Here is a 72,089-nt window from a genome sequence, read left to right on the forward strand (position 1 = left end):
GAATTTTATGTGGGTTTTATATTATCAAGTGACATGAGAATTTAAATTTCTTTCTTGAAAATATTCTGAGGGTACGACACTGTACGGTGCTGAACAGATCATTTTGATAAATCTACACTTAATGGTAACCAGCTTTTATCTAGATTCTGAATGTGGCTATAGCTAATGATCTTTTCTAAGCTTTTGTTTAGTTTTTCATAACGAATGGTGATTCAGTTTTAAACTATCCATGTTTTGAAGGACCACAGTTGACCATATGTTAGGCGCAATTTGTGAATTTCTAATAACTTTTTATGAGAGCAGATACAGAAAACATGGAAAGACTTACTATCCAAGGAAAGGTAGAAGGCCGAAGACCATGAGGAAGATTCCCAACAAGATGGATCGACCAAATTACAGGAATATGCAAAAGATCTATGCATGAGTTAAAAGAAATGACCAGAGACAAAGATCTTTAGAAACAGACAATACATGACATCACGATGACCACCACATTCTCTCCGCGGGGTCAGGACTGAAGAGAGAGGCAATATCTTGTCACCTGCCATTTACAATATTTTTATAACGGAATGGTGTCTGCAGTCTAAATATATGAGCAATTATTGTGGTGTCGAAAGTTAATACATTTAGACGAAGAGTCTATTGACTAATCCCTGTCTATGCAAATGAACCATATTTTGTAGCATGAAATTTGTATAGAAATGAAATTAACAGGAAAAGCATGCATTGCAACTGCTCTAGAGTGCCTTTGAAGAACACTTCAAGAAATTTCATACTGGGTGTGTACCCTATTGTAAGACAACAGTTAATAAAGGGAGAGTTTCATAAAATTGGGTTAGACTTCTTACAAGAAATCACCCCAATGAGAATGTATTACTTTAAAATGACTATAAAATTATATAATGAACTGATTACTCTAGTGGGTCCAAGAATTTTCTGTTCCATTTCCCAGTTTTTAATTTGGTCCCTATGGTTTGTGATCATTCCTCCACATTTAATGTGATTGTGATCACTATTTCTCATTTATATTCTTTCTCCCTATGATGAGTCTTCTCCAGAAGTCAGTTTTTGAGCCATCTTAATATTGAGCTACCATCTGACCTCGACACTATATCATTTCCTTCTACATCTCTACAATATTGCTTCGATGAATATTTTAGACATTGAAATAATAATAATTTTTACTTAATATGAAAAAGATCAATATTATGTGCCACTTACAGAGAGATAATTATTTTTTTGCCATTGAACTACTCATATAATATTAAATTTAAAAATTCAATTTTTCAAGCTTTGTTAAAACCAAGCTTTTCATGACCATACTTGCAGATTCTTTAAATTCAGTACCATCATAATACATATTTTTAAATGTGTAAATATTACACAAAATATATATACTATTTTATAAATTTAAAGGAAATATCTTTTAGATTGTACTAATAAAACTATATAATTAACTCTATAGAGAACATAAATATACTCCACAAACAATCCTCTCAAAGTGTTCTACGAATAATGAAAATATTTGGTCTACATTAGGACCAAAAAGATGAACATAAAAAGATGAAAGAATTGTACTCAAAATGCTCTTTTCCAATACAAACAACTCTAGTGATTTTATTTCCAATCAATTTAATTGTTCAAACAATACACAGTAAAAAAGATTCAAATCTATTAAAATCCCCGTATAAACACAAATTTGTTTTATACAAGTTGAATTAAATTGATTAGTTTTTAATAATCACGTCATACAAAACATTTACAAGTTCAAATGTACATATATCATCTTTAAATGTTAAATCATGTCAAAAATATAATTCAATAAAGCTATTATATACGTATATATTATAGAAAATTCAAATTATCAACTATCAAGTCATTTTTTTGACACATACATTGTATGACAGTAGTTCTTTATTTACTAAGAAGTATACACAAACTTACGTAAATCTCTTAGTAAACATAACCTTCATTATATATATATATATATATATATATATATATATATATATATATAGATCCGTCATGAGTCATGAATCAAGTTACAGTACGCACACCATCCAACGTCAACGTTAAGTCGACGACGTTGTGGGTGGTCAGTAACGTGACTATAAAGAAAACTGTTCTCAACTACGCCAACGCTTGTTAGTTTTAGGTTATTTTATGTAAAATAGCGTTTCTAGAATGGCTATAAGCAGTTGGTGCTGGTATCACGCAAAATTTTGAACAATCTACATTTCAACAAAATACTTTTTTTCATCATCTAAGATCACAACATCATAATTATTCTAAAAGTCTCAGTCATGTACTTAAGTACTTAAACATTATTGTTAAGACATTTATGGACAATCCTTACTTTCTGCATGGCATTCCTCAGATAAGTGTATATTCACACTAGCGCGACTAAAAATGTACTGCATAATTTATAACTCAATAAACCTTAAACGGAAAGTACCTTTTAATAACCCAGAATAGAGGTAAGGATACATCCAGTATTTTCTCTTCTTTTTCACAAAATGTTTGCAAAAAAAATGTAAATATCCACGTTTCTAGCAATACAAATGCACACTGATATGTTACAGGCTACAAGTAGAAAGTACTAGGTGGAAATTGAAGGTTGCGTTAAGGTGACTCCAACCGACGGTATTGAGCATCGCGGGATGCTCTTATAGAGCAAAGACTATATTGTTGACACAACAGAAACAGACAAAATAATAATTGTTTGATCTTGTAATTTTCCAACAGCCAAGGATAGATTATGTCCACACAACATAAGTACAGTAAATAATTTGAATTTCCCTTTTACTAAATATGGAGCTACACCAGCGATCATTATTTTACTAATTATATGTTTGCACAAGATAAATTTAAAATACGATCTGAGCTCTTGAGATATGTAACATACCAAATTTACTGCAAAATACTATTGTCATTATAATAATACATAAGATAATAGGTAAACCTAAAATCATTTACCATTCTATTACACAGATAATATATTTTTATAATTGATGGATCTAAAAATATCATAAGTGAAACTGAACATTTTCAGCAAGAATCCGTACAGATTATATAACAATCCAAATAATTACAGTTCATGGTATTCTTAGATCCTCTTAAAATGAAGTCAAGGTTATGGCAACCGAGTCAAAAATTAAAATTTTGACTTCAAATTCGCAATATTAGATTCTTTTCGTTTAATGTATTAAAACATTCACAAAATCAGAAATTTTGTTCATATAAAAATATAAAATTGCCATTTTTGTACCTTAATAAATCACTCTTACAGATTTTTTTATTATTCTGCTAAACTCACATACACACTAAACAAAACATTTTTATTTATAATAATTCCAACCTCACTACAGAAATTGTATGTTTTATAATTACCTTTTTATAACTCATAAAAATAATGACAACAGCAAAAAATCATATTTCTGTTAATATACCTTTGGCAACAGGGCATATCTAACTCTGTTGCGGTACCTGTCCCATGCTGCTCCGTATTTCTGTTTACAGTGTGAGTTATCTCGTATTGATCGGTGTAACAAAATTAAGATTGTCAACGCAATTGTAACGAGTGGCAAAGTGCATAAGACAAAAGGTATCCAAGCCAGATGTATGATAATATCTCCGACATAGTTTGGATGTCTGATACGTCCCCATAAACCAGAAGCTAATATCTTCTTTCCTTGAGAAGTCGGAATTGTTTCCAAACCTGGAAAATAAAATTGTAATATATTTTTTAAATGTAAAATTTCTTCAGAGTTATAACACAAAAAGAATACTATATCTCTTAAATCCAACTGATGAATGTCTAAAAGCTAACATATAAAGCAACAACGTATTTATTTGTATATGAACGATATTCCACAGCAAGGAACCAAAAGTAGATTGTTATCGGGATTTATATGCAGTAGTCCTAAACGATTATGCTCCAAGAGAAATAAAGCGATTTTTTAAAAACTAACGAGAACCAAAAGGTAAACTTTCTTACCATATATTAAAAATTTTACAGATAAAATCGGAAAAATCTTAACAAGCCATGTGATGTCATAAGTCCTTCAATCATCCAACGAATATTGTAGCATTTCTCTTAACCCCAAATAGTAGTAGAAGAAATACCAAATTCCAAAAGAGAAGAATATGAAGAAATAAAAAAAGATATGAAAAATCAAAAAGCCGGGGGAGGGGGGGGGGAGGAATTGTAGCAGAGAACTTAAAATATGAAGGAGAGGCTTTACGAAACCAACTTCGTGAGTTAATAGTAGAAGTGTGGGACGCCTAAGAAAGTCCATTATAATACCTATACACAAAAAGCGAGATATAACTGAATGCGCAAACTAAAGAGGAATATCCTTGTTAGAAGTAATATACAAAGTGTTCGCCATACTAATCAAAAAACGACTAGAAATATATGTGGAGAAGAATCTAGGAAAATACGAGAGAGGATTTCGCAAGGGAAGATCAACAATCGATCAAATTTTTATGTTTAAACAACTCCTGATCAATCGCTATGAAAACAACATTTCAGCACAAGTACTTTTCATTGACTACAAGGCCCCCTACGATACAATAGACAGAAAGAAATTAACCCATCAACGCCTTGTGTGACCACTTGGTTACGCAAACACGCCATCAATTAATGCTGATTGTAGCTCAACTTAACGCTAGAAATCTATTCGCAGTTCAACTTTTCGTTACTAGATGTCAGTGTATTCAATTTGTTACTGTATTACATTCAAAAGTTTGGAAGGAAAGCATAGTTTAGCTTTGTGAATTCATGCGTATTAATGAATGTGCAAATTATGGAACCGAGATTTGAGTAAGTAGTATTATTAGTGTACTATTAAGACTTTCCGGCAAGTCCACCTCCAAATGTTTTGACTAATGAAGATTCGGCTGACGAGGATAATGGTGGATTTGTAGATAATCTGTCCCGAAGACAATTATTAGCAGAAGCCGAGCTGGGTTATTTTGATGGTGCACCAGAAGATAATAGGGTTTTTAATGAGATGGAAGATAAGGAAACACCACGTATGTCATGACTTGATACAGAACCTAATACTAGTTTTTTAAAATCACTAACTTGAAAAAAGTATACTAAAAGAACTTGGATCGATGGAGATTTTGTAAAAATATCCGACTTCCCCAAAGCAGACTACTCTCCATTTAAAAATATGAGCCCTATAAATTTATTTGAATTGTTTTTCGACAACGAAATGCTAGGCCATATTTTAGACGAAACCAGAAAATACGCTCTTTTTGTGAATTGTCCTGATCCGAAGATTACCTTGGGCGAGCTCAAATGTTTTTTGGGTATTTTGATTGTGTCTGGATACAACTGTCTTCTTGGAAAAAGGTTTTATTGGGCAATGGAGCAGACATTTCCAATAAAATGGTGAAGGATGCAATGCGTCGCGACAGGTTTATCCAAATAATGCGTTTCATGCACTGTGCTGATAATACGCAATGGATTTAAATGATAAAATATGGAAATTTAGACCAGTAATCAAAAAATTACAGAGTTCTTTTCTCAAATATTATCAACCAACTGAAAATATGAATTATGATGAGTCGATCGTGAAATATTATGGTCGCAATAATTGTAAACAATTCATTAGAGGAAAACCGATAAGATTCGGTTATAAAGTATGCTGCCTTAACTCCGAAACTAGTTATCTTGTAAATTTTGAGATCTATCAAGGGAAAGTACAGATTCGAACGATTTTTACAAACTTGCATTTTGAAAGACAGCCGCTCCCCTTGTCTCGATGTTGGACACTTTGCCACAACAAAAGCTGGAGATGTAGATAACCTTTTTACTGGATTCAATTTAATGGTGTATTTAAAAGAAAAAGGATATGGTGTCACAGGAACAATAAGAGAGAACAGAATACCACAAGATGTTCCACTTGTCGATAAAAAAATTATGTCCATACGGTGTGCATCCAATTCAATAAGTAAAACGTTATTCACATTCTGAAAAAAAAAGTCCAAGTTCCTCACCCACATGTTGTTCGTAGTAGTATTCGTAGTAAGAAATGATATTGGACTATACTTACATGGTTAATTGATGCTGCAGTGCAAAATTCGTGGATACTTTATAAGTGTTCAAGAAGACCGACAACTAATTTGAATTTTCGACGTGAAATCGCGACGACTTACCTTACCAAATTCAGAAACCTTCTCATTAGACCTGGTAGACCAACAAGTAGAAATAGTCTCTTTTAACAGAATCTCTGACAACATTACGTAAGATGGTATTAACCATATCATTATACCTGTTCCTAACAAAAAACGAAGGTGGTGCGCAGAAGAAGGGTGCTGCTCAGTAGGACGTACGCAATGTGAGAAATGCGATATTTGACTCTGCATTGGATGCTTTGCCATATTTCATAAAGAGTAAATCTTATAATATTTTTATAGTATTTTGACCTAGTGTTACCATATGGTCACAGTTTGTAATGTCATATATTCGATAAACAAATAAAATTTAATAGGTTTTTCTGTTTATTTGTATTTTTCCTAACCTAAACTTGGTAAAAAACCAACAGTTTAACAAAAAAATTAATTAAGGCTTTGATGGGTTAGTAGAAACGCTAAAAGAATTCTAAGTACCAGAAAAAATAGTAAGATTAGTAAAAAATGACAATTAGAAAAACCATTTGTGCTGTGAAGTGCAATGGTACAGGCTCACAAGAATTCGAAGTAAAAAAAGATGTTCGCCAAGTGGACCCGTTGTCTACCTTGCTATTCAGTTCTAGAAAAAAATGCAAGGGTTGGTGGAATAAATAGAAATGAATCGGTTCTCACTGTAAGAAATGGAAAATAACTGGCAAGTATAGCAAAAAGACTATTCTCGGGAAAGCTCTAAAATGGGACTGAAAGTTTATTAACAAATCAAAGCATGTGGAAATGTCGAGCAAAAAAAGGAATAAACACCAGGGGCTCCTTTAAATTAGAGGTGGAGAATGGATCAGTTGTAGAATTCAAGAAAGCGGACGAATATATGTACTTAGGTACCTTATCGACTAGACATGTAAGGAAGAAACTGAAATCAACCCGAAACTGACGAAAAGCAACATATCTATGTACTGTGGCCATGAACTAAAATAATTAAGGCCAAAGATATATCTCATAATACAAAAATAAGAGTATACAAAACTGTAATTAGACCCACTATGCTACACACTGCCGAGACATGGACTATGAACAAAACCATATAAAACAAATTGGAAGTATAGGAACGAAAGTAACTTCGCAGAATGTTTGGTGGAAAAGTAGTAGAGGGAGAATGGAGAAGACGAAATAATGTAGAATTGTACCGATTGTAATAACCAAAGTAGTGAAAAACCGTAGACTAGGTTGGCTCGGACATCTAGAAAGAATGCAAGGTAATAGACAATTCAAGAATATTGATTGGAGAGTACCTGAGGGCAAAAAAGAGAGGAAGACCAAGAAAAAAATGGAGTGATATAGTGGAAGATATCAGAGAGATGGGAATCAGAGATTGGAAGCTGACAGCTAAAAAGAGAAAACGATGGAAATTATCCATCCAGCAATGGGCCTAAAAGACTTTTTTATTTTATGAATCATAGGATTCACTATTTTCACTTTAAGAACTGACAATACAATCACCGCCCGGAACGTCATTTCATTAATAATTTGATATATTGATGTATCCTTCTTTGGTTCCAAGTCGACAAGCTTGTTCAAATTTAAAAGCATAGTAAACGAATTGTGTTTTGAAAATTAGAATTGATCAGGAATAGAAATCATCGTTGAAGCTTATCAATACGCTTTCAAATGCCTTGGCAGCCAAAAAAACCTGCTTTATTATTAAAAACATAAAAACTAGTTTGCTATTCGCTCCGTGCGTGACTATGGTAGGGGTACCTTGAAACGATGCCAGCGTGCGCAGCGGCGAAATATGACAAAATTGGACCTTTTGGATTTTTTTACGCATAAATTTTATCAAAAATGGGTGCAAATACATGTTGCGTATTTAATTGTGCTGATAATAGCAAAAATAGTGAGTGTAGTTTTTATAGTTTTCCAAAGAATACATATAAATTACACAAAAGAAAAAGATGGATTCGTGCTATTAATATGAAAAAGTAAATATCACATAATTTTATTTTTATGCAATTGAAATAGGAAAAATTTAAATAATTTACCTTAAATGACATTTCATAAGGCTTCAAGCTAACTGCAGCCTGCCTGATGACTTTAGCTTTTATATCATAATTTTTACTATTATTGTTTTTAATTACATGCTCTTCCACATGCAAAAACTTGATTTGTCAGTACTAGATTTTTCCCTTTCTTTTCTGTTTGGGGTTGAAAAGATAAAGTTGATGAATTTTTAGAAACCCAGTTTTTATTACTAAATTTATTTTGTACATAAACTGAAAAAATATTATTAAAAAACTAATTTAACCTCAAATTGGGAGGTCCAAAACTGTCAAGATTAATGCGGTAGATGTCGCGTCAGTCACGCACGGAGCGAATATTAAAAAAAAAACAAAATAATACTCACTAGATAGTCCAGGACTGTAAGGATTCTTTCTAAAAGCACCCTTCAAATTGTTACTTTTTCTGTATATGAATAATCCTAAAGCATACACCAGTCCACAAATCACCAATTGCCACGTCGGTAATTCTACATTATTTTCTGTGACGTACTTCATCAAGAGTACATTGAAGAATGGAGAGGTACAGTATGACATAATCAGCAGATATCCACATCCTTCTTGTTGGTGGGTAAAGGAAGTCAACCAGGTTGATTCGAAAATTATAGAATCAAGGAAGTAATAAACGTGAAGGAGAGTGAATGTTAGGATGGTAGGTTTAATGGATAGTAGTTTTGGTCCAATTGTAAATGTATTATCTAAATTTTCAATTTTAAATGTGGGTTCCAACGTTTTTAAGAGAAACGCCAAATCGATGAATATCTGAAAATAAAATGCGTTATATAAAAATTTAATTAATATAAAAACATGTTGCAAAGTATTAGAAATATAAACATGTTTATTAGCCAACTACAGTGGCGGTTTCTCCATTGGTTCACTTGTGCAGTGACCACCCAATAAAATTTCATTGAAATAAGAGTTTTTTTAATATTGTTCTGAAGTTATTTTCTTGTGACATTTTAAAGTAATTACTTTTTAAATGGGAATAAGCCTGACGTTTCAATTTCACTTCGGAAATCGTTCTCAAAATACAAACTAATGTTTGTATACATAACTTGCATGTTTTGACAGTTTGAAAATTAGTCAACCTTCAACTTTCGGTGTAACAACGTTTTATGTGTTAAAGTGGGTCGTGTTTCGCGCCAAATTTTCTGCACGTGTTTTGTAAGTCAACGATTTCAATCGTGTAATTTGTCATTTCAAGCTAAAACGGATGTTAGTATAACCAAGTCAGTGATTACCCAAATTAACAGAGGGAAAACACAAAAGCTTTACATTGATAAGTGTAAGCAGAATATTAGAAAACGTTGCAGAGATCCTGGCGATTCGTACGTTTCGTCTAGAGAAGTGCTCAAAGAAGCTCTAAGTTGCCCTAAGTTAAAGTAATCTAAACTAGTTTCATGTTTTAAAACAATATTTATTTTAGGTGCGTATTTGTAAATGTAAGCAGTCTGCTACGGTTTGTTCTGCTGAGTTATTATTAGTGGGCAATCACGCAAAACTATTCAAAACGTTTAGAGAACTAGTTACAATGGCCAATAAAAAAATTTTTATCTCAGTATTTTTCGCTGCAAGAGCCAAAAAGTAGAAGGGTTAAAGAAGCAATCTCGTCGTCAGTGTACAGTGAAATATACAGTAGAAAACATAAGGGTTGTTAAAGCAACGGTATGTTATATATTTTCAATAACCGCTAGAAGACTCCAGTATCTTGTTGATAAAATGAAAGCAGGAGTAAATTTAAATGATCAGCGTGGCAAACATATTAACGTCTCAAAAAAACTCATGATAACAGATGGAGAGAAAATATGCGAACATATTAGGTCATTTCCGCAACAAGAAAATCATTATAGCAGAAATGCTTCTTATAAAGTTGCCTTCCAGCTGATTTAAGCATCTCAAAAATGTACAGATTATTTTTAAAAATGTACCTTGATAAAAAATCTCTACGAACACACCACGACATTTTTAAAAGTAAATTCAACTTGCGTTTTGGACTTCCCAGATCAGATACTTGTTCATAATTGTGACAAGCTCTTTATCAAACTTTCTTCTGCTAGACTCCGACAAACTTTAGTTTGGGAATATGTCTTATATAATCACTGCGCACTGACGATGCGCAGTGATTCTTGTTTACTAGTGTTGCCATGGAAACGGCCAGTTTGCTGTTTGTCAGTGTCGTAGTTGTATCGCAGAGAGTGTTTGACTTGTTGATTTGATCGTGTTGGATATTTTATTATGTTATTTTAGATTAGTGCTAAGTATATTGATAGTAGTAATTAGTGAATTATTAAGTCATTTAGTGTATTTATAGTGTGTTAAATTTAGTTATTAATAATAGTTATTTAATAATATGGCTTCTAAAGAGATAGGAACAAAAGGGCTGGGATTAAATAGCAAGGAAAGGCAATAATTTATAATGTTACTACATTTATGGAACAAGAGGCGACATATTTCGAAGCAATCGAAAACCGGTTAATACTTTTAAGGAAATTGACGTAAGTATTGTCAATGACATTTTATTTTCTTGTTATTACCTATGTACGATGTTTCATCAGATACTTTATACTATTTGCTTGAAACAGAAAATGACCGATCTCAATATGGATTATGTAAGTAAATATGATTAATGTACATTTTGTTTCTCAGTATTTTCATCTAGTAACATTTAACATTGGTAATTATAGGGGTAAGTAAGTAAGTAAGTAAATTATAGGGATAGAATTCTAGCAGCTACAGATATAAGTAAAAACACCTTAACCAAAATAAGAAAAGAAGGTAGAGAAGTAAATAAAAATGGAGCGACTAGTTCATCGTGTACAAGCCCAAAAAGAAAACGTTCTCGTTTAAAAAAATTAAATTGAGCAAAGGAGAAGTGGAAAACATCAAAAATATTATATACGACTTCTACATCATCGAGAAAAGATAACCTACAATTATTGGTAAATAGTTAAGGCTTTGATAAAAGGTAGAGTGGCCACTCATAATACAACATTTAACATAAATGATGTTGAAAATATAACAAGAATAAAATCAGAAGTTTTAATAGAAGAGTGGGCTAACATATGTAAACACGAATAAAAATAACACTCAAATCGCAAAAGAACATTTATTAGACACTACGCTGGACCACTTACAATTTTTTATTAATACTGGTTCATTCGAAGAAAGCCTTTCTGATAATGAAGATAGTAATTCAAATTCCGGAATGAACGTGTTTTCTGTGTGATATTCCTTTGTACCGTTCTAAACGTTTTAAAACTAATTTTTCACAACAAAACATTTAAAAGCTTCAAACTTCGAACACAGTTTTTTATTTTATTAAAAACCTGCATAAGTAAGTTAAGATTTTGTTTTATTCATACATGAGATCACTCTCTCTTCATAGTGGTATTTTGAAATTATTGACCATAGCACTGAAGATGGCTTTGTAAGCCGAAAGTGCTCAGCTAGGAATTAAATTTTACACACTTAAAAATACTTTTCTTTTCCCTGTCACTTAGTTGTCACAAGCGTGTACATAACATATAAGTCTTTACAATCATTACTGTCTAGAAAATAAATACATTATTTAATTAGTTAAAATAAATTACTTATTTTTTTGTGTTGTTGAAACCTTTCCTTCCTTCCTGGCAATGGTAATAAATATTGTAAGTATTGAGGAATTTGTTATTTATTAAAGTACTCCTAATATTTTACTCATTATTTTATCGAATACAACTGACTATAAACTTCATAAATATTAAAAACTATGAAAATAAAAATTGACAAATTCATTCTTCACTTTTATTGAATATACTTATAAAAAATTATTTTAAAGCTACCGGTTTCCGTCCGCCACTGGTAGAAACGATCCGCCTGTCTACGCGAAACACTACGTCACATTCCCAAACTAAAGTTTGTCGGAGTCTAGCGATGAATGTGAAAAAAAGAAAATAGAAATTGAAAGTAAAATTCAGGTTACAAAACATTAAGACAAGATAATGAAATTGCAAAAGTAAATGCTAATTATGTCGCTTTATGTAGGTACTGATTTGCAACAAGTTCTTTTTTGCCCTAATCTAACTCAATCATCAATCTTCTACCAGCGACAACTTTCTTCGTATAACTACGCTGTTCATAATATGGGGAACAATACTGCTACAATGATGCTGTGGAACGAAGTAATGGCGCATCGAGGCTCCATTGAGATAGCACCAGCATTGCTACTTTATATAGGTAACTGAAAACTTCAATCGTCTTGATCCAGGCCAAGAAAGAAAACTTGTTATTTGGTTAGATAGATGTCAAAATAACAATTGGAAAGTCATATTCCATTACTTCGACTACTACTGTTAGAAAAATACTTCACCCAAATTTAGCAAAAGTTTCTAACTAGTGGGCACAGCTTTCTGCACTGTGATAGAGACTTTGCCCTCATAGAACGCAACAAGAAACTTTCATCGGTTTATATCTCGTTGCAGATTGCAATAGCTATGAGTTAAAAACCCATTTAAAGTTATCTACATGCATCAAACATTTTTTAAAAATTATATCAAACGCAGAAAATGTAGTAAGGAAAGATCCAAAGTGCAAAATAACTCAGTGTGGATACAAATTAGCTCAGACAATTCAAATATTATACGGTTAAGAAAATCCAACGACACTATTCAACCATAGTCATCTTATTCTATAAACTCAACTAAAACGCCTATAACTGAAGTCACTCTTGCTGAAATTACAGAAGGCTATGAAGGACCACTACCAATTAAAAAAGAAAAACATGCCAATTTATTAAATATTGCCGAATATATTCCACTACAATATGTAAACTACTATCAAAATCTTAACAGTGAATAATATTATTTTGATTTGTACGTCATATAAAACATGTTTATAAGTAATTTGTTAATAATATGTACGTTTCTTAATTTCACATGTACTTCATTTTTTATTTCTAAAACAACGTTTTAACCGACGGGGATTTAACACGTTGTTTTATTAAAATATAGCATTTATGTCCATAAATGCTTGTTTTGTATAACCTAAGGTTATTTTTGTTGATATTAATGTTATGCATCCTATAGTCGTATCATATTACGCTCATAAATATATATATTTTTTTCAAAATAATCAATTATAAGGTGTTTTTTTCAATTTGTCGACAAATGTGATTTGGCGTTTACAACGTTGTTCTAGCATAGCTTTCAATTATTATGACACTAGGTCGATGATAAAGGATTTCATTTTTAAGGGAACATACAGATACCCGATCGAAAAAATGGACGCAATCCAAGGAGTGATAACCACCAACTGATTTGGTGTTCAGTAAATGTAGCAATAACTCCGAAAATATGGCATTTAGGTATAGGAAAGATTACATGAAAAATAATCAATATTTCTTAAGGACTTCAAAAGGTAAAAAATATAGAGTGTTCCATTTGAAATAATAAAGTTCTTTAGATTTCCAAAAAAACGGAAGATCTGACAACAATGTAAATACCACCATAATATCCGCCGCATAACAAGACTCCAGAAAGACACCAAAATCTATAAAAATCGTGCAAGCTGTTTTCGAGGTAATTAACGCATTCTATACATAAAACTCATTGTGTATATCAACCCCGAAAAAAAAAATAAAGTAAAAGCTGACGACAACAAAAATTAATATTTAAAAATTTCTCTTAATCTTAATTATTTACCACATATGCATTATATAAAAAGAATACATATATATTTCTAAATAATACCAAAGAGAAAAGGTTGATAAATTCTTATCTCATAATTTGCAATACAGTAAAATTGATTCAACATATTAATATATAGGTCAGTGGCGGCCGGTCAAGGTCGGCAGTGCCGACCCACACCTTTATAGCTATTATAGATTTTTTTTAATATTTAATTTAATCAGTATTTCGATAATTAATTGTGGCAGGTAATAAGTTGATGTCATTTGTTTCTGTGAAATAAAAAAAATATCTGTGAGATAATAAAGACTACATTTTATTCATGGTTTATAAAAGAATTCGTCCAATCTGAGCGTTAAGTGGTCCCTGCGTAAGACAATTTTCAAATTAATGATCCGAAATCCGAGACATCCATCCGCCTGTGTGAATTTTTAAAAATACACGTTTAGGGGTTTCGTCGGCAAGCCGATCCCAAGCTTGACGATATACATGTAAAAATCAACGGAATATTAGTTGATGAACCAAACATACATTTCTCTCCTTACGTATTTAATTGCCAAGTACGGCAAATTTAAATTTGCCGACGCCTCATTTGGATTGGCCGCAAACTGTACCTTGCGAGCGCGGGATGAAATGTTATTTCGGGCTGGATAAGTACTTAAGAACTTAGTAGTTCCTAAGTACTTATGTACAGTAAGTAGTGAAGTGATATTTAGTGCACGGACTGGCTCTTCTTTCTGGGATTTATTGTTATTTTCTAAAGTAATACTGTGATACGTTACCACTGCCGTAAATAGTTAAGGGTTAAAGGGTTTTTTGATATATTAGAAGTTTTTTTTTATTAAAGTGTAAACAAATTCAGATAATTTAACCTAAAAATGCAAGCTATGGGAGAAACTGTAAGTATTGATAAATCTGATATTGTAAATTATATTTTGCAAAATGGGTTTATTAAAAATAAGGGTCGTCCTTTGCCTAAAATGTCCCGGCTTATAAATATTAGTGCGGGGGGTAAGGGAAGTAATAGATCATTTTCAGATAATTGGTACAGCAAGTACTCATGGCTTACCAGGAGTGGAATAAAAAACTAACTTTTCTGTTGGCCTTGCATTTTATTTTCGACAAATAGGGGCAAACATCAAAATCCGTGGTATGAATCTGGTTACGATAATTTAAAGGAATTATTTAGGGCTTTACAGAAACATGATATTTCGAAAGATCATACATACAGCCAGATTAAATTAGATTTACTTGGAAAACAAAATATCTATGTTTCATTAGATAATTCCCAACGTGAAAATGCTATTAAACATAATTTGGATTTGGAATTTTCTAATTTACTTTCTGATTCGAAGACATTTAGCGGTGTATCTAAAATAACCCAAAATGAATTAATATAATCAATTAGTTACATTTTGAGTAACGTTATTGAATCTGAGATTCAGGAAACCATTTACTTTTCACTAGAAGTAGATGAAACTACCAATATATCATGTCATTCACAATTATCAATTGTTGTTCGATACGCGTTACGTGGTAATATTTATGAGAGATTTTTAGGTTTTACAGACGTGAGTAAAAGCCATAAGGCAGAATATATTTTTGGTGTTTTAAAGGACAAATAAAAATTTTTTGATATCAAAAATAAATTGGTAGGGCAAACTTATGGTGAACTCTGGTGAATTGAATGGTCTCCAGGCGAAAGTTTAAACTATTGTACCGCAAGCTTTATTTACTCACTGCCGTGCGCATAGAATGAATTTAGTTTTGCAGGATACATGTAAAAAAATTAAACAATGTCTTTTTTTTTGCCAGTTTAAGCGGATTTGTTTCATTTTTCTCAAGCTCGCCTAAAAGGACTAATGTTTTAGAACAGTTTGTTTCGAAAAAAGTGTCAACAGTTTGTCAGACGCGATGGAGTTTTAAATCTCGGTTACTTTTCACTGTAGCAGATTTTCTCAGATTCAGATCAATTCTCAATTCTCAGATTTTCGTGAACAGCTTTTGGAAGTTTTTGATTTTATTATTGAATGCGACGATTTTGAAAGTGATGATATCTCGATCCGTGAAGCAATCGATTTGAAAACTTTGTTAAATGATTACTATTTTAACATACTTTTAAATATTTTTAAGAAAGTGTTTACCCAAACTGATTCAATGTCGTTCAAAATCAGTTAACTGACTTTATTCATTTCAAAAGTAGAATAACAAAACTGGTGCAAAATCTCAGAGATTTTCGTAATGATAGTAATTTCCAGTATACAAGCAGTGACGTTTTGGACTCACTTGATATTTCCGAACCCCCCAAAAAAAGACAAAGGCATGACACCGAAACAGATCTCGAGAAACGAGTATGTTTTGAAATTTTGGATACTATTATTATGCAAATAAATACTCGTTTTTCGAATTTTGAAGATTTGCAAAATTTTGACCTCTTTGACGATTCAAAGTTTACAAGTTACGCCAAAGGATTTCCAAGATATTTATTAAACAGTTTAATTAAAAATTATCCATCATTCTTTAATAAAATAAAATTAGAAAATGAATTAAAAGTTTTATATGCTGATCCAAATATTTTCGGAAGGTGGGATAAGTTACAAGATATGTATAATTTTATATACTGCAATTCATTACAACAAACTGTTACCGAAATTAATAAATTATTGTCATTAATTCTCTGATTACCACCAACTTCTGCCTCAAATGAACGAGATTTCTATTGTCTCAAAAGAATCAAAAACGTATTGCCGAAACACCATGAAACAGGAGAGAATGTCAAGCTTGTCTCAAATGTCAATAGGAAAAAAACTTTTAAAATCTCTCCAAAACTCTAATAAATTTTACGATGACGTTATAACCCATTTTGCTACTTCCAAACAACGTAGACTAGAGTTAATTTATAAACATGTTTAGGTTCTTAATTTATAGGAAAAAACAAAAAATCTCCTATGATGATTGAAGTCTTTTTATTAGACGGTATACCTATCTGAGACAAAAAAAAACCTTGCCGACCTTGTCTCTAAAGCCACGAGCCGCCACTGATATAGGTATCTAATTTACATAACTTTCATGCATTTTAATTGCACATATCAATATAATAAAAACGTTATCAAGGATATTCATATCTGGTGTAAAACCACAAGGTAAAATATAAATAAACAGTTGAGTAAACCGAATAAACAAATTTCTACTGATAAAAACTCACGATGGGAATGTTAAGGAATTATTCCGTATTTTAAATAATTTTCCCACAACCAACAAAGTCTGAAGGGATTATTTTTAATGAAATGATTATATTGATTAGCTGCTTAGTCTCTTCACATAAGTTTAGCTTGTATAACAAATCGGCTAGACATAACCAACACGCGTGTTTAATTTTCATAATTGAAGATTGGTCCTTTTTATCTGGAAGATACTATATCATCACCACGAATCAATTAAAAATCTATAAACGTTAATATCTTAGACAAAAGCGGACCTGTTTTGTTGTTCTGTTGTTTTGTTTAAATGTTACAGCAATTAATTCCTTTGTTTTTTACAATTGTAACATTCCAAATTCCACAAAGACCCGACGAGAAGTTTTGACAAATTTAGCATTTAGCTTTATGTACAACCACCAGACGAATCCAAGCCAAAATGTCTATATACCCAAGACAATAAGGATTCGACTAAAGGAGATCTGTCATTTGGATGAAGATATCGTGCCAGTTCAAAGAACTCCGGGAGCAATTGGGAGGTGTAGTGACTGGATGGAAAAAGAATCGAAAAACGAAATATTTTTGTTCGATTTGTAAAAAGTCTCTTTGTTTGGAACATGTAAATCCAATTTTCAATGACTGTAACAATATTCCGGCTTAATTTTATTATGTTTTTGCCATCTCTATATTTTTTATGATAAGTCTTAGTGAAATAATGTTCTTATTTTGTTTAAGATAGTTCTTGAAGACTGATATTTTATGTTACATAAACAGCTGGAAAAAAGTCAAACAGTAAGGAAGACTTGGATACAACTGCAAACAGACCAAAGTAAAAAGGAATATGACGACTGCCGAAAACAAGAAAAATAATACGCACAAAGAAAAAGGAACTATGAACAACAAAAATATGAAGCTATGGAGAGACCGGCCCAAACCAGGCTCCAGAGAATTCTATAAAGCAATTTCCTCTGAGAAAAGAGGACATAGAACCAATTCCATCCATACACTGAGAGATAATCAAGGCCGTATGATAATCGACGGTAAAGAAGTAACTGAAGAATGGAAAGAGTATTTTGGGACCTTCTAAACATCATAAAGGAAGAACAGCACAAAGAAGAGATCTATATCACAGCGGGCATGCCCGTCAAAAATCCCTCCTTTGAAGAAACCCAAAAGGTCTTAAATAAGCTGAAAAATCACAAAGCGCCGAGTATGGACGAGATACCAGCAGGACATTTGAAATATGGGGTAGACGCACTACATCGCCAAATCCACCAGCTAATAACGCACATATGGTTAGAAGAAAGGATACCAGCACGATGGAAGGAAAACATAATAGTGCCCATCCACAAAAAAGGGGACAAAACAAAATGCGCGAATTATAGAGTAGACTAATCCCTTATTCTGAAAATGTCCTAGGCGAATATCATGCCGGTTTTAGGGCAAATAGATCAACAATAGATCAACTATTCACGCTGAGACAACTTCTAGAAAAGGGATGGGAGTATAACAGACCTATACACAATCTTTTCATAGATTTTCGACAGGCATATGATAGCGTAGAAAGAAGCCAAGTATGGAATGCCATGGCGGAGTTCTCAATATCAAAGAAACTCATTCGGATGACCAAAGTCTGTATGGAGGGTGGAATATCTAAAGTACGTGTAAATAATAAACTGTCTGGCAGCTTTGAAATCAACAGTGGACTCAAAAAGGGTGATGCGTTATCTCCACTACTTTTTAACCTTGTATTAGAGAAAGCCATGAGGTCGGCCGAAATAAAAACAGAATTGCTATCGGTTCAAGGTCCCAAGCTATTACTCGCATATGCAAATGACATAGATCTCGTTGGAGACTCCATCCTATCCACGAAAGACATCTTCAACAAGGTGGAAGGAGCAACAAGTGAAGTAGGGCTGAAGATTAATGAAGAGAAGACGAAATATATGTGTATAAATAGAACGACACGAAGAGACAGAATAGGACAAAATGTGACGGTCAACAACTTCAATTTCGAAAGAGTACAACGTTTCAAGTATCCGGGGGCCGTAATCACAGCTGACAACGATGTTACTGAAGAAATAAAAGACAGAATCCAATCTGGAAACCGCTGTCTATTCGCACTGGATAAGCTCATAAAATCAAAAAATCTTACAAGAAGTTCAAAGATAAAAATCTATAAATCCATCGTCAGACCTGTAATAACATACGGATGCGAAACTTGGACCATGACCAAAGCAAACGAAGAAAAGCTCAGACGCTTTGAACGAAAAATACTTAGAAAAATTTTCGGACCTCACCATGACATCACCAGAAACCAGTATAAGATCAGAACCAATATCGAATTAAAAGCACTCTACAATGACGCCGATATTGTCCAAGAAATTAAATCACAGCGACTAAGATGAGCAGGCCACGTGCACACACTGCATAACGAGAGACTTGTAAAACTGGTATGGGAGGAGATTCCCACAGGCAAAAGACCACTCGGTTGTCCCAGAATGCGATGGAGAGATAACATCCAAGCAGATCTCTGGAAAATGAACATTCCATTTGACCCTAGGTTGATGGAAGACCGAACAAATTGGAAAAAAGTTGTACAGTCAGCCAAGACCCACCCAGGGTTGTAGCGCTACGTGATGATGATCATATGTTATGTTCTAATTTTAAATTAACTGTAATATGTTTAGTAAAAAAGAGAATAAATCAAACTATTACAAAAATTGTGGACTATTTTTTGTGCTACGTAAATAAACATTTTAAATAAGCAAAATATGTCAATAATAATAAATAATGTTAAAAAAACTACAAGCAATAGATTATTTTATTAAAATTTAAACAAAATGCATCCAGAGGGCTATTTTTATGACCGGTGTAGTAGACCGTGTGCTACTACCGATACACAAAATTAAACTGCGTCTAGTGAAAGGTTAAAACTTGTCCAGTCGAGATCGTAAAAACCAAAAACTATAACGAAGCCTGAAGAAATCGTGAGCTTAAACATATCAGCGAAGAGATTATTTTTACGAAAACTATTATCTTGATTGACTGTTTAAGATTGCATGTTCACATATGATTTCCCGGAAATGCGTGTGGGCGTTTTTAAGTATTTTACAACTACGAATTATTTTATAACAATTTACATTGGTAGGCTTTTAATTTAAAAATATCATCCGAGTAACTTTTAATACCTACATGGTCAAAAAAAAACAATTTTGAAGCGAACCTTCCATACTGGCGCTGTATTACTTTTTCTCTATAGTAAAACACTGAGGCGGGCGTCACGATATAGCAGTCTTCACATCGATTCACTACTCTCCATCAATTCGTTTCTAGTCATCATATACTTCATCTAATTTACTTACCGTTGCACGTCATCCCCGTGAGGTCACATGATACCAACACGAAATATTTAGGCGGTAGGTGTGTTCTTTTTTATAATCACTTTGCCGAGTACACTGGCATTACAGCCACTAGTCATATTTTATTATATACGCGTAGTAATAATATTTAAAGATTTCTATTAATGTTAACTTAAAAAGAAATACACAATAATATGTTTTATTTAATTTGTATAAATGCATTATAAAGCGTTTTTATGAAGAACATTTGTTCGGAACACACTGTAACTGTAATCGAACGAAGGTGATATTTTGGCATAAATTGGTAACACTTATTTGACAGTTGCAGTGTTGACACTTTTTGTACTTGTGGATACCTCTTGTTTTATATTTTTACCTATTTAATAAAATCTGTTCTTTTTAGAACAAAATTAGTGTGTATTATTTCAAATATGTCACGTAAGAATTTAAATAGGCGTTGTAAAGAGATAGTAGCTTCTTTGATTCATATATTTAATCAATCAATCAACAACTATTTGATTTAAAATGGATTCAGGTTTTTTTTATACTTTGGCAACTATGTCAACTTCGATCTCTGTCAATGATAATGACGTGCAACGGTAAGTAAATTAGATGGACTGTACATATTTATTCTATCCTCTGGCAAATATTAAATGAAACTATAAATCACAAATCACGCTTCGTAAGTATTCAAAAGTAGCCGAAATCACGTGTCTATCATACATTCTCGGAAATTTTGAATTCGATCACTGCCAATAGAAAAATGACTAAAAAATACAGACATTAAATGAAAAGTAAAAACTTAAAAGAATATCTGTCAATAAAAGAAGTCAGAGCAATGGCTTTAGCACAATCTTCGATACTAAGAACTATGATCAATCATAGGTAAACAAAATGTAAGTGTCCACATGACATAATGATAACAGTTCCCAAAGCCACCTCGTCGTATTACAAAATAACTCCAAAATAATCATATTTAAAAAAGTCCTAAATTGTGGGTGGCAAATTCATTTGGCTCTATAAAATGAACCAAGGCATATTTTGACATGACACAAAAAACACAATGCTTAGGAGACATGGTTGCAACCGAAAAATAAGGTTTTACGAAAATTCGCAAACGGAATTATTCCACAGGATGTTTCAAAGTTAGAATAATAAAACCACGTTTTAATTAACCCCATACAATAAGTGAAATATAAAATTTTATCAAAAAACTGACTATACCAAATTAAAATTTATAAATTTATACACAGTGTGCTAAAAAAATCATCAAAATAGGGATAAACAAAAAAATTGAAATACTTTGAATTTGACCAAAATTTTCTCCGTTGCGTTTTTTTTTGCGTAATAAATTGCATTAAGATGCCATACGAAAATAGCTTCAGAATAATCTTATTCACTTGCAATGAGATCCAAATGGATCTTGATTCTCTATCACATAAAAGAGGTCAATTAATCTGGACAAATTTAATATTATATCATGTTACCACTTGCTTGTTAAATGGACTTCAACTAGAATATTTCTAGAACTAATTTCATTCATTTATGATTTACTTTATCTTTATCAAAAATTAATTTTACTGTGCATTATGATCATGTTATTTCTTCTAAGCTGATAGCTTCTAAGATATTGGCTTATATTTATAGAAACAGCAGAATTTCAAAATGTGACAGCAATTAAAACCTAATACGTTACTCTTGTTATAGCATCTGAAATCCTTCATATGACATTCATAATAATTTCGAAAAAGTGCAAAATAAATTTATTAGAAAATTGTATATAAAATATTTTACTAATGTTTGTATTTTGAGAACGATTTTCGAAGTGGAAATTGAAACGTCAATAAACATACTTTAACCTTTAATTATGGCTTATTCCCATTTAAATAGTAATTAAATTTATTAGATTCTTTGCATGCAAAATCAATATGCCGTTAAGTAGGTATTATCTATACAAATAGAAACGAAAAGCAGTCTAATTCATTCTAACCTTGACTGTCCAGAATTGTTGTCTCCAAAAAACATGTGCTATATGATCCCAGTCACATATGAATTGGAACAAAACTATTATGCAACACAATTTTATTATTCTGAATTAGAATTTGTATAATTATTATAAATTAAACGGTTTAGATTAAGCTTATTTGATACTATGTGGTTTTGCCAACTAATCAACAATATATATTTTTATTAACTACAGTAATTATAAACAAATAAAGAGGAAAAGTAATGTCTGGCACAAATTAATTTTACCATCACCTGAAGTACGTGTTGAAGAAATAATTTATGAAGTTAGTTTACAGTTGAATTAATTTAGTTGCTTGTCAAAATGGTTCACAGAAAGTGTTTAGCTAATTATTTATGAAATTCCATTAACAAAGGACTTTATGGACATTGCTCAAAATTTAAATATTCCTCAAGGAACTGATGCGAAATATAATTTCACAATCTAAAAAAAATGGGTTATGTTACAACGAAAGTTAAAGAGATTACTGAAAGAGACAAGCGTGCTATTTAGGTACTTATTAAACAACATCTTTTCTTGAGAATTGGCTGTAAAATGGGCCCATGCTGTTATTGGACAAATTTAAAGACATTTGTTTGAGGATAATGTAAAGTAAAGATATTCAAATGCCAGGGGAAGAGTATGACAGATTGTCTCAAAAGGAAGGTTAAGTTCCTGATATCTGTGATTGTCTGGGGTTGTATCTCATGTCAAGGAGATGAACATCTCCTCTTAATGAATGGCGTTGTCAATGCTAGGAAGTACAAAAGTATTTAACAAAAAAAATTATTGCCGCCCATTAATAAAATTCAACTACCAAATGGAAAATTTATATTTCAACAAAATGACACAGTCATACAGCTAAATCTGTAACATAATGGTTTCAGGAACTAAACATTCCTTTTTTAAAATGGTCTTCAAGCAGTCCTGATCTAGCCCCTATCGAGACTCTTTGGTATCAGATGAAAAATGCATTTTAAACTACATGAGTTTACACAATTCCTCTATTAAAGGGTAAAGTTCAGGAAATTTGGAATACTTTCAACCAGATTACTGCCAAACGTTAGTAGGTGATGCCAACTATGCCAAAAAGAATTGATGCTGTTTTAAAATCATAAGGGTGACTCCAGACAGTGGTAATGCTGACTAAATATTTGGTCCAATTAATTTGTACCAGACATTACTTTTTCTTTTTGTTTATTTTATAATTCATCATCATCAGTGGCATTACAGCTCGTTATGAGCCAAAGACTTCTTCAGGACAATCTTCCATTCGCCCCTGTCTCTGGCAACTCTTCTCCATGCTTTAACTCCGATGGATTTTAGATTATCCTCTATGTTATCTTGATACCTAAGTTTTGGTCTTCCTCTGGCTCGTCTTTTTCAAAATTTTTCTGATTGTTGCATCTTCATCTCGCCTAATTACATGTCCTATCCATCGAAGTTGTGCTAATTTAATACATTTTACAACGTCAGGTTCCTCAAAACTTCTATATAACTCAAAATGTAGCGCCTACGCCACAAACCCTGTTTTTGGATTCCTCCATATATTTTCCTTAGAATTTTTCTCTCGAAACGTTTTATTTTATAATTATTGTTGTTAATAAAAGTATAAGACATTGTTAATTAATTGGCAATACCACATAGTATCAAATAAGCTTAATCTTATCCGTTTAATTTATAATAGTTAAAAAAAATTTTAATTCAGAAAAATAAAATTGTGTTGTATTGGTTTTGGTTCAATTCATATGTATCTGGCTCAGATAACTTTTGTTATTAATTACCATAAATGTACTTACAGTAAATTCTCAGCAAGATCAAGGATTCTAAGCAGTGGCAATAAACCTTACATTGACTTGAATACTGTTAAGTACCTTAAAGAGCAAATTATCCCAATTGTTATGAGTATTTTTTATATATTTTGTATTCTTTTTAACTGTATTAATATAATTCTGTTTATAGTTTGAATTATTTTATTGTCCAATTAGTTGTAACATGCATCTTTGTTAAATTTATTAGTCTACTTGTAAACTTCATTTTTCGTAATAATTAATGTTAACATGGACCTTAGTTCAACAGGTAACTGAAATCAACTATTATTTTTTGAAGATAAGTAAAAACCAATAAAAATAATTCTCAAATATAGACCACTTCACAATGTTTTGCTTGTTTTTTCAGAAAATAGAGAAAAAGACAGCAGAGCAAGGAAAAATCCTGTTTTTAAAGAATAAAGATGCTTTGACATTAAAGTTGAAATTCATACAAAAATCTAAGTGGGAGTTATCTAAAAAAACGGAATGTGACACTCCAGGAGTGACCGAGGAGAGGAAGCATATCTTTCTCATTGTTTACTAATGGAGTGATGGTTTTTAATATAATTTAATTTGATCCAATTCAATTTTATTGTATAATTTTATATTGTTTTAATTCTATTTTATTTTACTTTATTTTATTGCGTTGTGTGATCTTTCGTTACATTACATTTCCTTTTTTCACATCTCTACATGATCCATTGTACCAATCAATGCATTCCATCCATAGCCCATGATAAGAAAGCTATGCTTCCAATAATTAATCAACTTTTACCTATCTTAAAAAAGCTGTTTTGTTGTTAACAAGATGTTTGTTAAATACATAAATATTTAAAATATTAAAATATACATATTTAAAAATACTTACTGTAGCTATAAGTGATGCTCTAAAAAACAGCAGCTTCAAATCAACTACTGAAAACAATCGTGGATTCAATTCCCTGCCAATGAAAAATCCATACATCCTGCTCTTCCCAACAGCAAATTTATTGAGAGCACTAATTGGTACATAAAAGCTCCTAACATATGTAAAAACTGATGTTATGATTCCTAACGAAATAAAACCAATCAAAAATTGGAACAGATGATCAACAATGTAGGATGCTACATCAATTTTTTTAAATTGTAATCCCAGAAATATAAAGAACAATATTAAGAAATTCAGTAATCCATTTAATACATAATCAAATTTACTATATTTGTTGGGAAGGCCACTAACTTTGGCACCTCCTGCAGGAATAGCACTTAAGAGAGCAAGTACAAGAAAATAGCCAGCAATACCCAATAAGGATTTAGCGTCAAAGAATGTAGAATACAATCTTAAATGGTGTAAGCTTGGTTGACCCAAAAAGGAACAACGAGATTCTGTACAAAAAGTATAGAGAGTTATTATAGACAAGGGTATTAATGGAATCAATAGTAAGGCACCATATATACCACCAAATTCAACAAATTGTTTGTTTCCAACATATTCATCAATTTCTTTTTGAGACTTCTTCTCAATTAGTTCATCATCATCAGAAAATTCACCTAGACGCTTTGTTATGGTGACTGAGTCAAAGTGTTTTAGATGAACTATTCTCTCAATATCTTTATTTTGAGAAGAGCGTGTAAACCTACGCGTAAGACCAACAGCATCTATAGGTTCGGCACCACTAGTTTTCTTCAAGTCCTAGAAATAATAGTATTTAGAACAAGTAAACAATAATTACACCTTATAACTTACTTCGATATCTTTATCTTCAATATCTGTATTCCTAGTTCGCCCTCGAACAGTAGCTTTTGGTTTTTCCTTAATTTCTGGGATACTGTCTGCAGTGTCAGAATCAGTGTCAGTATCAACAATAATTTTTTGTTTCTTAGGTTGTATCTCTAAAATAGATTACATGGTGTTATGACAACAATAGAAAGTCTGTTACTGAAATTTAATCAATTGCAAGGTTTATAAAAAAGATAAATTAATAAACTTTATTTAAAATTATCAAAATTTATTTAAGAGTGGTCTAGGTAACAGATTAATTACTACTTTTTACAGATTTTAAAAGAAAAAATTATTTTATTTTCATTTTTTGAGTTGGCCTTAGATAAACAGTAACTTTTTTTACTTATATATGTACCTTTTTCATTTTATGTCTTTCATTGATGACAAAAATGATACAGCAGAAAATTTTTTTAACCTTTGTCTTTTTGTTGATTTATATAAAAAAGGATGAGATTCACTCAGTAGTAGTTGTGAATAAAAACTTAAGTATTGGAAATTGGTTGCTCAAATATTTTTGTAAATCTGTAATTCACTAAAAATGATCTGTAATTCACTAAAAATGATCTATAATTCTCAAACAGTTAAATATTAAACTGTGAATTCAATGTAATATTCTTAAATTTGATTATTTAGTTAGTAAAATCTACCAGAGGACAGAGAATGAGTTGCAAAAGAGATTGACAAAAATGTCTCAGTTTAGTGTCAACTGAAGGTATAAATTACAAGAAAATAAGTTTTTAACTTTTAAAAGCTCCTAACTCATATTTTCAAAATTTCAATAAGACATTCCCCTTTCTTGTAAATTTGCAATTTATAACCAAAAGATTACCTTTTTCTTTATCAACAAGCAACTCATTAGTACTTCTAATTGGAGATCTCTTTGATACAAGCGGAATAGGAGTAGAGGTTTTTGGGGTAGCGGTCGCATTTTTAACTCTAGATGGGCTTTTTACCCTTTCAGTTCTGGTAGGAGTAGGAAGTCTTGTCTTAGTCTCTGACTTAGTTCTGGCGGGACTTGTTCTATTTGGACTTTTTTGTCTAGCTGGACTTTTTGTTCTTGCAGGACTTCTTTGTCTACCTGGACTCTTCCTTCTGACTGGACTTTTTGGTCTCACTGGACTTTTCGGTCTGGCAGGACTTTTTGTTCTTCCAGGACTTTTCGGCGGTCTTCCTGGACTCATCTTACGAGTTCCACTGCTTTGAGTGGTAGATTCCGTTTTCACTTTATCTGAAGCAACTTTAGAACTCGATTTTCCTTTGCTCGTCATTCTAAAACCAAAAGATTTTGAAATATTTAAAGCGTTTTGTAATGTAAACAACGAGGCTTCAGATGAGGTTATATTGGTTTAAGGATGAAAATAGAATATTTTAAAATGCAAATAAATTTACCAACGCAGCATTCATTCAAGAGAACATCAATGTACTAACCTTTTACTTTATAATAAAATTCCGTTGCTCACAATCGCAATACTTTCCACTGAACTTCTCTGTTAAAAGCAAGCGACGCCGTGTAATGACGCTTAAAGTTAAAACCATAAAACCTCTGATCAAAATAATAACTGTGATTGGCTGTTTAAAACGTCAAGTCAAGTTAATGTCTAAACTCATAATATAAAATTGATAAATGAAACATTTAATACCAAATGCCAAAATACCATGAAAAAAATTTAAATTAAATATTAAATGAATTTTTAAAACTTTTATTTCATAGTTTAAAACCTTTGTCTGAATATAATATCAACCCCTTTCGCGTTCGCCCATAACTGACAGTTATTTTTGTGTTTAAAGTTTAAATATGTTTTGAAAGATACATCTCACATTTAATTTGTGATAAAGTATCTGGTAAATTTATTTCTATTTTTATGTTATGTATTTTTTTTAATTATTTAATATAATATGCACACAATAATGCATATTAGCATGTTTTAGATAAGTAGAAGGGAAATCAAAATAAAAATTATAAAAAAATCAAATCATAGGGTAAGCAGTAATAATAATTTTTGTTTAATTAGCGTTCCAATAAATAAAATTCTAAAAATAAAAGTAAGATCTTAGCACTTTTGACATCACTTTGAAAATCTGACAACTCTGTTCAGTCAGAAGTCAGAAAAGCATTTCTGGATCATTTTATTGGTTAGCGCAAATTTCTAATGATTTCTAGGTGATAGACATTTTGACATTTGTATTATGTCAGAAGTTTAATTACTTTTTATTATCCAAAAACTATATTATACAATATTAAAAATGTCTTTAATATTCAGGTATGGTATAATTTGCAAATTATATTGTAAAATTTATTTTGATATTCGTATTAATAATAGATTATATAACATATAGGTTAGCTGGTCAAAGATGTGGTACCCAATTTTTAAAAAATAATAGTGGAATAATTACCTATGTACGACCTGTAACATTGAAAGCCACTAACGTCTCAAGCCCAAAAGAGGAAGGACACGATGAACGTAACATGAAATTAGGAAGGCCTCAGTCTCCCCATTTGACCATATATGCTCCCCAATTAACTAGTCTCTTGTCTATTACTCACAGAGCTACAGGTAAATATTCATTATTTCATTGGGATAGTTTGAATTCCTTAAATAATCTATTTCTTTTAATAATAATATTGATAGAATTATATTTTTATTTTATCTTAGTTTACTTAATAATCTTAATGTAACTTCATTAAAAAACATTTTAAATCAAATTTAGGAAGAATCGTTTGTATGTAAGTTTTCCGTCATATGATTAACCTTCAATTGTTTAAAAAATATATCAAAGAATATAGACGCTTATAGAAGAGCAGTTCAAATGGGCGATTTTGGTTACGGTTTAAGAGGGTGGCTGCATAAACTCACAGCGTGGTGCCGTGACCGTCGGCTTAAAACTATCATGAAAATTTCATAATGAAATATGTAGTTAGGGGAAAGTGGGAAAGGAATACGAACGGGTAACTTTGCATCTACGCCTAAACAAATTTCGATGCCATTGATTTGCAAACTGTCTTTTTTTTGTTTTTTCACAATAAAATCTTTATTTTCAATATATTAAATTGTTAAATTTTTAATTTTAAAACTTAAAAATGTATGATATTTACAATATTCAAAGTATTTATTTTTTTAATTGTATAAATTTGAATTAAAACTTGGTTTGTTCCAACACAACGAAAAACCATCACATAACTTTTTATTATACTGTTTTTCTGCCCAGAAATTAACGAAACATTTTTAAAAAATTTCATCCATAATTTTTCAATAACAACAAAAAGCATTCCTGATTTATTTTTGAAATAACAAAATAAACTTTAACAGTACATTTTAATGAATAGTACCTATATGTGAAAGTTTTTACGCTGTATGGGTACTATTTAATCTTGTTTTAAAATAACAACTAGTAGTATCTAAAACATAATTTTCACAATGAATGAATATTGGTGAAATTATTACAATATAGTCTTAAACTGATTTATACTTAAGATTTGTACATATTTCAATTAAAAATTTGAATCATAATAATTTTTCTAAAAAGATCAATTTATTAAAAGTTAAAATAATATTATTTTCTTTAAAAAAATTTATAAAACGCAAAAATTTAATCCTATTCTACGACTACGCGGCATCTACATATAAAAATATCTAAAGTTGCATTTATTGCCCCACTCTTTCATATTTTAGAAGCAAACCGCTCCTTAGTGGTACCACGTGCAACACGTGCGTTCCACTCGTCCCACTTTTCTTTATCTATGTCCCACTTTTTGCTAACATTCAAAAATAACAGTGAACAATTCTTCTATAAGCGTCTATATTCTTTGAATATATGCATTGATTGAATAATTTTAGTATTATTTATAAGAAAACTATGTATTTGTATAGGTAGTCAGAATTCATAATAACTCAAAAAAGATTACTTAATAGACAAAAATTTACTAATAAAAGTAAAACCATTTTTATGGATTTTATCACAAAACATTGATTCAAACATTATGCTTTTTAATCCTTAAAAAGTTTACTTTATTTTTTTTTTGAAGAGATAATTTTTTACCAGCCTCACATATCACAACAATCTACCAAAAAATAGACAAAGATCAAATTTATAAATTACAAATATCAACAAAATTATGAATAGTCAATGATACTAGATACTGGTTCTTGTCATAATCCTTAATGTTTGCTTATGCATCTGGTTTTGAAGAAATACCCTCAATGTTAAATCTAAACAGTCAACAACTGAAAACAAATCTGGAACTAACTACTATTAGCAAACAATATTTTAATGAAAATTTTAAATATAATGATCTGGGTACTTGGCAAAGTGCACTAAATTCTACATACAGAGATCATATTTGATTGGATCAAAAGATTCCTATCTAAACCATTTTATCCCACCCTTTTCATTGAGGAGATCTATATTTTTGTTAGAAACTTTCATTTTTGTATAAATCACCTGTATTTCTAAAGATTGTTTGATGCTTCCTAAGGCATAGAGTAGATTTTGTTGTTAAACAATATTCCTATCCTAAATTTTCAAGAAAATCGATACATTTTAATGCAATTCAGAGTTAAAAACTGTGGTGCTTTGGGCTATAAAGCATTTGACCACGAAGCAATCAACAACTGAGAAAACCTTGAAACATTTGAATTCCAGTTGGCAGATGAAGTATGAATGAAAGAACTAATGAAACCTAATGGGACCCAAATAACAGATCTTTATTATTATTGGGGCAGAAACAGATGCAATAAAATCAGATCGAATAGTGAAGGAAGAATGGATAAAAGAACAAAGGTACAAGGTAGAAAAAATAGGAAGTGGATACTGAATAGGAAGAGAGAATGGAACAATCAACACTCTTCACTCAAAAACTTTTTTGACTGTTACACCTTCTTCTCACCTGATTACATGCCCTATCCATCTAAGGCATGCCACTGTAATAAATTTTATGTCAGGTTCCCCAAAACTTCTTTACAACTCAAAGTTGCCACTAATCTTTACTTTTTTATTCAGGAAGTGGAAATCAAAATGTCAAAATAAACTTATTTTAAAGGAAACAGTGGCTTATTCCCAATAAAAATAGTAAATTGTATTAAGATGTCACAAGAAAAAAGCTACACTACATTACAGCCCAACTCGAGCCATGGCCTCCTTCAATAAGCTACTCCAAATATCTCGAATTACTGCTGTTCTTTTTTTCCATGAACATATTTTTAGGTTTGTGGCATCTTGATCTACACTTTGCCCTCCCATCTCTTTTTTGTTCATCCAACAGGTCTTTTCCTTGTATTCTTGGGTTTACTAAGTTCCTGTGAATTCTGTTCTCATGCATCAGGACCACATGTCCTGCCCCGTAATTGCTGCAGCCTAGTGTATTGTGCTAGAATTGGTTCTCTATCTTGTTCGTATATTTCTTTATAGAATGTTATAACTTGTGATTCATATCGGATGGATCCAAACAAGTCTAAATCACAGTAATTATCACTTCCAGCAAAACTGCACCTATTTGTTTAAGACTGTCTTTTTGAACACCCTATTTTTAAACATTTAAACTCAAATAATATAAACAAGGTATACTAAGTACTATGCGAGCATATATATGTACTGTATTTATGTTATTCTTAATGTTTCAATTTTTTTTAACCATATATACATTTTTGTATAAAAAGAATTATTAATATTAACAACAATTAATAATATTTTTTTTCTGACTTTTAGGTATGGCATTGTCATTTTATGCAATTGCCTTTGGTCTGACAGCTGCTGTAGCACCTGAATCAATTCCAGCATATATTGACACTATTGAATGCGCAGGCGTAGGAGCAGCAACCATAGCCGCAGCGAAGTTTGTATTAGCTTTTCCCATGACTTATCATTTCTGGAATGGTATTCGTCATCTTTTATGGGATACTGGAAAGTTCCTCACTATTGGTGAAGTATATACTACTGGATATATAATGCTTGCTCTATCAATTGCTTCTGCAATTGGTCTTTGTGTAATATAATTTATATTAGTTGAGAACATTTTTTTTTTTGTTATGACCGGTATTATATTATATTATTTTCAATGAAAAATCTGTTATTGTGTTAATTTTTTTTTTCAAAATATATTTGTAAAAAATAGTTTGTTTCATTGAAATACCCCCTCAGTGTGAGTTTGTTGTGTTCAAATTAGGATGTTCAGGCTTTTTTGCAGTCACGGATGTCACATGCTCTGCAGTGTGCCTCAATTGTTCTGGTGAAACCTGCAGTAACTTCATGGAAATATGTATCAAAATTAATCGAAGAATTCGAAGATTGAATTACCCACAATGAAGCCAAGTCTAACTCCCGTTCTTCCGCAAACATTCACCTTCGATACTAAATTAAATCCTGAATCACAGCCTGGACATGTGAAGCATGTTCAATTACTCCGGAAATTCTTCCAAATTTTTGCCCTCATAAAATTCTTTTAGCTACGCCCATGGCTAACAAATCCTTAGAAGAATTATGCTACGCTTTCTAATTGGCATATCGAGGGCAAGTCACGGTTCTCTTATGATCCTTTCCTTTCTCAGAAACAAGTCAATAGCTTGTGTGTCAGGTCTATCCACTAACCCTTCACTTCTAAGAACATATTCGATCACTTCACTTCGAGGAACTCGCTTTCTAAAAAACCTCCGAAAATCAAGAAAGTCCCTTTCACCCGAGTCGCTCCTCAATTCCAAAGTATAATTAGGGCTAATCTCGCATGATCCAAGAAAAAACCCCTCTTTAGAGAAAATTTAAGGTCTCATAATACATATTTCGAAAACTATTACTTTATTTGTGTTAAGCAGGTCAACGTGGCGGTAAGTCGTTTATTCAGATTATGTCTTATAACTGTTTGCCAACATACATCCTACTTCGCATATCTTGTATCCAGAATATTGTATCTTACATCATACATCCTACTGCTGCATATGTCTGGCCGTTGAGTTCACTAGATATCATCCTGCCGCTGTGTTACCTATGATACTGTCCGTGTTTCTGTGACACAACCGCCGGATGGTTTATTGGCGCCAGTCCACATCAAGAACTGCATCCTTAACTGAGAACATACCTCTCAGACAAGGGCCAATATGAACCTGTAAGTACATTTTGTTGTTTTCTTTTATTCGACCCAAAAGCCGAGAGTTTTACAAGCAGAGACACTAAATCCCGTTGTAAGTGGTTCATAACATTACCATACTTTATTTTTCTTTGTGACAAAGGATTATTCATATTATAAGTATGGTCAAATTATTGCTGATTAATTTATATGTATATATTTATCTGTTTTGCTTATCTGTATTTAAATGATAATAGTGTTTAGTTTAAAAAAAATATTGTGATCACTAAATTTTATTATATGTCCTCAAGGTGAAACAATTTTTAAATTCATTTACTTTGAAATTCACAGATTTCAGAATAATTTTTAAAGTAATGATTCACTTAATTCAATTTCAATCATTTCTTTTTAATCTCTTGAGGATATCATATTTATAGTTATTTTTCGCATTTATAGCATATATATATATATATATATATATATATATATATATATATATATATATATATATATATATATATATATATATATATATATATAATGTAAGAAAACTCAGAAAGAAAGCAAATAATGAATAATCTTAATCAAAATTCTTCAAATGTCAATAATACTTCACATAACGTTAACAGCACGGTTAAATCATACTCAGCAGCGTTAGCCAAAAACTCCACTCTATTACCAAATAAAGATCAAGCCATAGTTTTTACATAGAAGGTTTCAAAATTCAAGACTATCTCTTAGAGATTGGACCAATTAACCCACAAAATATAATATATTGTTCGCGTATTTCTAACAATCCAGTTTGTACATATTTAAGAAATAAAAAGATTGTCGACGATCTTCTTAAAAATAATGAATCCATCACAATTAAAAACACTCGTCTAGTTGCTCGGCGACTAATTACCTCATCAGAAAGATTGCTAGTATCTAATGTAAGCCCCACAATTCCCAATGAAGATATAACACGACATTTACAAAAATTAGGCTTCACATTGTTATCGTCAATGACTCCACTGAGAATTGGAGCTACTGATCCAGCTTACAGCCACATTATTAAGTTTTAAGAAAGACAAATCTACATTTGGATGGAGTAGTAAGGGAGGAATCAGACTGCTCGCCCAGAGCGACCGTCCACTATCTAACAAAATTACGAGTCTATGAAAATGTATGTGCAGAGTCAGACTGGTGGACCGTCCATCACTTACAGCGACCGACCAGTTTTGAAATTCGGACTTTTTGATCGTTGGTCGATGAATATGGAACATTTTGCATTCATTTATACCGTTCTAAGCAATGACATTTCAAAATTTGTAATTAACCTATAAAATTTGGGCTTGCTCAGAGATATGTAAGAGAGTTGCTTTCATTAGGTCCTCGGAGACACATCGTCTCAGGACCAGCAACTTCACGTGGAGTCATACGTCATGTTACCAAATCCACTGGTAACTTTAACATCTTAGAATTTATCACAACATAATGTAAACCAAATTTATAAAACAAATTTTAACGGGTTTTTACCCACATATTTAGTGGCTCAATACATGTATACCCACCTAGTGCACTGATGATGGAACATGGATTTCGAAAACGTTTTGTCATATAGCCCGATTGGGTCTTTTAAATTATATAGGTACCTTTTATAAAGGATTTTTAATAAATTTTTTTGAAAATTATAGAGATTAAAAATAAATAGATAATTAAAAATTGCGAGGAAGCGAACTACTACTTGCAAAACATGAATCTAAAAAAAATAACACTATTAATTTTCATATGTTTATTTTAAAGTCCATTTTTAATTAAACTCCTTAAAACAAATTCCACATTTATAAGGTATTTGGTGAGCTTCTTCTAAACCTATCTTCTAGAGATGTTGGTTGGCGACCACATTGACTCATTTTATTCTATTTACAGCAGCTCGAAATGAATCGGTTGACGTTACACCAGTCCACTTCCTAAGATAGGCCAGTCAGGATATACGTCTACGTCCAGGGCCTCTCTTACCCTCAATCTTGCCTTGTAGAAGTCGGTATTTATTATTATGCATGATGTGGCATGTAGTTATGTTACTTGTCATTTGGTCAGCATGAACAATTAAAGTACTTTTGTCAATAAATTGTTTATTCACATTTAAAGGTTTTCCCGGTTTGAACTTCTTCATGTGAATATAGACTATTTTTTTTTATCCAATCGCTTATCACAAATTTAACAATGTTACCACCGTCCCTTACTATGAACTGTCATACGATTATTTAAACTACTTTTATCGAATATATCGCTTACTTTTTTAACCATTGTGAACTCTTTGAATATGAACATTTAAATAAGTTCTTTTAATAAACAGCTTATTTCAAATTTGACATATTTTTAAGGTCTTTCACCAGTGTGAACTGACATATGTCTTTTTAAACTACTTTTTATAATAAACTGCTTACTACAAATTCCACATATATGAGGTTTTTCACCAGTGTGAACTTTCATATGATAGTTTAAACCATTTGTTTGAGTAAACTGTTTATTACAAATTTTACATTTATAAGGTTTTTCACCAGTGTGAACTGCCATATGTTTCTTTAAAGCAACTTTGTGAGTAAAAGTTTTAAAGCATATTTCACATTTATAAGGTCTTTCACCAGTGTGAAGTTTCATATGATACTTTAAACCAGAGAGTTGACTAAACTGCTTACTACAAATTTTACATTTATAAGATTTTTCAGCAGTGTGAACTTTCATATGACTATTTAAATGACTAAAATGCTTACTACAAATTTCACATTTATGTTTTTGACCAATGTGGATGCTTAGAATATGAGCATTTAAATGATTTTTTTGAGTAAACTGCATACTACAAATTTCACATTTATAAGGCTTTTCGCCAGTGTGAACTGTCATATGAAAATTTAAATTACTTAGACGAATAAACTGTTTACTGCAAATGTCACATTTATGGTTTTCACCAGTGTGAATTCTCTGAATGTGAATATTTAAATTTCTTCTTTGAATAAATTGCTTACTACAAATTTTACATTTATAAGGCCTTTCACCAGTATGAACTTTCATATGATAATTTAAACTACTCGGTACAGTAAACTGCTTACTACAAATTTCACATTTATGTTTTTGGTCAGTGTGAATTCGTTGAATATGAGCATTTAAATTACTTCTTTGAATAAACTGCCTACTACAAATTTCACATTTAAGTTTTGGACCAGTGTGATTTCTCTGAATATGAGCATTTAAATTACTTGTTAGAATAAACTGCTTACTACAAATTTCACATTTATAAGGCTTTTCGCCAGTGTGAACTTTCATATGACTATTTAAAATACTTAGACGAATAAAGTCTTTACTACAAATTTTACATTCATGTTTTTGATCAGTGTGCATTCTCTGAATATGAGCATTTAAATCACTTCTTTGAATAAACTGCTTACTACAAATTTCACATTTATAAGGTCTTTCCCCAGTGTGAACTTTCTCATGATAATTTAAACTACTTAGTCCAGTAAATTGCTTACTACAAATTTTACATTTATAAGGTCTTTCTCCAGAGTGAACTTTAACATGCACATCTAAATGAACTTTTTGAACAAACTGCTTATCACAAACTTCACATTTATAAGGTTTATTTCTAGTGTGTATTTTACTATGTGTATGTAAATGAGATTTTCGAAAAAATTTCTTATCGCAAATGTCACATTTATGAGATCTTTTACGTGTATGAACTACCATATGTCTATTTAAATTAACTTTGTATGGTTTTTTTCCATTGCGAGGTTTCAAATCTATTTTAATATCACCTAATGTTTTCATATTTTTTATTGGTATCTTCTGCTGAGCATCTAAAATAAAAAAAGTACAAAATAATTTGTTTTCTACTGTAAGGTAAAATTGATGAAGGAACTACTGAATATCAATAAAAAGTAACAAAAAAATAAAAAAAATAAATGAAGTATTAGAAAAAATCAAACATACATTTGAGATTTAAGACAAATTACCATTTTTACTATTTACTAATTTACTATATATATATATATATATATATATATATATATATATATATATATATATATATATATATATATATAAGGCTAGGATAACAGATCACACCGGTTGTCCAGTCATGTCCAGCTCTATGTGTTTAGATATAAAATCCTAACGCCATCTGAACAAAGTGTTTAGATATTAAATACTGTATGCGAGATACTGTAAGCAAGATACAAAATTTGCGATGGCAGCTGTATCGCATTCACAGGCATGCTCGTCAATATGAAAACAGTTCAACGTTCAAATGTTCAAAAAATAACTTACGAAAACAAACAATATATCATTGTGAAAACTGTCCGGAAAAACCTGGACTTTATGTTGGCAAGTGCTTTACTAATTTTCATGCTTAGAGTCAAGTTTTTTATTTTCTTGTTATGCAATTGTTATAATTTAGTTTGTTTGACGTTATGAATTTTTAGTTTTTTGAATTATAAAAAATATGTTTTAACTATTTTGACTGGAAAACTATAATATTTTTCATGCAATATATAGATATCCTTATTTTAGTTGACTTTATTTATTTGTTGACAAAAATAGGAACCAAATTAGTAAGACTCACATGATCCGCAAGTCAAAAATTAGTTAACACCCTGTATATATCATTTTAAATATTAACACTGTTCTAACAACAAATACATAAAGATTTTTACAAAAATAGTCTTCCACACCAGGCATACATTATCCCTAAAATGTCCGCAGTCAAAGAGTTAAAAAGAACTTCTTCAAAAGTGGAGTTGGACTTTTACTACCAAATAAAAATATTTTTTAACATTTTTATATATTCGAATGGATTTATTCGAACTACTTCCTGTAGTATTAATTCTTATGAATATTAACACTTTCACTACTACGTGCAACAAAAATGGTACACACTTGACTTTTATCAATAGACTATGTGTCTACATATGGTGACAAGTTTTGACTGAGTTGTAACACATGTGTACATTAAACGGTCATACTTTCTATTGAAATATGTGTAGTTCAAATGCTTTAGGCTGTAACTAAAAGCTGGCCACCTAGTTCAGCTATCCAATTATAGATGACGCCACAATGTACAAAATTTAGTATTACTTATTTGGACGTTAAGTTGTTGTGTATCACTGTAGCAGTCACGATAAGTCAGTCTCAGCTACGGTCGTTATACAGATAGGCGCGTATTTTGATTCAAATGAAATCTAGATGTTTAAGTGAAGTTGAGCTGCAAAAAATAATAGACGAATTGAGCAAATTGAGTATGAGTCTGATGTTAATTACTCAAAAAGTGATCCAGACTATAGCGATTTATTTTCATCCTTTAGTGATTCTGATGTAAGTGCAGCTCCAAAAAGACACAGACTACAAGTAAGTTCTCAAGTAAATGAAGGCACTAGAGTTTATGTCATTTCAAATGGTTCAAATGAAAATATTTCCGGAGATAGCTCGGAAAAAAGTGACTTAGATGAAAACAGACAACAGGAAATCAATATTATTTGGGGCGATTGCGTAGGTAAGAAAGTAAAATAAAAATTGCAAATAAGTATTATGACTATAATAACTGTATCTTTTAGGAAATTTACAAGATTTTCAATTTAACTGGAACAATGGATTTTCCATATCGTTTTTTAAAGATAGAGATGGTGATGAACCTATTGACTTTTATGTAACTTTTATAGCAGACGTTATACCTCTCATTGTGCATAAAACAAAACGTTATGCAGAACAACAAATAATATCTGGCATAGTAAATAGTCAGAAATTCTAACATTTATTGCGATGTTGATATGGAATGGATTAGATAGAAAACCTACACTAAAGGGATATTTTTCTCAAAATTTGCTGTATAAAACCGATGTGGAACACTATGTTGACATGACCAGAATGCGGTTTGAATTACTTTTATCCAATTTACATTTTGCAGATAACAATATAACAGATCCTACTAAACGTTTGGGTAAAACACTGCCCTTAGCAGACTTCTTCTTCTTCAGGTTTCTTCTCCTATCGGAGGTTGGAAATCATCATCGCTATTTTAATTTTATTGGCCGCGCTTCTGAATAATTCTAATGAGCTGCAACCGAACCACTCTCTCAAATTTCTTAGCCAGGATATTTTGCGTCGTCCTGGGTTTCTCTTCCCTTGCATAATTAATCCAAGTAATACGTACTTCTCGCCCCTCATTATATGACCCAGATATTGAATCTTTCTAATTTTAACAGTTTTTATGATTTCACATTCTTTCTTCATTCTTTGTAACACCTCTATATTAGTTACTTTTTCAGTCCACGATATTCTGTGGATTCTCCTGTAGCACCACATCTCAAAGGAGTTTAATTTTTTGATTTCAGACTGTTTTATTGTCCACGCTTCCATGCCGTATAGTAAAGTAGAAAAAACGTAACAACGTAGCATTCTTGTGCGGATCTCTAGATTAAGGTTACGGTTGCAAAGTAAGTTCTTCAATTTTATGAACGTGTTTCTTGCCATTTCTATTCTAGATCTGATTTCTTTTGTTTGATCTCCATCTTCGGTTAGCCACGTTCCTAAATATTTATATATTGTTACTCTTTCGATCGTTGTATTATTGATGATTAGGTTATCTAAATTTTGTGGTTTTTTTGAGAATATCATTGATTTCGTTTTCTTGAGATTCATTTGCAGTCCGTACCTTTCACATGCATTGTATACATGTTGTATTATGTACTGTAGATCTTCCATGTCACTTGCAAATATGACCGTATCGTCCGCATATCTAATATTATTAATGCTATTTCCGTTGACCAAAATCCTTCCACAATATCCAATAAAGCTTCTTGAAATATCACTTCACTGTAGACGTTGAATAAGAGTGGTGAAAGTATGCACCCTTGTCGAACTCCTCTAAGTATACTTACTTCCTCTGTCAGTTCTCCTTCGACTCTTATTCTTGCTTTCTGATTTTGATACAGATTCGATATAATTTGTAGATCTCTACTATCTATGTTTTTGGTATTAAGAATACTTAAAAGCTTCTCATGTTGAACTCTGTCAAAAGCTTTTTTAAAGTCTATGAAGCAAGTATATATGTCCTGATTCATATCCAGACATCGTTGTGTCAGAATATTGACTCCGAATAATGCTTCTCTAGTTCCTAGACCCTTTCTAAAACCCATCTGTGAATCACTTATTTCTTGTTCTAATTTCATGTGGATTCTGTTATGTATGATTTTAAGGAAGATTTTCAATGTGTGGCTCATTAATGCAATTGTCCGATAGTCATTGCAATCTTTAGCATTTGTGATTTTTGGAATCGTTACAAAAGTTGAGAGAAGCCATTCTTTGGATATGTGTCCCGTCTTGTATATGGAGTTAAAAAGGTCTACCAAGACATCAATATTATCTTCATCAATTATCTTCAATAGTTCAATTGGTATATTATCGGGTCCTGGAGCTTTTCTACCTTTTCTGTGTTTTATGGCATAAATAACTTCCTCTTTCATTATTTAGCAGACAAGTTTTTAAAATTTCAAGCTGCATATACTACAGAACGGTAAGTTTGTATTGACGAATCGAGGATTCCATTTAGAGGTCGACTTAGTTTTCGACAATATATTCCGGGAAAGCTGCTTAAATACGGCATTAAGCCTTTCAAGCTATATGGCGAAAAAAGGTACACTTATAACTTGAAAATTTATTCTGATAAAGAATGCACTGCTACTGAACATCCAGTTGCTAGTCGGATAGTTCTTGAACTTATGGCCCGACTCTTAGATTGTGAACGTATATTGTGTACCGATAATTTTTATATTAGCTTTAGTCCAGGACATGAACTCTTGAATAGAAAAACTCATCTGATAGAAACTCTAAAAAAAATAGAAAATTCCATCCTAAACCTCAGCAAAACTTTTAAAAGAAAATATCATTGCACGCGAGAGTAATACTCATATTTTAGTCGGAAAATGGAGAGATAAACGGAAAGTCTTGTTTCTGACAACTGTAGCAGTTCCTGAAATAATAAATGTTATAACAAAAAACGGGGTTGTCGAAAAGCCCTTCACTATTGCAAAGTATGATAACATTAAATCATTTATAGATGTTTCAGATCAAAAGGCATCTTATTCGACTACTCTACGTCGAGGTAAAAAATAGTAAAGGAAAGTGGCAGTACAACTTCTAACAAACACTGCAATAGTAAATTCGCATATCGCCTATCAATCCTTGACTGGAAAAACCATCAGCATCACTAATTTCAGAGAAGAAATTGCCAATAAGATGTTTAAAAGGCATACGGAATTACGAATTCCACATCCATCTGAAACCGCTAAAAGTCACAGTTTAGTTGACACCAAGTCTAGGTGAAGATGTACAAGGTATTATGAAATAAACAGCGAGAAAAAAGGCTTAGCTAACGGAGTGCTTTTTCGATAGTCACAATTGTACTGTACGCAAGTGATAGGCGTGACCAACCATGGTACACATAGTCTACGATAACAATATTAGTTTTTTTTATCCAGGAACTGTATGTACCCCGTTTTGACACAGCTATGAAACATTTATTTTTTTCAATAAAAAATTCATTTCATATTTTTTGTATATATAGTACATTAAAATAAAGTATTCTTAAAAAAAGTTGTTAGTCTCTGGCAGGCAATTAAAATCAAAACAGATCAAAAGGCATCTTATTCGACTACTCTACGTCGAGGTATAAAATAGTACAGGAAAGTGGCAGTACAACTTCTAACAAACACTGCAATAGTAAATTCGCATATCGCCTATCAATCCTTGACTGAAAAAACCACCAGCATCACTAATTTCAGAGAAGAAATTGCCAATAAGATATTTAAAAGGCATAAGGAATTACGAATTCCACATCCATCTGAAACCGCTAAAAGTCACAGTTTAGTTGACACCAAATCTAGGGGAAGATGTACAAGGTATTATGAAATAAACAGCGAGAAAAATGGCTTAGCTAACGGAGTGCTTTTTCGATAGTCACAATTGTACTGTACGCAAGTGATAGGCGTGACCAACCATGGTACACATAGTCTACGATAACAATATTAGTTTTTTTTATCCAGGAACTGTATGTACCCCGTTTTGACACAGCTATGAAACATTTATTTTTTTCAATAAAAAATTCATTTCATATTTTTTGTATATATAGTACATTAAAATAAAGTATTCTTAAAAAAAGTTGTTAGTCTCTGGCAGGCAATTAAAATCAAAACAGATCAAAAGGCATCTTATTCGACTACTCTACGTCGAGGTATAAAATAGTACAGGAAAGTGGCAGTACAACTTCTAACAAACACTGCAATAGTAAATTCGCATATCGCCTATCAATCCTTGACTGAAAAAACCACCAGCATCACTAATTTCAGAGAAGAAATTGCCAATAAGATATTTAAAAGGCATAAGGAATTACGAATTCCACATCCATCTGAAACCGCTAAAAGTCACAGTTTAGTTGACACCAAATCTAGGGGAAGATGTACAAGGTATTATGAAATAAACAGCGAGAAAAATGGCTTAGCTAACGGAGTGCTTTTTCGATAGTCACAATTGTACTGTACGCAAGTGATAGGCGTGACCAACCATGGTACACATAGTCTACGATAACAATATTAGTTTTTTTTATCCAGGAACTGTATGTACCCCGTTTTGACACAGCTATGAAACATTTATTTTTTTCAATAAAAAATTCATTTCATATTTTTTGTATATATAGTACATTAAAATAAAGTATTCTTAAAAAAAGTTGTTAGTCTCTGGCAGGCAATTAAAATCAAAACAGATCAAAAGGCATCTTATTCGACTACTCTACGTCGAGGTATAAAATAGTACAGGAAAGTGGCAGTACAACTTCTAACAAACACTGCAATAGTAAATTCGCATATCGCCTATCAATCCTTGACTGAAAAAACCACCAGCATCACTAATTTCAGAGAAGAAATTGCCAATAAGATATTTAAAAGGCATAAGGAATTACGAATTCCACATCCATCTGAAACCGCTAAAAGTCACAGTTTAGTTGACACCAAATCTAGGGGAAGATGTACAAGGTATTATAAAATAAACAGCGAGAAAAATGGCTTAGCTAACGGAGTGCTTTTTCGATAGTCACAATTGTACTGTACGCAAGTGATAGGCGTGACCAACCATGGTACACATAGTCTACGATAACAATATTAGTTTCTTTTTTATCCAGGAACTGTATGTACCCCGTTTTGACACAGCTATGAAACATTTATTTTTTTCAATAAAAAACTCATTTCATATTTTTTGTATATATAGTACATTAAAATAAAGTATTCTTAAAAAATATGCTTTGTAATATGAACATATTACAAGGCAAAAATGGAGATGGGCAGGACATGTTGCAAGAATGAAAGACGACAGTTGGACAAAAAAATTGCTTGAGTGGAGACCACGGGCTGACAAGCGAAGCCGAGGAAGACCCCCAACGCGATGGACCGACGACCTCAAAAGAATCGTGACCAATTGGATAGCAGAGGCGCAGAACAGAAGCAGATGGAAAAGTCTAGAGGAGGCCTATGTTCAACAATGGACAACTCAGGGCTGATTGATGATGATGAGTGATTCTTAAAAAAAAAGTTGTTAGTCTCTGGCAGACAATTAAAATCAAAACCCGTAGCAGTCAAAGTGTTAAAATTACTTTTTTAAATAAATCTACTTAAAACAAATTTCGTTTATGAGGTCTTTTGCCAGTGCAAAATTTTTATGTGTTTATTGTCCTTTTATCCTATGTTCTTTTTTGATTACACTTCTTAAAACAAATTCGATATTTATTAGGTCTTTGCTCAGCATGAACTATATTATGAACAATTAAAATACTTTTGTCAATAAATTGTTTACTACAAGTTTCACATTTAAAAGGATTTCCCGGTGTGAACTTTTTTATGTGAATATAGACTACATTTTTTATCACATTGCTCATCACAAATTTCACAATGATGCAATCTTCCTCTAGTATGAACTGACACGATTATGTAAACCACTTTTTCGAATATATTGCTAACATTCACATTTATGTCAGTATTCATTTTACAAATTCCCAATTGTCAATAGAAGCACGTGAAAGCCAAACAGGGTCGTACTGATGTGTATCATATGATTTTTTAAAATATTTACTTTTGAAACTGTTAGTGTAAGAATTTCTTGAAATTTAATCATTATATCACAATTAAACTAAACTCTAAAAAATAACACGACCAGTAAATAACTTAACAATAACTATAACAAAATATATTAACTTAAAAATCAACACGATACAATTTGAATTTAAAATGCTGGCAAGTTTGGATCTGTAACATGAGAATCTGTCTGGCTTAAGGTAATAAATTATATTTAATAGCCTCTTGACGAATGAGATGGCGAATATCAACACGTGCTCATGTTTACAGATGGGAATTTGGTAAACGAACGTACTTTTTTTTTAATTTTTTTTTATCAAGTGTGAACTCTTTGAATATGAACATTGAAATCACTTCTTTGAATAAAAAGTTTATTTCAAATGTGACATTTTTAAGGTCTTTCACCAGTGTGAATTGACATGTGTCTTTTTAAACTACTTTTTATAGTAAAATGCTTACTACAAATTCCACATATATAAGGTGTTTCATCGTTGTGAACTTTCATATGATAGTTTAAACCACTTAGTTGAGTAAACTGCTTACTACAAATTTTACATTTGTAAGGTTTTTCACTAGTGTGAACTGCCATATGATTATTTAAAGCACCTTTTTGAGCAAATTTTTTAAAACATATTTCACATTTATAAGGTCTTTCACCAGTGTGAACTCTCATATGATATTTTAAACTATTTAGTTGAGTAAAACGCTTACTACAAATTATACATTCATAAGGTTTTTCACCAGTGTGAACTTTCATATGACTATTTAAATTACGAACCTGCTTACTACAAATTTCACATTTATGTTTTTGACCAGTGTGAATTCGCTGAATATGAACATTTAAATTACTTTTTTGGGTAAACTGCGTACTACAAATTTCACATTTATAAGGCTTTTCACCAGTGTGAATTGTCATATGAAGGTTTAAAAAACGTATCTGAGTGAACTGCTGACTACAAATTTCACATTTATGTTTTTTAGCAGTGTGAATTCTCTGAATGTGAATGTTTAAATTACTTCTTTGAATAAATTGCTTACCACAAATTTCACATTTATAAGGTCTTTCACCAGTGTGAACTTTCATATGATAATTTAAACTACTTGATGCAGTAAACTGCTTACTACAAATTTTACATTTATGTTTTTGATCAGTGTGAATTCCTTGAATATGAGCATTTAAATTACTTCTTTGAATAAACTGCTTACTACAAATTTCACATTTATAAGGCTTTTCACCATTGTGAACTTTCATATGATAGTTTAAACCACGTAGTTGGGTAAACTGCTTACTACAAATTTTACATTTATAAAGGTTTTCGCCAGTGTGAACTTTCATATGACTATTTAAATTACCCTTGTGAATAAACGGCTTACTACAAATTTCACATTTATAAGGTCTTTCCACAGAGTGAAGTTGCATATGATAATTTAAACTACATGGTACAGTAAACTGCTTACTACAAATTTTACATTTATGAGGTTTTTCACCAGTGTGAACTGACATATGATTATTTAAAGCACCTTTTTGAGAAAACCTTTTAAAGCATATTTCACATTTATAAGGTTTTTCACCAGTGTGAACCCTCATATGTCTACTTAAATTACTTGTTTGTGAAAAATTCTTACTGCATATTGCACATTTATAAGGTTTTTCACCATTATGAACTGCCATATGTTTATTTAAAGAACTTTTGTAAGAAAACTGGTTAGAGCAAAATTCACATTTATAAGGTGTTTGACCATTGTGAACTATCATATGAAAATTTAAATTATTTTTCCACATAAACTGCTTAACACAAATGTCACATTTATAAGGCCTTTCGCCAGTATGAACTCTGATATGACGATTTAAATTACGTTCATGAATAAAATCCTTACTACAAATTTCACATTTATAAGGTCTTTTACCAATGTGAACTTTAACATGCATATCTAAATTAGCTTTTTGAATAAACTGCTTATCACAAACTTCACATTTATAAGGTTTGATTCCAGCGTGTATTTTACTATGTGTACGTAAATGAGATTTTCGAAAAAATTGTTTATCGCAGATGTCACATTTATAAGATCTTTTATGTGTATGAACTATCATATGACTATTTAAATTAACTTTGTAAGGAAACTGTTTACAGCAAATTTCACATTTGTATGGTTTTTTTCCAGTTTGAGGTTTCAAATCTATATTAATATTACCTAATGTTTTCATATTTTTTATTGGTATCTGCTGCTGAGCATCTAAAATAAAAAAAGTACAAAATAATTTGTTTTCTACTGTAAGGTAAAATTGATGAAGGAACTACTGAATATCAATAAAAAGTAACAAAAGAAATAAATGAAGTAATGGAAAAAATAACTAAAACATACATTTGAGATTTAGGACAAAATCATAATACCATTTTTACTATTTACTTAATATACGTATATATATATATATATATATATATATATATATATATATATATATATATATATATATATATAGATCCTCCAGACATTGATGCGTCCTTACATTTATGTTTTTGCATGTAATGCTGCATTCATCACATTGCTGCGTCAATATACGGACGCACAATTACAATCGCTTATATTTCAAACACCTGTGATCTAAGAATTGTTAGCAATCTTTACTAGAATCAAACATCGACTATTCGTACAGAGGCGGAAGAATCCGTCGATATCAAAATCAAACGTGGGGTCCGACAGGGATGTATACTATCACGTCGCTGTTTAACCTACATACACCTACCTTGGTACGAACGTCAATGAAAATTAGGACCATTCCCTAGAAATATAATCTAGGATAGAGAAAGCAAGATCTGCATTTCAACAAATGGCTAAGCTATTCAAATGCCACGATTTATCAGTATCCATAAAAATCAGGTTACTACGATGTTATATCTTTCCTATACTGTTGTACGGAGTTGAGTCGTGGACTCTCACAGACGCAACCTGTAAGAAAATTGAGCCTTTCGAAAATCGCTGTCGCTTTATCGTAGAATCCTGAAGATATCCTATACCGAATACGTTACTAACTAGGAATTTTTATTAAGAATGCAAAAAGGAAGAGTTGTTAACCACAATAAAAACAGCCAAAATTGAATACCTCGGTCACATCATGAGGAACAGCGAAAGATATGGGTTGCTGCAAAAAATTTGTCACGGAAAAGTAGAAGAAAAACGAGGACCAGGAAGGCGAAGGATTTACTGGCTGAAAAATCTACGTACGTGGTTCAACACAACAACTACAAATCTTTTCAGAGCAGCAGTTTGCCAAATACAGATTGCCATAATGGTCGCCAACATCCGAAACGGATATGCACTACAAGAAGAATATTTCAAAAATGATCGTTACCAATTTCTCTTAAATGGTATCAGGGGGCGCTCGTAATTCAAACAAGTAATGTGACGAATTATCATATAGTTCTGAGTTATAGCAACAAAATTATAAGCATGTAATAGAATGAAATTTCTGTGTATATATTAGTTCACGATATCTCCTTCAGGAGGCGCATAAAACAATCGAGTATAATTCATTGGTGTATATTATTTTCATTCTCTCGATTATTCTGCGTCATTTCAATGTGGCAAATTGCACATACGTTGATTTTAATAATTAGTCGGCCAAAAGTCAAATTTCAAAAGTGACTTAGTGATTAAAAATTTAAGAAACATCCTAGAGATACATGATGGTTTGAACTAACAAAAACTAACTGTCCCAACTTTAGAACTGTTCATCATGCCCGTGCGCAGACGCAGGCGCACGGCACGTATCTTGTCAACAACATTTTGTTGTCTACGCCCAGTAATACACTTTTCAAATATCGTGATATTTTGTAATATTCAGCTTATTTTTTAAAGTGATTGTGATGAAATTGAATAATTCAGGAAAGAATGCATATTTCTTGAAATATTTAAAGAATGTTTACTGTTATCTTATATTATTTTTACAAAATCAAAGGGCTGTTTTGTAGTGAAATTTCCGTTTAATTTGTAATTTTATAAGACATTAAGTTATATTATTGCCCCAGATCCGGCAATGCTGTTTATTTTATAGTATAATGCATATATTTGGCTAATTAATGCCGTACGATTTAGAAGCGGATGACCGAAATAGAGGGGTTTTTGTTTATTTTGTTATATTGACGTCACAAAAATTAAAGTACTTAATTGGATTAACTGTAACAAGTTACGATTTTTTTGTTTTAGCTACATCTGATGCCTCTGGCATAAAAATAGTGACCAGTAAATATCTTTACGACCAAATGAAGCTTCAAGATTTGCCTAATTTAGATGATAAACTGAAATATTTGGAAAATTACTTACTGGCCTGTTATGGTGACACATCTGACACTTTAACCAGTTTATATCGAAGATTTCGGCATTTTAAAACGGTCATGAAAGAGAAATGGTTAAAGGCCCACCGAAACGAGGCTATATTTCTACAAACAAATAAAGTTTGGTTAGATGGAACATTTATATTGGTAGAAAACGAAAAATGCGACCAGGTCGGTCATCTAAATCATTTGATGGCTCCAGTGAAAGAACGTAAAGAAGTAAAACAGAAGAAATACGTTTTTTGCTTGATGGGGAAGTTATCGTTCATTCAGCACAATCAACATTACAGACTCGGGGAAAAAGAAATGCTTCAAAAATATTAAAAGATATTACAAACTCTCCAAGTCGTGCAGATAAATATAGAGATGCGTTCAGGAAATTAGATAAAGAAGACATTACTGCTCTTACACCGTTGCAAGCCCTAGCAATGTTTGTTAAAGTTGATTTAACCAAACGACAGTATGAAATCATTAGAAATACAAATAAATAAGGAAAAAATGCTACCCAACGGATTGCATAAAGGTTTCAAGTACTTGCGCAGAAAGCAGTTTACAAAGTTTAATAGATAATAGATAATACTGTGCACCGCTTATCAGTGGGGTTAGAAGAAATCCTTTGTTCAAAACCCAATACCGTCCTCGCCTAGATATTATAGACCTATACGATTTAGCTTTATGAAAGAAGCAGTTAATGTAACGAACGAGGAGATCAATTACGTTGAAGAAATTGCCAAGAACTTAACACGTACTGAAGTTGTAACACATTCATGTTTGATCATGTATTTAAGATGACCATGATTGATGGCAAAGTTTGTAATGCCGCAACTAATACAAAATCTACAAGTCGGTGTTAAATATGAGGACCGACATCTAAAGATTTTAAAAATTAAGTACGAGTTCTACGGCTATTAAATTTGGTCTCTTGGTATTACATGCCAGAATCCGAATGCTTGAAAGCGTTTTACATTTGGCATACAAATTACCAATAAAAAAGTATGGAGAAAAGAGAACTGACGAAGAAAAGAAGATAGAAGTACTGACAAAAAAATATATTCTGGAAAGATTTAGAAAAGAAACTGGATTGTTAATCGACATGCCAAAAGCCAATTTCGGGAACACTAATGACGGCAAAAAGGTTAAAGTACGTTTATTGACGTTTCAATTTCCACTTTGGAAATCGGTCTCAAAATACAAACATTAGTAATCTACTAATGTAACGTGGGCTCATACGGAATCGGCCGACGTAATAGTGCAAGTCTGCAATACGTGTATGATAAATTCACACAACGGTTAAATAAACGTTCTACAAGTAATGCTGTAATTTTGAAGGTTGTTAAAAAGTTTAGAAATACGGGTAATGTATTGTGCCAACAGAACAGTTAACAACAACGATGACCGTGAACGTGTTTTTGAGCGAATCTTGGAAAATCCGAAAGCCAGCCAGACAAGAACAGCGTTGCATCTTGGCTTAAAACGAACTGCCTTGCAAAGAATCCTGAAGGAGCTGGGTGCATTTTCGTATGTGATTCAGGTACATCAACAATTACATCCCAGGGATTATCACAGTAGAGTGGAATATTGTGCCAGAATTCTTGGATTACAGTATGAAAATCCTGAATTTTTGAAAAATGTGCGGTTTTCAGACGAAGCACATTTTCATTTGTCAGGCCATAAGTTCATTCAATAAGTTCCTTTACATAGCGCAAAAGTGAGTGTCTGGTGTGCAGTTTCGGGACACGGAATCATTGGTCCATATTTTACCGAAGAAAATGGTAGGCAAGTCACATTTAACCAACAGAGGTACATACAAATTTTAACACGCTTTATCCTTGATCTAGGTCAATTCTGTCGTGCATGTAATTTGACATTTCGACAACAATTTTTCCAGCAGGATGGGGCAACTTGCCATACTGCTGTCGCAGTTCGTCAATTTCTTCAAGGACATTTTCCAAACAAATTCATTTCGCGATTTACTGACTTCCCCTATCCTGCACATTCTCCAGACTTAACATCTTCAGACGCATACATTTGGGGCATGGCTAAAACTGCCGTTTTTAAATGGGCACCATAAACCATAAATGAGTTAAAGGATGCCGTTAGAGCCTTCTTCGCGGACTTGAGACAACCTTTATTCCATAACATTACGAGAAATCTGAAATATCGGTATGAAGTCTGTCTTGAGAGAGGAGCTCATTTAGAACATGTTATAAAGTCTCAATAATATGTATTTTTAAAAACAATTAAATAATTACAAGTTCAGTACTGTTTATTTTGGGCTATACTTTATTATGTTCAAATGATCAACGTCAGCCTTTCAGTCCAGACGATATCCCTGATACATCGGATGTAGACTCTGATGAAGACATGTTGACAAAATCACTAAATAAATCTTTAATTTTAAATCGGTCTGTTTCACCCGTAATACAAGTTATATCTAACATATTATTCTGTACAGAAAATTTAGAGAAGTCTAATCACACTAGATAAGTTCTCAAGAACAATATTTTACGTATCATACAAGTATAATCCACGAAAAAACTAAAAAAAGAGAATGGAAAAGAAATATTAGACAGCCTGATTTTTGCTTTTTCTGTGAGACGGAAGTTTTAAATTTCACTAAGCACATTATAAAAAGTCATTCAGGAAAACTGGAAGTCCAGAAAATTATTTCCCTTCCATGTAAGTCCTTGGATAGAAGAAACCTTATAAATATCTTGAAAAAAAAAAAGGTAATCATATAAGGAACATTGATAAGTGTGATAAACCCATAAAAAGATCACATGTTCTTGATAAAAATAGGATTACATTCCGTGTAAATATTGTTTAGGTTATTATCGTCCTATGCAACTTTGGCGCCATGTTAAACAATGTAAATTATCGAATAACTCACAGACTATGTTACTCTCACCAAAGCGATGCACAAAACGTATTGGTTAAATATTTACCAGTAGGTAGATCCTCAGTTGAGGGAAATTGTATTCCCTCGTATGAAGGCTGATAAAATTTCTTTAGTGGCAAAGAAAGATTTATTGATTTGTAAATTTGGAGCTCACTAAAATGAGAGAGCTTGCTAAATTGTTGATAAAAATACAGACTTTACAACCATTAACCAAAAATTTATATGATGCACTTCAGCCAGTATATTACGATTTATTTGTTGATGGTACTAAAATGTAGCAAGGTATGATGCAGTCAGAGAAGTTTTTGCTTTTCCTATATATGCAATGAACATTCAAACTTCTTTAAAACAATGCTGTGATATCGCTATATTGCTTACTCTGAAACGAAAATACAATAATTCCACGTTGATAACAGCCGAAGCAGAGTCGAATTTTAAAACTTTAAGCAGTTACTGGAGGATGCTTGGAAGTTTGAGATATCAACCGTAGCCGCTGCAGATTTAAATATGAAAAAATGGAACAAGTTAAAAATTTTACCTTTAGCAACGGATCTAAAAATTTTCAGAAATTATTTATTGAAGAAAGCAGATTGAATCTATTCAACATTTAAAGAATAATAAAAATAGTGAACTAAGCTGCAAGTTGTTAATGGAAACAATTTTCTGTCGTTTGATTTTATTGAATCGTAAAAGAGTTAGCGAAATGGAGCGCATGCCACTTCACGTTTATTCTGAAACAGGTACTCATCAAACACATGAAGAGTTTTCAGAAGCCATAGCACCTACTGAAAAAATATTGCTAACTAAATTCAAAAGAGTAGTAATTCGTGGCAAACGAGGAAGGGGTGTTCCGGGTCACCTACAAGAACATACAGGTGTTTTAATAAATTTAAGAAAAAACTTTGTTGGTGATTCAAATATATATTTGTTCCCGAAAATCAGTACAAATAATCTGATGACCGGTTATAAAGTTCTGGAAAAACATGTCAAATCTTCAACATGTCACCGAACGATATCGAACAACTAGCAACTTTTATGGCTGAGCAACTAATGACGTACATAAACAGGTGTATAGATTGCCTGATGATGTATATCAAACGGCAAAAATTTCCAAGCTCTTAATGCTGATGGAAAAAGGAGAAGCAGGGGGATATAAAGGCAAGACTTTAGATGAAATCAACCTAAACACAGAGGATGAGTTAATAGACGATGACGAAACAAGTGATGCAGAATTAGATGGTAGTGAGTTAGTTCAAGTCGAATCTAGTGTTGTACCTGAATATGTCCCCACTATCAACAAAAAAAAAGTCGCACTCTTGTGCCATGGACTACAGACCAAAAAGAAAAAAAAAATTTTTACAGATCACATAAGAAACAAGATACCACCGAAAAAAGGAGAGTGTGAAAAACTTAAATGTGTTGCTAATAACGGGGGACAATTAATAACGTTGTTAGGAATTTTAAACAAAAATAACATATCAGCTCTCAACCTGCGGTTCTTCAATGTAGTAATATTAAATTCAGACATTATTACAGAATAATCTATGAAATAATTTTCAGTATTTCTTATATTAATATGTGCTTTAAAAGCTAAAGATCTTAGACACTTCCGCTGAACGCTCTCCAATCCATCAATGTAGACTTGATGAAATGGGGACCAAACAACAGATCAGTATTCAGACCTGAGTGTACCAAAGAGCAATACAATAATTTGAATACAATAGGTGAGAGATCCTGACTGTCACGATAAATAAAACCAAGATTACGAAATACTATTTCCTTAATTTTAAGAAAATGGCTTCTAAATGTCAATGCACAATCCAATAATACACCCAAATCCATAATATCAGTAACTGAATCAAAGAGTACATCTTTAAGAACATATCTATTAGCTATTAGATTATTTATATGACCAAATGAAATACAAGAACATGTAAGTAGTTGGATTTAAGCTTTTGACCATAAAAATATATTATTTACATCATTTTGCAAGAGATCTCTATCTGATTTATTGTGTATACAACGAAATAACTTAAGATCATCAGCAAATAGCAGGAAGTGTGAGTTTTTGATAGCCTTACCAATATCGTTAATGAACAAGTTAAAAAACAAGGGACTACATTGTGACTCTTGTGGGACACCAGAACAACAATGGAATTCTTTTGAAATATAATTGATAATATGAACTTGCTGTGTACGTCCCATCAGAAAACTTTTAATCCAATTAATAATGGGGTCACCAAAGCCAGATACATGAAGTTTGTGGACCAAAAGGTTATGATTAACCTGGTCAAAGGCCTTTGAGAAATCAGTGTAAGTACTGTAGACCTGAATTTTATTCTCAAATGCACCTAACAAGTATTGTTGGTAATTGACAAGGTTTGTTACTGTTGATTTCCCGTTAGAATATACATGTTGTTCATTAATAATTATGTTTCTGCAAGCCCAGGTGAGATTTATCGATACCAATGTTTCAAGAAGTTTTCGGACTGCTGATTGAATTGTTATACCTCTATAATTGTTAACACACTCACGATTGCCAGATTTATAGATATGTGTAAGAAAACTATTTTTCCAATATTGTGAAAATACAGATGATGACAATGATAAATTGAAAATTTGTTGTAAAGGTTTACAAAGGGAAAAATACAGTTCTTAATAAGTGCTGCAGGTATACTATCAGGCCCTGAAGAATATGTAGTTTTTAAACTCATAATCCCCTCGAAAACATCAGTCAGACTAAACTTCAGAATCTGGAAATCCATACTATAGACCAATTTAAAATTAGGTTAATTATATCACTATCATTATATGTACCTGAAAAATAATTTGCAAATAGATTGACTATTTCATCATCATTCTGAGCTATCACATCCCCATCTTTAATAGACATTACATTAGGATAAGCACTAGACCCACATGTAGCACTAACATACCTCCAAAAAAAGTGGGATTACTTGAAAAATTTGCTTGAATATTTTCTAAATAGTTCTTATAACATACTGCTTGTAATGATTTACATCTTTCCCTTAACACCGAAAATTCCTCATATGAGTTGCCTGATGCTTTAAAATTCCTGAGAGCTATTTTTTTCTGTATAACAAGCTCAATAAATTTTTCACAAAAACCAAACTGGAAAGTTTAATGATTTAAACCATTTGATAGGAACAAACATATTGATGGCATCATATAAAATATAGTAAAAATTTTCTATGCAACAATTAATATCTGATTCATCTAATACCTTGTTCCAAGGAATTGAGGTTAAATATTCATTTATAACTTGATAATTACATTTTTTAAAACCATGATACAAGACATCATATTTAAGAAACAAACTTAAATTGGCTGTATGTAACAATATAGTATAAGCTGAATGATGTTTGCAAAGTATTCAATGGAATATCAGTTGAAATCGACACAACTGCATCCCTCCGAGTACAGAAAAGTAGATCTAAAAATTTATTATTGAGGTTAGGCAAAGCATTTACTTGTGACATATTTTGAAAATTGTAGCAACTACAAATAATATTTGCTGGAGAGTGATGAGGACACTCAACTGTAAAACCATTATTAAGATTATCCCAGGATGACTCAGGTAGGTTGTAGTCACCACAAATACAGAATTCACAATCACTGAATATATCCGCTAAGTCCAACATACAGGTGCAATGCTCCTCAATACTGACTCACATGACCAAGGAGGAAAATTCACTGCACCAATGACTAACTTTTTTGTGCCATACATTACCTGTGTAAAAACATGTTCCACATAGGAATCGATAGGCCTAACCTAAGGAATAAAGGTGCTTATGAACAGCAATAAGAACACCACCACCACTAGTTTGAGTGTCCCTGTCATGTCTATACACATTAAAGCACTCTAGTAAGATTCTAGATGTAAGCCATGTTTTAATAATAATAATATCATAACTAGAGAGACACAGCATGTCTGAAATTCTGAAGTTTAGTGCATATACCGCCAACATTCTGAAAATATATGCTCAATGATCGTTTTTTTGCATTATTGGATTTACTGACAATGATTTTGGGTACCCCATTAATGTACTTGATCTTCAAATCATTCTCACCCTGTGTATTTCTGAATTCTAACTCCTGATAAACGGCCTTCACTTTCTCATGCTGTAAAGGAGTAAGATCAGCTCCAATGTGCAAATTAGAACCCATTAAAGATCTATGATGTTTTAAACATGAGATAACTATTGCTGACTCATTAAATGTGACTTTAAGAGGTCTTGGTTTATCTGTTAGTCGACCTAGATGAAAAGCTTTAAATGTGCTGTTCGTTAGACCTATTTTATTAAGAATTCCTTGGACTTCATTTCTATTGTGTTCAGCACAGATGTTAGATTCACTGGAATGGTTTTCAGGTACATTATATATAATAATATTTTTGGCTCTCCAGGTCCTGTCCTGTATCTCCCCAAAAACTGCATCAGTACCTTTGACATCTGCACAATTTTGAATGTTTTAATTTCCAACACTACTTACTGATTTGTTGCCAGTGATAGATTCTTTAATAATCCTAAGATCTTTTTTAGATCATCATAGATTGTTTCAAAACTTGTTTTTAAACTTTTCATCCCCACACTTATCTTACCAATTTCCTCCTCTAATTCAATAATATTCTAGGTGCTGGCAATTTTCACTTCACCTAAAGTACCTTACTTCACTTCACCTAAAGTGTTTTCAAGTGAACTGACACAATTGTTTAGGTTTAGGGCATTCATAAATCCAGGTACACAATCCTTACACAAGTAAGGTATGATTCTGGTATTCTGGAAATGTGGGCCTATAGAAGAATTCTACACATAACCTGGACCGAACATAGAACCAATCTGTCAATTCTGGAAGAGCTTTATATGAAGACAGGCTATTACAAAAAGTAAACTGAGTATATCTAATTTCCTTTGGCCACATAGCTAGAATAGCGGGGACCATGGAACTATTGATAATAGAAGGAAAGGTAGAGGGCCAAAGACCAAGAGAAAGATCTCCACAATGGGCAGACCAAATGAAGACTCTGGTGGGAAAATCCCTACATGAAGCCATCCATATGGCACAGGACCACAGCTAATGGAGGCAGCAAGCCAATAATATTTAGAGTGTCACCACACCCCGACAAGGGCTCAAGGAATGAGGAGGAGGAGGAGGAGGATCCTACCTCACTACAGCATCTCATGTCCTCTGGAGCTATTTTGTTGACTGTGTGTGTGTGCAACTAAACACAAAGTATACAGGGTTGCAACTTTATCAATAAAAATTTACAAAGTTTAGGTTATACTTTCATATGGAAGTAGAGTGACAGGCCTCACCACTCCACTGGAGGGTTAAAGATGTGGAAAAAAACTTTTCTTACCAATACCAATGCTATGATCCTCCAATTCTTTTTTTATTTCAACCTTAATTTCATTAGTTACATCTTCTAACATATTGTTTTCTATTTTAATATCATCTGAAAAATACCCATCTAATAGAGGTTCCTGTGGATCACTGCTTTCAAAGTAGCATTCCTTTACTTCAGATTTAATTTCTAGTTTATGATATTCTTTTAGAAAATCTCCTTCATTTTTAATGCATGTTGATATATGTTCATTTTTAGAATCTGTAATATTTTCATTAAATTCCATAATGAATTAAAATAACTTCAATATTAATGAAAACAATAATGTTGTATTTTTAACTTTTCAAAAACAGTGGTTGTCCTTGTCATAATGTCATAACCTGAGAGAGAGTTACGTTACGTCCTTCGTATGTCATTGTCACTTCTGTGTCATTGTAGTTACGTCAGAGAACTACGTTACGTTTTATGTCTTAAGTTCTGTGGTACATGGAGTAATAAAAAAAGAGATTACTTTTTTATAGGTAATGGATTTTGACAAGAGCTATGACATTGTAAATAACAAGTAAACATGTGTACTGAATCGGCATGACTAATAGCTCTTATTAAAATCCATTACCTCTACAAAGATATTTTTTATTACTCGATGCTGTGGTGGTACCATCGAGCAAAAAGACAAAAGAGGGAATGTAAAGGTAGTGGGGGCAAAAATATTGTTAGACAGGAAGTGCCATCTTGAGAGGCCACATTAAACAAGGAAAGAGAGACTCTTTCCTTGTTCAAGAAATCAAATTTAGTTGGGTTATGTTATTGCTGATGTTATTGTTTATCCCAATTGTCACATGAAAGATTATTTGTATTTTCTATTGAAGTTTTTTAACAATTGTTTCACATTTTAGACTAATATTGTTACTATTTAATTAAAACTTTATTATGTTCTAGTGTTAAAAAAAGTGTATTATGTATTAATATTATGTAATACTACTATTATGTAATATAACAAATAAATAGATAAATTAGAACCCCTACACCACTGTATGATTATTGTGAAGTGTCATGAAATTTAAATTTGGCGCATTCGCATTTCCGGATATGTCCGCCATCAGAGGTCACTTTTTTGGTCTCCTTTTCATAACGATTAGATTCCCTCTTTTGTCTTTTTGCTCGATGGGTGGTACTCATCGAGTTAGAATCTAGATTCTAACTCGATGGTGGTACTGGTAGTTGTCCTGTGAGTCCATTGTTGCCAAGCCAAAAATGATAGGTAAATTGGTTACTAAAAAAGCGGTAGATTTAAACTAAAACAGGAAATATATTTATCTTCAGTTTAAAAAAAGATCATCAAGAGAAAACACTGGATGATAGACAGAACGCTGCAACTTCTCGAAGAGCGAAGGAGAATTAAATCTCTCATATATCAAAACGACAGTAACAAAAACGAATTAGCAAGGTAAAATAGAGAAATTAAAAGTGCATGTCGGGATGATGAAAATAAACATATAAATGAAGAATGCGAAGAACTAGAGAGACATGCAAACCGGTATGAATCCCATGAGCTATATAACAAAGTCCGATATCTATCCAGGGAATTTAAACCAATCACACAAACAATAATGGATCAAAACCAACATATTATAAATGACGAGAACGGGATTGCGGAGGTATGGAGAAAATATTGTCAACGTTTATATGCAGATGATCCCCAGAATGCAAATCACGAGTTTACTGCAGAGAGAGAACCAAACATTCTAAAGTCAGAGGTAGAAAAAGCAATCAAAAAGTTAAAAAATAGAAAATCTCCTGGCGCAGACCAGATCACCACATAAGTTTTAAAAGAGACTGGAGATGTTGAAGTAAATGTTATGCATATGATCTGCAAAAAGATTTGGGAACCGGAGAGTGGCCCAACAACTGGACAACATCCACTTTCATCCCTATATTCAAAAAAGGAACTCCGCTAGATTGCAGCAACTACAGAACGGTAACCCTAATATCCCATGCGAGCAAGGTTGTACTTCATGTAATACATGAAAGACTAAAAGCTTTTCTATTGCCTCAGATATCAGAAGAACAAGCGGGATTTGTCCCAGGAAAAGGCACAAGAGAACACATCCTTAATGTCAGACAACTAATCAACAAAACTCGTGAATTCCTATGCTTATGTGCTTTGTGAATTACACAAAGGCCTTCGATAAAGTCAAATGGCAGCAGCTATCGCCCATACTAGCGGAAATGGGAACACCCCACCACTTAATTCAACTAATTAGAAGTCTATATGAAAATAATAAGTGCACAGTAAAAATAAACAACACCCGTTCCGATCATTTCCGAACAGAGGCAGGGATGCATAATCTCGCCAACTCTTTGTAATATCTACAGCGAACAGATTATGCGAAAGGTACTAGACGGATGGAAGGGTGGAATATCAATAGGAGGTCAAAAAAATCAGTAACTTGAGATATGCTGATGACACCTTAATAATCGCGGCAAATCAAGAACTAAATCTAAATAGGAGTAAGACAAAGATCATGATAGTAGACAGAGCTCTGAATAATCTTCAACACATTAAAGAAATTGGGGGCTTTGAAGTAGTAAATAGTTTCATATATCTGGGGCCCCTAATAACAAATGACGGAGGGTGTGACAGAGAGATACGTAGAAGGTTGACTATTGCTAGAACAGCTATGATGAAACTGGTAACAATTTGGAAAAATTCTAGCATAACAATATACACAAAACTAAGGCTGGTAAGGGCGCTCATTTTCTCCATGCATCCGAAACGTGGACCATAAAGAAAGTGGATAAAAATAAACTAGACGATTTTGAAATGTGGGTATACCGCCGCATGTTGAGAATATCCTGGATTGATCATCGCACTAACGTATCGATATTAGAACAACTTAAAGTAAAGAATATATTGCTTAAACAAATACAACAGAGATATTTGCAGTATTTTGGACACATTGCTAGAAGAACAGGTACGATGGAAAAACTGATAGTCGCGGGTAGAGTTGAAGGAAAGAGACCTAGGGGAAGATCTCCAAGCCGTTGGGTAGATCAAACAAAAACATTGATTAACCAAGGGTTACATGAAGCCGAATACCAATGCCAAGTGCCAATTTAGATTTTACACAAAATCTTGTGCAATTGCTTGCTTGTTTTTCCGAAAGAATATTTTATTATAAATCAATGAAAATGTCATATTGGTAATTCTGATATCTACTTGCGTGTTTTACTTTATCACAAAATAACTTTCTGGATTATTGCGCCAAACAACAAGAATAAACGCCGAATATACTGTCTGACCAAATTCAAACATACTTGGACCAGGAGGACTTCTTAGCTTGTTTTATAATAAGCTGTGTCTTAGCTTTAAGTGATTTGGACATGATTTTATTTTCAGTTTTATGTCTCTTATACCGATACGGCAAGTTTTCAACTACCGTATACGTTATTCAGTATGTGGAACAAAGATAACACTTAATTGTTTGAATACGAGTGAGACACAATCCACGCATGTTGGAGTAGCAAGTCTAATTTTTAAACAGTGTTGCAAAATTTCTGTTACATCGTTCCTTCTAAAATATTAGTCGGATACATGAGTGTAATAATATTTAAATCCACTACACTTCATTGTAGAATGAAAATTAATATGGCCCCAACAAAACTTACATGAAGTAATCATATAAATGTTATTTTTTAAACGATTATATCATTACTTGATTAATTAACAAATAACACTGAATTGAGAAATTGATATGTGACGACAGCGTGAGCTAAATAAATAATGCACTTCAGTAGACAGACAAATAGTATAAACGGTTTTCTTTCTCTACGAGTGTATAATTTCCCCTCAACAGAATAGGCGGTGCTTATCTGTACAGCAGGTTCAAGGTCAATAAGGTCTATCTATTTGATTTTTAGCTGTTGTGGTAAAAGGTTGAAAACAAATAATTAACATAAAATGACACATTAACATCAGTAAGAAGCATATTCCACCTAGTCAATTACTGGTAGATCAGCAACAAATACTACAAGTGCCCCGTTACTACTATTTAGGAACCACCATAAACGACCAATGGGACCACTCAGTTTGAGATAAAACAAAGAATTGAAAAAGCCAGGTCAGCAGAATGAGCAAGATATTTAAGAGCCACGACCTACCCTTAAAAACGAAAATCCGTTTATGGAGATGCTACGTGTTTACAGTGCTGCTCTATGGGGTTAAATCATGGACACTAACCGAGGCATTCATGGGAAAACTCGAGGCGTTTGAGATGTGGTGTTATAGACGGATACTGAGGATCTCCTGGGTGGACCGAATAACAAACATTGAGGTTCTACGTCGGATGGATAAAACATGTGCAATTATATCCACAGTGAAATATCTTGGACATATAATGCGAAAAGATCATATATATATATAACCTGCTGCAACTTATATTACAGGGAAAGGTCTACGGAAAGAGGGGACCAGGAAGAAAAAGAATATCTTGGCTCCAGAACTTACGAAAATGGTTTTCCTTGACCACTTCAGGACTATTTCGAGCTGCGGTCAATAAAGTTAGAATCGCCATGCTAGTAGCCAACATCAGTAACGGATAGGCACCACAAGAAGAAGAGCATAAAAAGCGTGTAATTTCAAGAAGAAAAGATTTAAATGGTGAAATGGTATTATGGGAACCATTCTATTGTAGAAATAATACAGTTATTTATTGCTGCTTTTGAAAATCGCCCAATTCCGACAGAGAAAACAGTACGATCAATTATTAAAAACTCAAAATTTCGGTTGCATAAATACCTGTATGAAATGTCGTCCAACGGATCAACCACGATCCAAACAAATCAAAATTATATCAGCATGAATTCGAACGAGCCACCAATTTAGCAGAATTGCAAGAAAAAATTGTTCAACTCTGTAGTCGAGTACAGCCAAATCAGCTAAATGTAATGAGACTTGCTTTAATTGATATATTCGGATTTTGTTTAGCGTAAAATGGTGGTTTGTTCGAACATTTAATTGGTTAGAGATTTTTTTAAAAATGCCTTTAATTTTAATTTACTTAATTATTTAGAATAATTTTTTAGTTGTTTTTTTTTCTTATAAAAATAATATTTCTTCTTCAGCCTTCATTCATCCATTGTTGGACATAGGCCTCCTCCAATTGTTTCCACGCTTCCCTATCTTTTGCAATTCTCATCCATTGCTTTCCAGCTACAGCTGTTATATCGTCTATCCATCTCCTTTTGGGTCTTCCCACGCTTCTTTTTGTTTCTCGAGGTCTCCAGAATGTCACTTTATGAGACCATCTGTTGGTGTCTTGTCTTGCTACATGTGCTACCCATTGCCATCTCAATGTCGCTATTTTTTCCATGATGTCGGTTACTTTAGTTCTTCGACGTATTTCGGTGTTAGGAATTTTGTCTCTGAGGCTTATATTTAACATGGCCCTCTCCATGGCCCGTTGAGTTACTCTTAATTGTTTTTTTTTTAATTAAAATTCAAAATATAAATATTATTTTAGTAAAAATAATATTTATATTTTGTTAATCTTAAGTTAATTATTGTTTTATTTCCAAGCTACCACAGCTAAAAAATCTACAAGAATTGCATTTAAAACTCGAATATGTGTTCGAGATATTCTTAAGAGTGTAGGCGCAAAAATTCGGGCCAATGCTTTTTAAATGCATTCATTTTTTTCGAATCCTGAGAAAAATTATAAGTATTTTTGAAAAATTTAAACGCAGAATGAAATATTACATTATTACCGAGGGCCGAAACTCACTGAAAACTTCTATAATGTTTATTTTAGTAAGTTACAGGGGTGAAAAAGAAGAGAAAATTAAGTGTGAGTTTTAATTTCAAATATTTCATTCAAAAGAAACTTTTTGTTTATTCTAAGGGACTTTCGGCCCTCGGTAATAATGTAATCTTTCATTCTGCGTTTAAATTTTTCAAAAATATTTATTAGTTTTCCCAGGATTGGAAAAAAATGAATGCATTTAAAAAGCATTGGGCCGAAATTTTGCGCATGGTTTACCGACGGAGAGTTGGCGACGAAATAATTTTATGCTAAGAACTACACACTCTTCGTCAGTGTCCGATTGCCGGATGTATCGCCTCGCCGATCGCCGCTTCGCACTGTGAAAGGCGTTGTTTAAAATTTTACAACTCGTCAGGGGAATAATGCGTTGTTGCCACACATAAATTCCTTAAATCAATGTTCTTTGTTATATAAGTAATTGATAGAATCGATTAGAAAATACCAATTACGTGGCTACTTTATTTGAGTTTTTTTGGGACAATATTAATTTTCATTCTACAATGAACTGTAGTGTATTTAAATGTTATTTTAGACTCACGTATCGGACTAAAATTTTAGAAGGAAAGATGTAACAGAAATATAGCAACACTGTTTAAAAGTCATACCTACTCCTTCGAGATGGTGACTTCCTCTCACTTCTATTCAAAATTAATCTTTGTTCCACATACTGAATAACGTAAGTGGTAGGTGAAAACTTGCCGTATCGGTATTTATTAAATGCAGTTTTACTTGCTCTGATCAGCTCCACATTCTGAGTGCCACCAAGGTACAGGATATTTTAGATTTTATTAGATCTATATCGGTTTACTTGTAATTTTTAAGATCTGTCAGACTTTTTCTTGCCAAAAGTTCATGCATAATTTTCTTTTTTTTTAATTCGTTTGATACAAACAGATCTCTTTATCAAATTTCATTTTTGAATTTTTTCCAACCATTTCAACAGTACCTATATCTCTAATAGTACTAGAAAATTTCCACAAATTGTATTAGGTCTGCTTCATGTTCCAGCTCATTTTTTTACATTTTTGCTGTGAACAAATCTTCCTCATTCTGGTAACATCTATAATTTTGATATTTTGCACGTATATTCAATATTTTGGCTGCGTTTTGTCTCTTATGTTAATGTCCAGTACGAACAACTTATATTCTAGGCTTACAATCTCACTATTATGTCACTTGATCATAAATTTGTTTTTGAATAATTTCTCGTTTCGTTTTTTGCAAGCACAGCGATCGAGAGCTATGCAATGAATAAATAATAAAAAACAAAAGTTCAAAGAGAATTTTATTGATACAATGTATTTAACATCTATTACATACAGACATATTTCTCTACAATATTTAAATGTAGTGTAGCAGAAAAGTAGTTTCAAGCAAGAAATAAAAATGTTAAACCAAGTTTCCAAATAGTGCGCGTTTTTATATTCCGTATGTCTTGCCCTGCATCTCTATAAACTACAAATAAATGAATATATATATATAAAAATCAAACCATTTTTTAACTCAACGTATTGAAAGAAAAAATATTGCAAACTTCAAAACTGACCGTATGTTTTTAACTTTTCAGTCCGAATATTACTTCCAAATAAATGTCACTGGGTCGGAGAAAGGCCACAAAAGAAATCTGTTTAAGCCACTTTACATCAGGGAAACGCGAATAAACATGATTCTCTCATAAAAAATGATGTCACGTGACTGACTAGTATGTAGAGTTAAGAAAATTATAACATAGGGAAGAGTAGTGTACTGTGTAACTCGGAACAATCATGCAGTGCCATATTTTTAGCTGTTTTCGAAGTTTTTTGTTTCGACAAACATAATCTATCGTTAGTATCAGTATTATCCTCTTTTGAATAGAGTGTTTGACAAATTTTTGTAGTAATTAAAGTTAATTTAACAAACTTTATGCATTAAAGAAAATATTTTAAGAAAACTCAAATTTTGTACTAAGACTGAAAATTATCTATCTATTTAACATGTATTTTGACATTCTATTCGAAAACGCACTTAAAGGCTCAGAAGATGGTATGAAAGTGAATGGCAAATTAATAAATAACTTAAGGTTTGCCGACGACACAGTTATAAGTACAGAGACTCCTAAAGGCCTAAAGTATCTGCCTGGCAAGATATCAGTTGAAATAGATCTATTGGGCCTAAAAATCAATACCGTAGAAACGAAGATATTAGTGGTAAACCGGAATCAAAATCAACCAGTGCACATAAATGTATATGGTACAGAAATAATCAAAGTCTCTAAGTGTAAACACCTGGGCAGCTGGATCTGTTAAGATCTAAATACTGACTTAAAATCCGAGCCCGAATTGAAACTAACAGATCTACAAAGAAGATCCAATTTTTAAATGTACTACATATATTCCATACTGTTATATGGAGTTAAAGCGTGGATATGGCCAAGTATTAGGATTCAAAACTAATGAAAATATACGGAGTATCTGACTATATGGGACGGGCTTATCCCCCAGCTTTTAGGTCTCAGAATCATCCCTTAGTTTGAATTCTGGGGAAGAAAGCTTCACATTTTAATGTAAACAAAATTCTGAAGTAGAAGTCTGAAGGTAGAAAATATTTAGAAGTTCGATGTCTAAAAAGAGCAAGGCACTATTCTGAAAAAAATTGAGTCGGTTGATTATTTTTACTGGAATATACAGAAAGAAAAAAAGGGCGAAACAAAATTATAATGTATATTAGTTTGTTTCGGGAATATTTGGTTCAATATAAACGTTAATTTCATATATGTTTGGATTTTTCTCATATATTAAGTATTACTGCAGAATGTCGCAAAATACATTTCAATATGACACAAGGTAAAGACGTTATTGTAGTTTGGGGCGTCATTTAAACGAATTTGACTATAAAATGTCGTACAAATAAGTCTCCTACAATTTTACTTATATAACCAAACTTACTACAAGCTTAGAAATGAGTTAAGTTTATCTTAAACTTAACAGTAACCAGCAAAAGAAGGAAAAAACGTCCCAAAGTACGGTACACTCCCCTATTATGTTCCTAAACGAAAACAGAGTAACGGGCTACTTATATTAAATGAAAAAGAAGGAAATAAAAATAATGACGATTATCAAAATTATCAATAATAAAAAAAACTACAAAAAACCCAAAAATATTGAAGCACACTTCCCACAATATAAATTATTGTATTAGCACAATATAAAGTAGCTTTAGGTCAAAATTATACGGCAAGTGACTATTATTTTTATTACTCGTCCCTTTTAAAAGCGCTCTGACAATCAAGTGATATATTTTATTAATTTCTCTCATTATGTAACAATGCATCGACGTCTAGTAAAAAGCTTGTGGCATTAAAGCTTACTGCAGTATTTATTCAGTTTCGTTTTATTACATAACTTTCCTACAAAAGCATATAATTATTTTACAAATCCACGGTTTCCTTTGTACAATAAAAAAATCATTTTTGGCAGTAAAATATTTTTAGAAAACGAGTAATTTTAAAACGGTAACGTAATATGAGACTCTATGAAATGTTCCAAAATTGTTAATATTTGAATCAGGTGATCTTGTATCGACAGATACCTTAAAAGTTTTAACAACACTTCAATATTAATACGTTTGTAATTCTACATTTCGAAAAGTATACCCAATTTTAAATGGATAAATAATGTCATTATATCCACTTTCTTTAAAAGTTATTGAATTAAAGACTTTTAAAAAAAGCGTCCCAATTTTAGGAATACAGTGGGTGGCCAAATTATTAAGGACACTACATGTCATATATTTGTGTATTTTCTACTTCAAATGGTTTTTTGACCAAAAAAATTGGTGTTCACATCTGTATTATATTGTGTAGTGAAATAATAATTGCTGTTGCATCTCAGTTGGTTATCGGATGTTATCGCAGTGAGGCTTAAAAATATTTTCAAGTTGTTTAAAACTTTTTTAAAGTATTTCTGCTAGGTTTTCGTGTCATATATTTAACAGTTAAGTAATATTTGTTATTTAGTCATTTTTGCTGCCTTTAATGACACGATTTTATTTAAAAACATTGTTCAAAATCAAAATTCTTTTTTTTTTAGTATGGGAAAAATTGCAGACTTGTCTCCAAGGAAAATTAGAGAAATAAAAACGATGTTACTGCACTCTACACTTTCTCAAAGAGTAATAGCAACCAACTACTGCAGAGGTGTTTCAAAGTCTTTAGTAAATCGAATTAAAAATTGATTCAAACGAGGCATTGGAACCGGGCCGTGTTGGAAAATGTGACAGGAAAAGGATCCCTACTCCACGTACTGACCGTAAAATCAGGGAAATTTGTCTCAAAAATTGTAAAAAGAGTGTGGCACATCTGAATACGATGATAAATACCGAAGGAAAAGTTTCCAGAAGAACAGTCCGGCGAAGATTAGTAGAAGAGAATCTGATAGGTCGCCGGCCTATGAAAAAACCACGGCTCACGAAGAGAAAGAGACTCTAATGGGCCAAGCAGCACCGAAGTATGACCGTTGAAGACTGGAGTCGAGTAAGTACAACATTTTTTAACGAATGGAGTTGGTGAACAGCGAATATTTTCATTTTTTCTACTGTCCCTAATAATTTGGCCACCTACTGTATAGAGCGTTTGAATAAACCACGGAACCAAGTAAATAACTTTGAAACGAAAAAGTTGATATTTACGAAACTTTGCATGCAAGTATAATGACACATAATGCCATATTTTTGGTTATTACTACTGTATTTCCGATTTTAACGGAAACACCCTTAACTTATTTAATTTAAATGGGAAACTGTATATATTTTGCAGATTTTAAAAGAACTTGTTATTCCTAATTCATGCATATCAAATTTGATAGAAAAAAATTGTTAAAACGAGAAATAAATCGCTCGATAGATACATTTATTTATTAAGACCAATAACAGCCTCGTGAGAACTATAAAGGAAACTCGTGTCTCAAGATGTTTTTTTTTGCAACAAAACAATGTAGCAAGAAATAAACGAGTACTATCTAATAAGTAACTATTGTCAAACCAATTCACAAAAATAAGTTGTAGATTAAAAATGGTTTTTAATGAAAAATATCTTATCGAAATATTAATGATTGGTTATGGTGATGTTGTAATTCATCAAGAAATGTGTAATACTTTTAATGACTTGCATCCTGAAAGAAATCCCATATCACGTTTAACGGTTAAATTTGCCAAAAAAGCTGAAAAACAGCGAACTGGAACAAAACATTGCAATGGATTTAGAGGAATCCCTTAAACTTCCACAACAAATTTGGCACTAAACCATACTTTAAGTCTATGTTCTGTAAGGAAAGTATTGAAGAGTATCATCCGTATAAGATACAATTGGTTCAAGAATTTTCAGACCATGATTTTGGCCGACAGATAGTTTTGCGAGCGACTGATAGACATCATAACTGTAGGTATTGGCCAAACGAGAATCCTCATTGGATTTATGAATACACAGCATCCAAAAAAGTTGAATGTTTGGATGGGGAATTGTCAGAAATAGGCTTATAGGACTATTTTTCATAAACGGAAACTTAACTGTGACTGATGACAAGTATTTAGATTTACTAAATAACCAAATTATTCCTACACAACAGAATGGTCAGTTAGCACAAAATTTTTGGTTTTGGATGGATTGGAAGTAAAGGAATCATAAAGTGGCCTGCTCGTTTCCCAGACCTTTTTATTTTCTTTGGATTGTCTAAAATCACGTGTTTACATTAGGCGACCAACATGCAGGATTTGAGACAAATAATTATTAATGAATGTGAACTAATACGTGGAGAGGTCTTGGAAAGAGTAACTCACAAATTTGGTAAATGGTACATTTACCATGTTGAACATTTGAAGTGATTTTTAAAATTATTCATAGTAAATAAATGTACCTATTCTTTAACTGTAAACTGATTTATTTTTCGTTTTAATAATATGTATGAATTAGGTCCAGCGCCCACTTAAACGATAACAATGTAGAATTAAGAATATTTGTAATAAACCATTCATTAAAATTTTTCATAGATATACAATCTGTGAATATTTCAGTATTATCTGGTTTTCATTGTAATCATAAAATTGTAAAAATCACATTACTCAGTTTAGTAAGTTAGTTCGTAAAACATGCAGGAACCACAGTCTGGTAAAACATGTCATGTATTTATAATTTATATTTCAATGGTATTCAAAGATTTTGAGATTTGCTGGTTAAAGACGAAAATTAAACAAATAAGTGATAAAAAACCTTAATCTAGATTATATCTGCGCACCAGAATTACAGGTTCTACAACTACTGGTTACTGGAATGTAAAAAGGCTAAAAAGAAAAAAAAAACATTAAACTGAAGTAAGGTTTTCGAGCAATAACAAAATTCACAAAAGAAAAGCAAAGAAAGGCGGTTCTACCATACTTCCTGATGTAATGTGGGAATTTAATAAATAATGCTTGTTTAACTTCTTCGACATGTTAATGATCCAAAACAATCTAAACAATTATAAAGATTCATTTTGAAATGAACCACGATATATTATTTAGATATACAATAAATTAAGGCTGTACTATAATGTACGGTGTGGAAAATATATTGGCAATATGCTCATCTACTGTACAGAAATTGATGCACTGCATTGATTCAGAGCAGTTTTATTGCATAATTTCTTTGGAACCGTCCTTTAACGAATTTTGTAATTAATTGGAATTGGTTAATGACATGACCAGCTTCATACTTTGGTAAATGATTCGGCCGTAACTTGCTTTTGGTGCCTAACAATGTAGAATTAAATACAAAGAAAATATTTATTGTTAAAACTTCAAGTGAACTGTCGACAAAAACTTCTTCTGCACACATTTAGTAAACACATTAAATTTCCGCCATAATTTGGTCACGATTAAAATATATTATCACCTTAAAATCATTCAGCAACTCGATGTTTTCAACAGGAGCAGCTAATACTTATTCATACTTTCAGAAAGTACACTCAAAAATGTCCTATCGGTTTATGGGTACAATTACAAAAATTATCAGTACATTTTTTTAAATAAGTTTCATTTTCTTTTAAAAATACATAATAGTAGCTTAAAGAAATAATACAAAGTTAATTTAAACCGTATTGTTGACTGTCCCAACCAGCACAAGTAAGATTTTAGTTCGTAGTAAAGCAATCAAGCTTGTTTGTATATGCATAGAACTGAGTGCTGTCTTCAGACAAATCAACGTGATAAAAGTTGCTCTGTGTGACATGTTTAATTCAAGTGAAAACCCTTTTCTTTAGTAGCTGCTAATAACCTCTGTCGTAATATTTCTTCGGTGGGGTAATCAGGTAGTTTCAAATAATGAACGCAGGTATTTACTGAAGGATAGGAGCCTTCGCCAGCATCCACTTTGCGGACTATCGTTAATCTCGGATAGAGATTGGCTAAACCTCCTGGGGGAAGTGAACTGCAACCAGTTGTAAATTGCAAAAAGGCTTTTCTCTCTTCGGGCGACATATTTACAAGCACATTGACGAATCGAAGGAAACCAGGACTGAAAAATAAAAGAATATATTGTAGCATCTTTCATATCATATGAATACAATAAAAATTTCATGTTTTTGAAATAAATGATCAATTCACCACTTATCCCATTACATTTAGAAAAGCGTCCAAGATTTTAAACAAGAAAATATTTTAAGGTACCATCTATTCGGCGCCAGTTGCCTCTAATAAATATATGAGCTATCATTTTCTACACAGATTCTTCTCTGTTCATCTTATGTAAATTTAAAATAATAATTTTATATAACAATAAAACACTGAAAACGTTGTTTTCAAAACTTCTACAAAATTTATTATAAAATCTTATCACTACAGCTGTTTCGGCAGAGTGCTTTTCTCAAGTGATCTATTTTTTGGTATAGTCTTTAAAAAAACAGGTTGAGGAGGGGAGAACTGTTTGTCTCAAGTTGGCATTCTGGATTATGTCTGTGGTTTTTAATTCGTTAATTTCCATAGATTCTAATAAAAATGGTTTAAAGCCTTTATTTTGGATGTGAAGAATTTGACATTCGTCATTAAAAGAATGATTATGATCTAGAAGGTGAAGTGCGTATATAGAATCTGTTTTTCTATTATTGAAAGCCCTTTTATGTTCTGCTATACGTTTGTTAAAAGTTCTACCAGTTTGACCGATGTAAGTTTTTGGACAGTCGCCACATTTAAGTTTGTATACACCACTGTGTAAGTGCTTTTTATTTTGACTCTTGTTGTTTTTAATATATTTGCCTAAGTTGTTGTTTGTTCTAAAAGCTGGTGTTATTCCTTTCTTTTTTATACGTTTGGCTATTTTTGTTGAGATTTTGCCTATACACATAACGAAATTATTTTGTTGACCATAGGAATTAAGATTTATTGCAATCCCATCTCTAGAGTATATTTATTATAATGCTCTAAAACTAATTTTTTGGTTATTTTTTAGCCTTAATAGCAATGCAAATAAGTAATATGCTTTATTGTCACTGAAAATTGTACAAATTTTATGGACAAAGGTGGACAATAAGATAAGAAAGAAAAAAAAATCAGAATAAGAATCGTTTGTACTTTTAAATAAAAAAAAAAACAATAAAATTCTTCCAAAACATAAAAAATACTACCTAATTAAGAACCTACAAACTTCGTAAAATGTACCTAACAAAACATAAAAATTAGGAAAGCAGATTAATGAATTAAGGGCTCAAATATTCCATCTCCTTGTGCTAAACAGTAACCAAATCTGCCATACAGATTTCTCCTCATATTTTGGAGTAGGGCTGGTGTAATGCTTGCAGAGAAATGAAGTATTTTTGCCCATAATTCGACTATGTTTGTGGCCCTTTCAAACTGATGCCGATAAATGTTTACTTTGCGAAAACCCCAAAAAAAGAAATCGTTAGGTGCTAAGTCACAGGATCTAGTGAGCCCTTTAATTGTACCACGTGTACTTATCAGTCGATCAGGAAACGTTTGATTGAGGAAGTCAATAGTTGCTCTAGAGTTGTGAGCCGAACACCCATCCTGTTGGAAATAAACCTCCTGAAAATTAACGGGAAGGCGTCAAACTGCCGGAATGATCTCATTCTGTAGAAGTTGGGTACTTATTTGGGCCCGTTTAGGTTTCCATCGATAAAAATGGACCGACAATATGGTCGCCTAACATCACAGTCCAAACATTTAACTTCTGCGGATGCTGCGTTCGCACTGCAACACTGAGGTGCTTATTTTTCCGAGAATAATAACTTGCATCGGATGGATTGTTTTTTATGTAATGAAAATGAAGATTCGTAGAAAATAAAATATTTTTTAAAAAGTTTACATTTTTATTCTGTTTATTTAACATAAATTCACAAAACTCCATCCGCCTAAAGTTATCTTCCGGAAACAGTTCTTGTGTTGGTTGTATCTTAAACCATTGATACCCATTCCTTTTGAGAACTCGCTGGACAGTTCGAGCA

General features: G+C 32.1%; 4 protein-coding genes across 10 annotated transcripts in view; 1 reads left to right on the forward strand and 3 right to left on the reverse strand.

The window, feature by feature from the left end:
• Positions 1–340: 340 nt before the first annotated feature.
• LOC140443371 (delta(14)-sterol reductase TM7SF2-like) lies at positions 341–27,578 on the reverse strand. The gene is made up of 6 exons (XM_072534602.1): positions 27,424–27,578; positions 26,825–27,264; positions 25,960–26,105; positions 25,102–25,905; positions 8,543–8,957; positions 341–3,718 (listed from the first exon to the last, which is right to left on the reverse strand). Exons 2-6 carry the CDS (start codon positions 27,261–27,263, stop codon positions 3,441–3,443), a joined length of 2,082 nt encoding a protein of 693 aa, XP_072390703.1. The 5' UTR covers position 27,264; positions 27,424–27,578; the 3' UTR covers positions 341–3,440.
• A 519-nt stretch (positions 27,579–28,097) lies between these two features.
• Positions 28,098–32,103, forward strand: LOC140443372 (succinate dehydrogenase cytochrome b560 subunit, mitochondrial-like). Its single transcript, XM_072534603.1, has 3 exons — positions 28,098–28,256; positions 28,333–28,550; positions 31,699–32,103. The coding sequence occupies exons 1-3, from the start codon at positions 28,240–28,242 to the stop codon at positions 31,983–31,985; spliced, it is 522 nt and encodes a 173-aa protein (XP_072390704.1). The 5' UTR covers positions 28,098–28,239; the 3' UTR covers positions 31,986–32,103.
• Positions 32,104–34,815: 2,712 nt separating this feature from the next.
• Positions 34,816–57,157, reverse strand: LOC140443369 (uncharacterized). 3 transcript variants are annotated; one of them, XM_072534595.1, is made up of 3 exons: positions 56,816–57,157; positions 46,396–46,437; positions 34,816–36,888 (listed from the first exon to the last, which is right to left on the reverse strand). In XM_072534595.1, exons 1-3 carry the CDS (start codon positions 57,084–57,086, stop codon positions 35,414–35,416), a joined length of 1,788 nt encoding a protein of 595 aa, XP_072390696.1. In that variant the 5' UTR covers positions 57,087–57,157; the 3' UTR covers positions 34,816–35,413. The 3 variants fall into 3 exon arrangements, with proteins under 3 accessions (XP_072390696.1, XP_072390697.1, XP_072390695.1); XM_072534596.1 differs by lacking the exon at positions 46,396–46,437; XM_072534594.1 differs by lacking the exon at positions 34,816–36,888 and having other exon boundaries at positions 36,897–46,437.
• Positions 57,158–63,893: 6,736 nt separating this feature from the next.
• Ufd4 (ubiquitin fusion-degradation 4-like) overlaps positions 63,894–72,089 on the reverse strand; it is a 165,112-nt gene continuing 156,916 nt past the window's right edge. For 4 of the 5 annotated variants that reach the window (XM_072534601.1, XM_072534600.1, XM_072534597.1 and 1 more), the window contains one exon: positions 63,894–70,147. In XM_072534601.1, coding sequence (XP_072390702.1) covers positions 69,865–70,147 — 283 coding nt within the window. In that variant the 3' untranslated portion in view covers positions 63,894–69,864. The remainder of the gene's footprint in view (positions 70,148–72,089) is intronic. The other variant, XR_011951199.1, reaches the window with a different exon arrangement.

Source organism: Diabrotica undecimpunctata, chromosome 6 (assembly GCF_040954645.1).
Source record: "Diabrotica undecimpunctata isolate CICGRU chromosome 6, icDiaUnde3, whole genome shotgun sequence".
In the NCBI taxonomy this organism is placed as follows: Eukaryota; Metazoa; Arthropoda; class Insecta; order Coleoptera; family Chrysomelidae; genus Diabrotica; species Diabrotica undecimpunctata.

Coding starts and splice junctions, on each gene's coding strand:
- LOC140443371 (XM_072534602.1), bottom strand. CDS start 27,263: ATGACGAGCAAAGGAAAATCGAGTTCTAAAGTTGCTTCAGATAAAGTG. Junction 26,106..26,824: donor GCTTGTTGATAAAGAAAAAG/GTAATCTTTTGG, acceptor AATCTATTTTAG/AGATACAACCTAAGAAACAA. Junction 25,906..25,959: donor TTGAAGATAAAGATATCGAA/GTAAGTTATAAG, acceptor TATTATTTCTAG/GACTTGAAGAAAACTAGTGG.
- LOC140443372 (XM_072534603.1), top strand. Junction 28,551..31,698: donor TATTACTCACAGAGCTACAG/GTAAATATTCAT, acceptor TCTGACTTTTAG/GTATGGCATTGTCATTTTAT.
- LOC140443369 (XM_072534594.1), bottom strand. CDS start 57,086: ATGGAATTTAATGAAAATATTACAGATTCTAAAAATGAACATATATCA. Junction 46,438..56,815: donor GGATCATAGCATTGGTATTG/GTAAGAAAAGTT, acceptor TTTTTATTTTAG/ATGCTCAGCAGCAGATACCA.